Here is a 71678-nt window from a genome sequence, read left to right as displayed (position 1 = left end):
GTGTGTGTGAATGCAGAGACCGGACGCCCTTCATCTTCACGCCGGAGATGCAGCGCTTCATCACAGGCGGCGGCGAGAACCCTCAGCGCTTCCATCGCTTCGTGGAGCTGTGCTGTAACGCTTACAACAGCCTGCGCACACACACACCGCTGCTGCTCAGCCTCCTGCAGTCGGTGAGACACACACACACACACACACACACACACACACACACACACACACACACACCGCTGCTGCTCAGCCTCCTGCAGTCGGTGAGACACACACACACACACACACACACACACACACCACTGCTGCTCAGCCTCCTGCAGTCGGTGAGACACACACACACACACACACACACCAGTTCACTTCACTGACTCTTTCTGTTATCCGATGGTGTCTCTGTGTGTGTGTGTGTGTGTGTGTGTGTGTGTGTGTGTGTGTGTGTGTGTGTGTGTGTAGATGCTGGCGGCCGGAATGCCTGATGTGAAGGATGTCCGGGATCTTCAGTATGTTCACAATAACCTGCGGCCACACGACTCTGAGCTCGAGGCCACTTCATATTTCACCAGGTCAGCAGAGATCAGAACACGGGAACTAATGTAGTCAAATATGTGCGAGATAATCTACATCCAGACACACACACACACACACACACCTGAAGGGGGTTTATTCTGAGATAACACACACACACACACACACACACACCTGAAGGAGGTTTATTCTGAAATAACACACACACACACACCTGAAGGGGTTTATTCTGAGATAACACACACACACACACACACACACCTAAAGGGGTTTATTCTGAGATAACACACACACACACACACACACACACCTGAAGGCGGTTTATTCTGAGATAACACACACACACACACACACACACACCTGAAGGAGGTTTATTCTGAGATAACACACACACACACACCTGAAGGGGTTTATTCTGAGATAAGTAAATAATTAGACACAAAATATTGATCTGAGTTAAATATTTTATTAGGTGTTTAAACGCAAAGCTTACGCGGAGAGAGCCGTTTCAGCGGCGAGATCAAATTAGACGGACATTTAAGAGATCCGGTATACAGTCATAACCCATATTACACAGCATTCACCACATTAATAATTACAGAGATTAGAGATATTGATTTTAGATTAAACGGTTTTACAATCGTACTTGTTTTTATCTTGTAATCCAACAGTGAACAAAACAATAGTTACAAAATGGCCGCCGCTGCGTTTGTATGAAACGAGAGAGCGAGTCCACGATACTGGACGGCACAATTAAATATCTGTACACAACATATTGATTCTACTATAGTATTAATCGCGTATTAATATTTAATCAGCTTACCAAAACTTCCATATAGGGTATAGCGCTGCTGACTCAACTGAACTGAAACACCTGGGCCACCTGTCTGTGCAAAAAAGGCCGGTCGAATCGGGGGCCTTCAACACAATTACCCCGCTGTCCTTCGAGTGTTTGTGGAGGTTCTGCTTCTTTAGGACTAGATTTTATTTTCTGTTTCAGAAAAATTAAAGAGAGCATGGAGAGTTTCCCTGTGAAGTTAAACTTCCTGATCCACAATATGGTGCAGTTTTCCTCCGGCAGACGTCCGGAGCCGCTGACTGACAGCCGGATCTCCAACAGAGCCAACATCCAGCAGGCCGTGATCCAGAAATACAGCGGCAGCGGCAGAGATGTGGTGAGATTCCTTCAGGAAGACCTTCGAGAAGAGGATTGAATGAAGAGTGGGAATGAAAGAAGTTCAGTGAAGACTATTCAACTGTGTTAATCTTTTGAACTAAAAATAAGATTATCTCAGATAAGGCAATCATACTTCAGGCTAATCTTGCTTAATCTTGGCTTATAATGACTAATAAACAGAAAAGTCAAAGTATATTTGGACAGTAAATACTTCTTTTCACACACATTGTCTTCTTTCAGGTCCTCCAGCATCTCAATAACGTACATGTTCAAATATAGAGTAATATTGTTAGTTTAACTAATGTAGATAATGTTAACAAATGAAACGGTAACACTTTACAACAAAGCATGATGATAAACTGCATGTTTACTGCATTTATTAATCTTTGTTAATGTTAATGTCAACATTTACTAATACTTTATTACAATCTTGGAAACATTATTTAATGCACTGTGAACTAACATGAACAAACAACGAACAGCTTTATTTTTATTAAGTAACATTAACAAAGATGAATAAATACTGTAACAAATGTATTGTTCATTAGTTAATATTAGTTAATACATTAACTAATGAATCCTTACTGTAAAGTGTTGCCAATAAACAATTGGTAAACCAATAAACAGTTAGCCATGTAGAGTGTTTGAGTTTGAAGCTTCACAGACAGATGAACTCATCTAATGACGCCTAAAGACAGCAATGCTTCTCCTCTGTCAGACGTACGAGCTGAAGCTGACCATCGAGGACGGTTTCGTCATCAGTCACAAGAGCTTTGCTCAGTTAGAGACGCTCCACAAGCTGCTTCAGAAGCACTTCATCGAGTCCACACTGCCCAAGTAAGAGCCGGCCCGAGGAGGTGTGTGTGTGTGTGTGTGTGTGTGTGTGTGGGGTGACTGAGTCAGTGAGTGACAAGGTTGCATGGGTGCCTGCTGTTCTTCCACAGCCGGCCTGATGAGGAAAGTGTATGTGTATGTATGTGTGTGTGTGTGTGTGTGTGAGTGAGAGCCGCACTGATCCTGATACGCTGTTCTCCTGCTTCCAGGTTCCCTCACTGGTTCCACATGTCCTTCACGGCGAGCAGGAGGATGGTCCTGCTGAACCGGTACCTGAAGGAGCTGTTCTCCGGGCCCTGCAGAGGAGTAAGCATGACTGAGCCGCTTCCCAGAGTTCACTGCACCATCACTGATGTTTCCAGGGGGTCACTGCACCATCACTGATGTTTCCCATAGTTCACTGCACCATCACTGATGTTTCCAGGGGGTCACTGCACAATCACTGATGTTTCCAGGGGGTCACTGCACCATCACAGATTTATCCCATAGTTCACTGCACCATCACTGATGTTTCCCATAGTTCACTGCACCATCACTGATGTTTCCCATAGTTCACTGCACCATCACTGATGTTTCCCATAGTTCACTGCACCATCACTGATGTTTCCCATAGTTCACTGCACCATCACTGATGTTTCCCATAGTTCACTGCACCATCACTGATGTTTTCCATAGTTCACTGCACCATCACTGATGTTTCCCATAGTTCACTGCACCATCACTGATGTTTCCCATAGTTCACTGCACCATCACTGATGTTTCCCGGAGTTCACTGCACCATGACTGATGTTTCCCGGAGTTCACTGCACCATCACTGATGTTTCACTGTGTTTATGACAGAACGAGTATGTGTGCAGCCTGTTCCTGGACGGACCGAACACCACTGGCAAATCAGGTGACTTTCAAATAATTACAATAAGATGAACTAACTTGACTTGACTTAAATGAAAAATAAATACATTTGATTAAAATAAATAAACCTTGATTTAAATAATAATTTTCATGAATTTAAATGAAGAAAATATTAAAATAAGTAAGCTTTTTTTAAATAAATAATACATTTATATATTAGATTAAAATATATAAAAATGATTTAAATGAATGAACCTTGATTTGAATAAATAATGAAGACATCTGATTAAGATAAAATGATTAAAATTAAGTAAATAAAAAATATATTTGATTTAAATAATTCATTAAAATAAATAATTGAATAATCATAAAATCATAAATGCATTTGATTCAAATAAATAAATAATACATCTTACAGTGAAGTACTATAGTGTGTAAAAAGTAATAATGTAACAAAAATAGATTTATAATCATGTTTCACACACATCTGCTGTCGTCTGGCTTTGACTTGTTTAAGGATTCATTCACATATTTTGTTCTCAAACCAGTGATATTTTGAAGATTAAATGGACTGGAATTTCTAAGCGCTTTACACTTTGACGAGAGTTATTTCTTCTGTTTAAACACTGCAATATTCCGGCAGTTCTGCATCAGTTAGCGGCTCCTCGTTTCTGTTTCAGAAGCAGACGCTCATCTCCGGCCACAGATCCAGCTCTACCTGTCATATAAAGACTTCAAACTATCTGTCATGATCAAGCACTTGAAAAATATTGTGAGTCATTTTTCAACCCTTCAACATTGCTGTTTTTATTGTATTTTTAATTTACATTATACACTGAACGATGTATAAACAATGTTTTTGTGCTAATGTTCTGAGAACATTATTAAAGACCAGATCATATTACCGCTACTGGAAGAGCGTCTTTTCATAACTTTGAAGCAGGTGTGTGTGTCTCTCTCTCAGAGGTTGTCCAACGGCTCGTGTCCGGATGCGTATGTGGTCACGCGACTGCGACCCGATCCACACGACCAGAGCAAGAGGAAGACTAAAGCGGTTCGCAGCAACGACAATCCCACATTCAATGAACTGGTGAGAGAACATCTTCATCTGTACGTGTGTGTCCGGCCGTGTGGGTCTGAGCGTGAGATCTGCTGTTTCCTCTCAGATCGAGTACCGGAATGTGCTGAAGCTCCACGGCCGTGTGCTGGAGGTCACGGTGAAGAGCAGGAAGGCTTTCGTTGCGGCCACAAACGTGGTTCTGGGGGAGAGGGTTCTGGACCAGGAGAAGTGGTTTCCTCTGGGCTTCTCTGCGGTTTAGAGACCAGCTTTACTCAGCGCTCACTGAACAGAGCCATCGGCTGTTTACATGAACTCCACGTTTCTGATGGAGATCATATCATATGAAGGAAAGATAGCGATCAGTATTAATAAAGCTCATGGGATGGAGTTTGCCGCGGTCTCCTTGGTGTCGCTGCTCATAGAGACACGTTAAAGCTTTTTAAACTATTGTGGATCCAATTCTCTGTATTCTAGACCTGCTTTGTTGTCCTTGTATTATACGTTGTGTTAGAAACCACCGATTCTTCACAGAGTTTTTACGGAGCCCCTAAAGGGACGTGGTGGTGGAAAAAAAATTTAGGATGGGAGATTTTTTTTTTCAAAACTTTTGCGTTTCCCCGAGAATTTTGCGTTCACCCGAGAAACTTTTGCATTCCCTCACAAAGATATTTGCGTTCCCACGCAAAAGTTTTGCGTCCAAAGTTTTGGTGAGAGAACATCACCAAACAGGTTTTGCGTGGGAACGCAAATAACTTTGTGAGGGAACGCAAAACTTTTGCGTGGGAACGCAAAGTTTCTCGGGGTAACGCAAAAGTTTTGAAAAAAAATTCTCTAATCTTACAAATTTTTTCCACCACCATGTCTAGGGGCTTCGTAGATTAAGTACTTTGTAATGTAAAAGTATTTTCACTGTTATTTAAGAGAGGCGAAAGAAGTTAAAATAAAGGATAAACTGAAATTCCCAGCATTTAAACAACTTCTGCTCACGTATTTCAAGCATGCTATTGGGTCATCGATGCTAAACGTCATATGCGACTACGCATTACTTTACGGAGAGCTTATGACCTACTAGCTGCGTTCTCCTTACGAACAAGTGCTGCAACGGAATAAAGTACAGTTACAAACATACTATAGTAGTTTCTAAGCCTCTAGTGTGGACTATATGATCCAATTTAAGAAAGAAGTTACGAACGGCTGGTGCAACCTGACCCCAAAACCCAACAGTGTGCTAATACTCTGAGTTAGCGGACATGCAGAGTTATTTATAGTTAGGAGAATGTCTGAAGTTGACAATCAAAATAAAGTTTGATAAAAAAATAACATTTTAAAGTTAACAATAAAGGTGTAAAATTGGATACAATTTAAAGGTCACTGTAACCCAGATTCAGAAAATCTGCCGATCCGGTGTTCCCTGATGGTGAGGAGCGCGAGGAAGACTCGTGTGCGGGAACCCTCATCATTTTCCTCCTCACCCTCATCGTTTTCCTCCTCATCCTTTTCCTCCTTCCATTCTCCTCTTATTCCTCCTTATGCTCCTCTTCCTCCTTCCCTTCTCCTTTTCCTTATCCTCCTCTTCTTCTTCCTCCTCCTCGTTCTCCTCGCCCTCCTCCTCCTACTCCTTCTTCTTCTCCCCCCTCCTCCTCCTTCTCCACCCCCTCCTCCTCCTTCTCCACCTCCTCCTCCTCCTTCTCCTCCACCTCCTCCTCTTTTTAGATCAGGGCAAACTATAGTAACTGTATATGGTGTATGTATAGACGAATCCGACGAGCGTTCTGTGTATGCTGCCATCTTGTGGCGACGCCATTACTGAGCTGTTACACCGGCATAGACATGTGCACCGGTATGTAAACAAACCTCGGTGATAACGCGAACGCACCCTCGATGACAGCTACAGCCAGGCAGAATGACTTGTTGGGTTGATGATGTTAGACAGTGGCCTCCAGTCACAGGTACAAACGATTACAGATTATTTATGAAAATAGCTTGGCAATGGCAAGCTAGCTAGGCTAACGTTTGCTAACGAGGAAACTATAAAAAGATCTGTCCATTTGGCAACAATAAATAAATAAATGAAATCAAATAAAAAAAATCATGTTTTTCATTTGTGTCCATAATTTATCTCATTTTCACATTGCAACGGGCAAGGGTAAGGTAACGTTACAGCTAGAAAGTATACATAATATTGACCAATTAGTGTTTTTAAACCATGGAAAGAGGTCAATATAACAGCGGGAGAACAATTATGTCACATAACGTTATATTTAGCTCAGGAAAGCCATTTAATGACCATAGCATGTTAATTGAATAGAAAAAATAGCAAGAGAGGAGATTTTGCTGATCACTATATCACATATTTATTATATTTTTTACTTATGTCATTAAATTATACGCGAATGTCCGCGTCTTGTACTCGCCCAGGAAATCTGTGTAAACCGTACGGCACCAGACAGGGGCAGTCGACCCGGGGTATTCACAGTGTTTTCTCTTCAAAATTGAAATTTTACTGCCACCATAGAAACAATTTATAACAGAAACTGTTTACCCACTCGACATTATACAAGGGCTAACGTTGTAGCGTTATTGACAGTCGTAAATCGCGGGCTGTTTATTCCAGTGGACGCAAGTTGCAACTAAAACAATAGGAGGCAATGGCGCAACGCTACCCAGCAACAGCTCAGTAATGGCGCCCGCTTACTTCCGGTAGTTTCGCCGGATTCGTCTATATTATATGGTTGTAACTGTTCTCCAACCTTTGAGTAGTGCTGAGACCTTGTCTATGTTGTCATCTGTGCTTGCTATACGGCTAAGGATTGGTGGATAGCCGAGAAAGCACATATTAAGACCTGGATACAATTTAAGACATCTTTTCTTAAGTCATTTTTACCTGACAATCGACGTGGAGGCAGAGAGAAGGATCAGAGAAAGAAAACAGGTAGTGGGTGAGGAGGACATTCGATCTTTTGTCTATCAGTATAGAGCTTTGTGCTTGAGGTTAAAGCCAACCATGACAGAATGGGCGATCAGACTGCAGAGCTTTGAGTTTATTGTAAAGTATCGGAAAGGCCAGTGTAACCTGGTTCCAGATACATTGTCAAGGGGAGTGGAAGAAGAAAGTCACGGCACTATAGCTCTATCCCATGCAAACAGTGCCGGTGAGCTGGGAAAATATTGGCCATGAACAAAAGGAGGATGCTACTCTCCAGCCACTGTGGGGTGAGGTAAATGAGAGTGAGGTGAAGTCTTCTAACCGAGTACATTATGTTAGCCTAAATGCTTACCTTTTCAGAAGTACTATGGACAAGAACGGGTGCCAGAATTTACAGGTTGTCATGCCCACCAACTTTCGTGAACAGTGTTTGCAATATGCACACGCCAACCCATTAAGTGGTCACCTGGGACGGATGAAGACATTGAGGAGGCTATTGGAAGTGACTTACTGGACTGAGATTCGTAAAGATGTCTGGAGGATATGTAAGGAATGTCGTCAAGTATGCCAACAGTATAAACCGTGTATTACCAAGTTTGCAGGTCGACTGCAGTCTACACCAGTGGTTGAACCAGGATACATGCTGGGGATCGACTTGATGGGACCATTGCCCAAAAGCACTCGATTGAATAAGTACGTATTGGTGGTAGTTGACTACTGCAGCAAGTGGGTAGAAATGTTCCTGATGAGATCAGCAAAGACCCCTTTTATAGCCAACATCTTAATTAAAGACATCTTCACAAGGTGGGGGACACCTGTGTATCTGGTGTCAGATAGGGGACCTCAGTTCACTTCCCAGCTGTTAAATGAGACATGAGACAATTTGCTAGAGCGGCAAAAAGTGATGCTAGAAAGGGTAAAGGAGAATGTGAGTAAAGCACAAGAACGACAAGCCTGCTATTATGATCTACGTAGGACATCAGTACAGTATCAAGCAGGAGACTTAGTTTGGATACTCACCCACCCATTGTCTTGTGCAGCAAATGCTTACATGGCAAAGTTAGCGGCCAAATGGCAAGGCCCTGCTGAAATAGTGGCACAAGTTAACAGGGTAAACTATACGGTAAAAATGCTTGAGAATCCTGGTAGTATTGACACATATCATCATGTTGAAACCATTTTACAGGACTGTCCAGCCTTCTCCTAAAGGGGCGGGAGTGTAACAGTTCTAGGGTGAGTGCAATGGTGCTTTGCCGCTTCACTAGGGGGCGATGTCCTCAGTTCTGAAGGTGAGGATGCGGATATAAGCAGAGAAGAAGTGAAGTTAGGAGGAGGTGATGAAAACATGGATGTGAGCAGTAGCTCAAGGTATTCATCTGTGGTTTAGGTTTTTGAGGACAACTTGTTATTTTCTCTGCTACTCATTTAAGCCTAATGTTCTAATTAAGCACATGCTAAATACGGCTTGAGACAAGTTTCTCTGTTGGACTGTTTTACTCTAAGTTCGACCGCTTAGTGCGCGTGGGAATTATCAATGGATTATTGACTGAGTCTGTCATCTTTGAATTGATTGAACCTGTGGAACTTCCTGTGGATATTGATTGACTGAAATCATCGTGCCATCATTGACTTTGAGAACGCTGGACTTGTGACAAACTGCGTTGGAAGCTCAGGTTTTTCTATCATACAAATGGTTGAACTGATATGTAAATATGGCATGTGTTTGTGTGGAGGTTGAACACGTTTGATGTTACTTGTCTGGAACTTAAATATAATCACTGCAAAACTCAACGGACGGTACCCTACCTCTTTACAATGATTTCATTCTGTCTTTTGTAATTCAAGATGGTGTGTTACATGCTGTCTCGTACAGCAGTGTTTTATATAATAGAGACCTGCCAAATGTGAACTCATCGAAACACTGATCTACTACAGTATACAGTTTTATGTTTCTCTAGTCAAAACTCCAACTGTCCTCATTCTGTTGAAACATGATGATGTTCTCCTCCTTCTCCTCTTCTTCTTCCTTCTCCTCTTCCTCCTCCTAATTCTCATCTTCTTCTTCTTCCTCCTCCTTCTACTCTTCTTTCTCCTCTTCTTCCTCCTCCTTCTCTTCCTCCTCCTCTTCTTCCTCCTCCTTCTCTTCCTCCTCCTCTTCTTCCTCCTCCTCCTCTTCTTCCTCCTCCTTCTACTCTTCTTCCTCCTCGTCCTCCTCCTCCTTTTCCTGATTTTCCTCCTCTTCCTCCTCATTCTCCTCCTCCTACTCCTCCTTTTCCTCCTCCTCCTTCTACTCTTCTTCCTCCTCGTCCTCCTCCTCCTTTTCCTGATTTTCCTCCTCTTCCTCCTCATTCTCCTCCTCCTACTCCTCCTTTTCCTCCTCCTCCTTCTACTCTTCTTCCTCCTCCTCCTACTCGTCCTCCTCCTCTTCCTGATTCTCCTCCTTCTCCTCCTTCTTAGGGTTAGGGCTTACACGTTCGCCAGTAGGTGGCGAGAACACGTCCATCTGTTCGTGATTATATATGATGTCAGACGATGAATACATGGAGAATGAATGACACGTTTCTGTTGTACTTTGTCTATTACTTACAGTTAATTTGCATGCATACTATTGTACACTTATTACTATACTACTTTACAGCCTAACAGATTGCTAACAGGATTATACGCATGCTAATCTTTTTTTATATCTCTCTATATATATATTAAATTCATACAAACATGACGATCTCAGAGAGTCTTTCAATATTGCAATAAAAAAGGGAAGTTTCATTTTCAGGTGTTTCATAATGCAGATAATAATACATAATGCACTTTATCACTTTTCCCCGTGAGATTGTGGCCACTTGTTCATTTTTACAGCCATAAATTTGAAACATTGTAATTAAAAGTTTCATAATCATATTCTGGAAGACAGAGACCGAGGTGTTTTATTGCAGATGAAGAGAAATCAGGATGAATTATTGATCAGTTGAATGAAGCTGTAATGGAAGAAAGAGATATTTGATGTATATTGTATGAAATCATCATGAAAGCGCCTGTGGAGACACACTTACCGTACTCTCTCTCTCTATGTGTGTCTATGTGTGTGTGTGTGTGTGTGTGTGTGTGTGTGTACGCTGCCATTCAAAAGTTTGAGATCGTTAAGATTTTTAATGGTTTTAAAATAAGTATTTTCTGCTCAGCCAAGGTTGCATTTATTCAATTAAAAAAAACCCGTAATGTTGTGAAATATCATAATTTAAATCAGCTGTTTTCTAAGTGAATATTCAGTAAAGTGTAATTTATTCCTGTGATCAAAGCTGAATGCTTAGCATCGTTACTCCAGTCTTCAGTGTCACATGATCCTACAGAAATCACTATAATATGAGGATCAAGAAAAATTTATGATTATTATCAGTTGTGCTTCACACCAGCAGGAGGCGGCACTCACACACCCACACACACACACAGACACACTCACACATGCACACACTGTATTTCTACACCAGCAGGAGGCGCCAGTCTCTGCAGGACTGCTGATGTTCATCACACTATAGAAAACAGAAACCGTAATAACCTAAAAACCACGCACACACAAACATGCATGCACACACACATTCTCTCACATACACACGCACACACACACACTCTCCCTCATCACACACAAAAACGCACGCACACACACACACACACTCTCACACGCACACATTAGCAGACAAGCATTTGATTTACTGACAGGGATTACAAAATCAGTTGTTAATTTTTTAATAAATGCAACAACAGCAGAAATGATTGATAACATTAACAGTGATGGCCGGACTTAAAATGAACTAGTGTTACAATGTAATGTTACTAACATGAGTTACATGTTCAAATGAAGTATTGACAAAACGCTAGATAAAATGATAACCCTCATATTTCAGCCTTGAAACCATTCTTAAGGAAAGGGATGAGTAAACATGAATGCTTATAGGTGTTTCATCAGCTCCGTGAATAATTCTATTGCGTTAATATCAGACATGTTTAATAGAGTTTGAGGACTCTAGAGCTGCACGCAGGACACACTTCAGCTTCTGTTTGACAGGATAAGAGCTCCTGCTTTCTACACAAGAACTGAATAAACAACGTGATCTTAATGTCTTGCTTTTTAAATTTATTGAGGACCCACTCTGACTAAATGAAAATTGCTGTTGTTCATTTCATTCATATTAATATGAAATTATAGAAATATAAAATGATGACATTAGTTACTAGTTTCTGTTTAACATTGCTATTTTTTCTTCACAGACGGAAAATTGTCCAGTAATTTTTTTTTATTTTTTGCCATTTGTATTTTTTTCCCCCTTTTTTTTTAGTTGAATTGAATTATAAAATCATGTTACAAATATCAGTGTGTGTTAGCAAAATGTTAGGCTTGATTGCTACAGCGATAGAGAGTGACGTGTGTGAAGACGAAGCAGAACGGCTGGAACGGTTCTCTATGCGTAGAACGTGTCCGCTTTCACCGCATGGCAGAACATGGTCATGGAGAACACGAGGCCCAGGATCTGGAAACACAAACGCATGTCAATGACAATCTCTCGCATATCCGGATTATTGTGTGTGTGTGTGTGTGTGTGTGTGTGTTCAGTACCTGTGTCAGAGCTGTGCAGAGCGCAAAGATCCACAGCGCCACCAGATTATCCTGCAGCCATCCCTTCACACGCTCGTAACACGGCTGTCAACACACACACACACACACACACACACCGTCTGTTACTCACACCATCCGTTACTCACACACACATCCGTTGCTCAAACTCACAGACACATCCGTTACTCCGCTATTGTACAATTCCTGCTCACACACAGTCATGTTGAGGATGGGCAGTGTGTGGTGTGTCTTACAGCCGTCCACCAGGTGCCGGGATTCTCCAGGCCGCAGTTATCGCTGTACTCCAGACAGCAGGAGTCTGGCACACGCGTGGCGTTGTACACGTGAAACCAGTCCGTGTGATTGGTCACTCCACAGCAGCGAAACTACAACACAGAGCACTATCGTCACACCAAAACCGTTACCACATCTCGCCATGCTCTGGGAAAGAGTAATAAGTGAACGCACGTCGGTTTGGACGATGCTCCAGGCGTTGGTCAGGCCGATGTTGCCCTCCGTCCCGAACAGCTGGAGCCCCTTCTTCAGGTCACTCTGCGCATACAGATCAATCTACAACACAGCGCCAACAATTGCTGATTTATGGCACAATACATCATCATAAGAATGACCTTGTCTCCCACAATAATAAACTTCATGATCTGCTATGTCAAGTCAAATCACCTTTATTTCTATAACGCTTTACACCGTAGCGATTGTTTCAAAGCAGCTTTACAGGGATAAACAGGAAAATAATGATTTCAATGATGCTTAAAAACACAAAAGTAAACAGTCATTATCCAGCACAGTTCTCAGCAGCGTCATGACAGTCAGATCAATAATATTGTTGAATATTAAGTGTCCCTAATGAAGTAGAAGTGAAGCCAGCGGCGACAGTGGCAGGAACACAAACTCCACCAGAGACAGAATGAGGAACCCTCGGGATGAACCAGGTTCAGTCGCTCGGTTCTCCTCTGGCCAACGAGTGAACATGCTGGTCATTATGATTCAGGCAGCGTTATAAGTCAGAATGTTGATTGACATCATTGAGAATTTAAATGGTCATGAGCTGGTCATAGGGGTCTGTGCAGAGGACTTACTGTTACTGGATCTTAGTGCTGCATTTGATACCATCCACCACAACAATGTTTTGGATAGATGCGGAAATTGTGTTGCATTAGTGGAATTGCATTAGCATGGATTAAATCACACTTATCTGACCGTTATCATTTTCTAGTAGTAAATGTCTTCATCAATCACATGTTCAAAGTTCAGTATGGTGTTCCACAAGGCTCAGTCCTAGGACCGCTGCTGTTCACTTTGTACATGCTACTATTAGGAGAAATCATTAGGAAGCATAGCATTAGCTTTCTCTGTTGTGCTGATGATACTCGGCTCATTTTCTTCACGCCATGACCAAACTTACCAATTTACATAATTAACGGAATGCATAGCTGATATAAAAGATTGGATGACTAGTATTTTCCTACTTAATTCTGAAACAACAGAGATTCTAATTATTGGACCAATAACTTCCTCACGTAATCACCTAGACTGCTGTCTAAGACTCGATGGCTGCTCTGACGAAGTCCTCGTCGTCGGGTAGAAACCTGTGTGTGCTCTTTTGATACTAATCTTTCATTTGACTTGAATAAGTCTAAATTATGACAAATGTGGAACAGTTAGTTTAAGAATTCATGACCTCATAAGATTTTTTTGGTCAGATTATTCTGTTTTTCTAAACGCACTAAATATAATGACAATAATAAAAAAAAAAACATTAAATGCAAATGATAAAAAAAAAATTCATAAATGTGTATGAGCCTCATTTATTAAATGCAAGCAAATTTAATTTTTGTATAAAAACTATTATTGAAACAATTTGAATGGATTTGAACAGAAACTCATTCTGCCGGTGTTAATGTCTGAGGCCCACAGAGCTGAACATGAGCTGGGAAAGAGACAGTTGGATGAATGAACAAAGCTGTGCTTGTCTGAAGTCACTCCTGCTGGCCCAGAGCAAAGGTCCTCGGCATTACTTCTGAAAACTCAAACTACTGTCCCATCTCTGCTGCATGTTCTTTATGATCTCGGTCCTTGTTCAACTTACCTCATCAAACTTGAATATATTGTAAGAAAGGTGCAAATCCCTACTTTAATCTTGATTATAAATGCTACAAAATCTCATCTCGACACATTTCATCAATGTGTACTTATACATATACCAATATACCTGTCTCGGGTCTCATTGACACGGTTACTGTAGAGTAAACCCTATAACCCGAACCCCAGCCCCGTCGCTGGTCGTCGGGGGCCTTTAAGAGTTACATCCGTTCAAATCACTTCCATACCCAAAAAGCTCAACGAACCCTCCTCAGCTAACTTCCTCCCAACCCACCATAGGATCCCAGGAAAGCGAGTCAAACGCAGGTTTGTCTACTGTCACAGCAGCTCTGTTACTCCAGGTTAACTTGCTCCACTGCCGCAGCAATGTCTTCTCCTCCTTTTTCTCTATCCACCTCGCTTCCACTGCAACAGCTATACCTCTCTCCTCCACTCCTGCAGTAGACCATTCACATCCTTCCCCCCCGAGAGGCACACCCATCCGACCTCAAGACAACCAACTCCCGGCCAACGTTAAAAACAACCTGATACCTTAAGCTTTGCATTCCGCAATTTTTTTTCCGTCAGCATCATTCTGGCGGCTGTCCTGCATTTTATTTGCAGCTTTTGGGGGGAGTACTCTGGGTTCGAGCCATGTACCGAGCCCGGAGCCCTCTCCTCGGACAGCACGCCAAACATGCATTATTCTATCGGACTTATAGTGTGAAATTGTGAATCAACACTCATTATTTTACTTCCTCCAGCGTGCGTGCAGTTGAGTTCTGTTGACTCATGCTATGCAACTATGTAGCTGACTTGCTGCATTGCTCTGATTGGTTGTAGGTCTATCCAATTGAGTGCAGAGGTTTTTTTTCCTGGTTCGTTTAGGACACGCCTCATAATCAAAGCCCTATGAAGCAATATCAGACTCACATTCTGAATATAATATGAGTATGACGGAGTCAGGCTAGCAAAAACCTTTTACAGCACTTAGAATGCAGTAGTGTCGGCACATATGCATATTAAATATACTTCCTCGACAGAAGCAGTAAACATAAAGACATGAAACGCATTTGAAATCTAATTGATTGCATATAAACATCTTAACTATTCTTTGCTGAATACATGAAGTTAGGTGAAGTTTTTAAGGAATATTAGTTTTCTGACATAAGTAGCATGAGTTATAAATGAAGGTTTTTTGCAGCTTTTACTTCAGAGGATTTGCACTTCCGTCATCAATGAATTATTCAACACCACAAACAGCGATGAAACGAGCAAACAGGAGCAAGACAGCGATCTATACTGTTACACCCTGCCAATGAAAGCGGTCCTCAAAGGACTGGGTTTCCCTACAGTCCTCCAGACAGGATTTGTGTGCAAGCATGAGGAGCTGTCGTGTGAAACGTAAATGTGCATGAAATAAGCATTACTTTGGAACGAGCGCGAGCGTCCTCTCTTCTATAGTCCCTGTGATCCGACATCGGCTGCTGGCTCGATGCCCTTCACAGCCTTCCTGATAGATGTAATACAGTAATAAATCATAAATAATAAATAGCGGTAGAGTGGAAGAAGCAGAAAGAGGTCAAGGAGGTCATTTCTAATCATCTGTGTGGACCGGAAGAAAGAGTATGTACAGAATAACACAATTTCAGCCTCATATTGCCAGTTTATCAATGTAATCGCTCCCTTTCTGCTGATGTGTGTATCAATCCACACTTACTGTACACACTCCCCTTTATTATCCAATAAAGATAATTTATAATCACTAAACCCAACAATGACTCTAAACCTAAACAACAAACCTTTGCCTTCTTAGAATAAAAACAATAACATTATTGGTGAATTATGAATCATATTTGTTTTTTTCACTGAGGCCAACACCATCACCTGCTGTTTTCTGTGCTAATAGTGATATTCACAAACACGACGAACACACCGCATGAAGTGAAGGATAAACCCACATCTCCAAAAGTGTCTGTCAAGTTTACCTTTTAATAACTCTATCAAATCAGTAAAGTCTCATTACAGAGATATCATAATTTATGTTCAAATCATTAGGCTGGTATAGATAGATATAGGCTGGTATATATACACACACACACACAAACATGATTTAATATAATTTACATATTATTTCTGATTGTTGTTGGTGATGAAGACTCGTGTTATCACTAAATCTGATTTCTTCTAAATATGTCTCTTGTGTTTCACAGCCCAAGCTGTTCAATAGCACCTGTGCGCCATTTGATCAATTCCTTATGCTGCGATTATTCATTGTCCGTGTTTTAGTTATGGAAACATCTCACAAACGTCACGCCTACATATTCACTGCACATAACTTAGTGCATTTGTGTAATTTTGTGCGGATTCAAGTTATATTTTAAAACACTGATGAAAAGTGCATTGTTTATCTCTTTCTTTGCATCGTATTTTTGTCATCTCTATGTTGTAATAATTTAATTAGCTTCACGATGCAAATTTTCACCGAAATAAAAAAACGAAGATTATCACGATGAATTGTGAATTAATCGTGTGTTTTGTCTCTCTGTGTTGGAGGAAGAGAAGAAGAGATTTGACACACAGCCAGTGAAAATATGCTTGGACGAGTCTTTGGAAAATGCCCATCATCACACTACGCTGCCATATGTGCTGTGAAGAGAATGGCCAAGAAAACCAATGGAAAACATTCTCTCACAGACAAAGAAGGAGAAGACTGTCTGATTACATCACATTGAGAAAGAAGTCATCATGTGTCCTTGGATCTAATTCTCGGCAACTGTTCCTCAGTGATCTCAGCGCATGAGCTTTGTGTTGAGCTCAGCCTTGTGGTCCTGCAGTGCTGCAATATTCATCAAACTGTATATATCATTCATATCCATGGCTGTAGATGATACTAACACAATGAAGAATATCAGGCTTACTTGCACCGCTCTCAGTGCTGATCCTGAGGGAACTTACCAAGAAAGGTAAAGACTCTTTTTCAAATGTTTCAAATCTGAAAATCAAATGTTAAGATAAAGGTTCCCACAGACTTTTAACCCTCAATTATAACATATGTTTATTTAAGACAAATACTGACGTTATAAATCATAAATATGATAAAGACATGATAAAGACATTATGGCACTTACTGCATGGCTACATAAATAAATGCATGGTCATTAAATGTTGATTTCTGTGTAAATAATGTTATGATTTGAGAGGAGTGTGAAATGAAACGAGACTCATGAAACTGGAAATCACTGATTATACAGTTTAGTGTCATTACAATTAAATATGTGAGAGCTGAATGCCGCTATTGACCAACCACAGTCAGTGAAATAACATGAAATAATAAATAGGGTAAAAAGACAGATCCATTTGGCACGTACCTGATCTTGATATGCGAAGAACAGAATCATGAACAGAATCTCCAACAACAATATCAGGAGCAACAGAATGAAGAACTGTAGAAACACAATCAGAAGAGAGAGTATGTTTATATGGGAGAGAAGAGAAGGTAACACTTTATTTGAAGGGGTGTGCATAAGACTGACATGACACTGTCATGAACATGATATAACCCCTGTCATGAACATGAAGGAGTCTTTGTGAATGTTCATGACTGTTGTCATTAAGTGTCATTCGGTAAATTAGGACACTTTTAATGCAAAGTTGACATTGTTTAAAATGTCTTGATTATGAAAACTTGACATTAACCAATCATATTTGTTTGCGGCTTTGGAGGAGGTGTGGCTTTGGAGGCGGTGTGGCTTTGGAGGAGGTGTGGCTTTGGAGGAGGTGTGGCTTTGGAGGCGGTGTGGCTTTGGAGGAGGTGTGGCTTTGGAGGCGGTGTGGCTTTGGAGGAGGTGTGGCTTTGGAGGCGGTGTGGCTTCGGAGGAGGTGTGGCTTTGGAGGAGGTGTGGCTTTGGAGGAGGTGTGGTTTGGCTGACGATTTGGATGGCAATTTACAGGGAGGGTGGAATCGTATGCTTTCAATGCTAGCAAGCTAAAGTTATTATTTCCCAGATCACCTATTGCAACTTTAACATTAATTAATTAATTTATCTGTTATTGTTATATTGAAGAGAGGTTTTTGAAGGATATTGGTTTACTTGTGCCTTTTTGAGCTCTTGAGTTTAACTGAGACTCGAGTGTTTGCTAAGAGACTGACGTCAACCTTGATTTATTGCAATTTCAGAAAATAAACGTGATTGCTCTCCTCACAAATCAACTCTTAGGTGTCGTGCACTAGTGCATCTTTGAGTCTATCTTCAGTTAGTACTGTTAGAATCATTCATTTTCATCGTAAGGCGTCTGTGTGGTTTTCTCTTTACAATATTGTGTTCAGCTGAAATCCCCTGAGGATGTTATATAGGCCGTTATAGAGAGGATCGAGATTCATTTACAGATCCTTTAATCTTGCAGTCTTTATTTCATGCTGGATCAACTCTTTGCATTTCTTTGAAAAGTTGAAAAAACTGCATTGAAATATAACAAGCCCAAATTATACTGATAATGGTGTTTTACTGGTAACTTTCTTGACCAACTATTAATAACGTAATTACTCAGAATAATGTATTCAGTGGCTGACATTTGGTGAAATTATCATACACAAAAGCATCCTTTACATATGAATGGGTTTATCTTAATAAAACATCTCTAAAATGTCCACAAAATACACTGAGTTTGTTAGAATGCTCAAGCAAAATTCATACTCTTTCTTTTAGATCAAGAGTATTCATAATATACACTGCTGGGCAAAAAAGTGTGCAGTACATCGAAGAGACTTTTGTCTTGTAAAGATATTTTCTGTTTTATTGAATGGAAACAAAGAAAGAAAGAAAACATTATTCACTGGAGAAGTCCAAAATGTATTTTCTGGTCCAATCTCTTTAACTCTTCCTCATTCTGTGTGAGGGAAATAAAGAAAGCCAATTCACTGTAGCTGAATTCAGAACAGCATTTCTTGCTATTTCTACCATATCTTTCTAAGGCAGGAATGATAAGAGCAGTAAAGTAGTGTGTGCGGTTCTGAACGCGGCTGTAATCACAGGAGTTAAAGACACACAGGAGAGTCAAGGCCGTCATTGAAATGAGCCCATGACATAAATAGCAGCTTAAGCTGTAAACATCATCATCCCCATGTGGACATATTTTATCATAAATCATCTTCAGGCTGTGAATGCGATAGTCTCTGCAGTGATTGCAGCAACATATATTCACAGACGACGCTCACATCGGCACTGAAGCGGAAACAGCGGGAGCAAATCAACACCAGCTAAACATTATAATTCAGTGATTCATTTATCTTTCTATACATTTACACTCAAACATTACCAGCAAGATAGGGTCTGCGTGTTTGGATGAGTGATTTTGCTTGTATTCATGGCAGTTTTCCTTTAGCTTCTTTTCTTCAATTGGCTGGTGGAAAAAATTCTGTTTGGGATTTATGTATATATACTGTATATATTACTCTCACGATAGGAATTAATGGATAACTGTGTAAACCCCAGGATAAGGTGATCCTCAGATATGAATCATTTGCTGATGGCTCCAAATAATACTAATAGGGACAGTGGTGTTTAACCATCATTTTGAAGAAGATTATGAGATATCAAGCGTAGCGTCAGTTCTGGCAGGTCACGTTAGTCAGGCTCGCATCAGCTAATACTATAGACCATTTCACAAGATGTAAACAACACTGGTCCAGAAGCACTTCCTGTTTCAGTTTTTTAACACTACATAAAAGCTGGGATAAAATACAACTAACAGAACATTTAAAACTGAATCAAAAAGTTAAACAAACATCTTTAAGATGTTTTCTTCACATGTGAAATAAAGAAAACAGTTACAAACTTAAACAGGAAGTGCTTCTGGACCAGTGTTGTTTACATCTTGTGAAATGGTCTATACAGTGTTTCTCAACCCCGCTCCTGATGGACACACTGCACTGCACCCTAATCAAACACACCTGATTCAACTCATCAGCTCATTATCACATATATCCCCATGTGTGTTTGATTAGAGAGACAAAGAAAACGTGCCGTGTTGGGGCTCCTTCAGGAGCAGAGTCGAGAAACACTAGCTACGTTTACACGGACACAATCGGAATGAAATCAATACGATTGATGAATCCAATCAAGGTGTTCACATGGATGATAAATAAAGTGATCGGGTTGATGTGCGCGTTTATATGTCACAAGATTCAAATCAGAATTGATTTTTTGACATGCGCACACTGTTCGTGCTTTCTCCTCTATTGGTTCTTTATTTGTTTTAAACAACAGACTTAATATTTATCTGTATCTGGTCATGATTTGGAGACGATGAGCATGAACCGGTTTGCCGTGCTGATTGTATTTATCACGCAGTAAAACCCCGTGCCCGAAAGTCGTGTGTGGATGAGAATCTGGTGGGACGTTGTCCTGCTTCGCTTCACATACACTGAGTGAAATGAGAATTTTTTAATAACGGAATAAGATCATAAGCCGCCTGGTTTGCAGTGACCTCAGTCTGCTTTGCTGCTCACGTCTGCATCTCTGAAAGTCTTCACAAAGCTAAGCTAAGTTCCTGTTTGCAAAAAGCTATCAGGGTATTGGCAACATGCTTGTTGCTAATGCTATCCATGTGCTTGGGCTTATCTAGTTGTTTTTATGAAAACACAGCGTTGTGAAAGCTATAGTGTGTTGTATGTGATTGTTTCGAAGACTATAACCTACTGTATATTGAAACACTGTTTGATCTAAAGGCTATCTAGTGGCTAATGAAAACTACTTGCTCTGAAAGCTGTTAGTTGCAACTGGAAACGGTTGTTTACTTGTAAGGTTATTTAGCCCAGTTATTTTTCCGAACATGGCTGTGTTTTAGGCATATATTTGGTGTCATTATGAAATGCTGTGCTAAGCTTATTATCAGGTATCAGCAATATGCTGCTGTTTCAGCTAAATTACACTGTTTTGAATTGGATGTGCTATCAGCTGTGATAGGACTGGCACAAACACAGATATTTTTACTGGACTAAAAAATATATCTTTTGCGAAGAGAACTGGCCGCCAATCACTGGATTAAACAAACAGCGTGAAATTAATGCAGAAAAATGAGTGGAAGATCTGCTGCTGACAGAGAATGAGAAAGCTGTTGAGATCGTTCATGACTTTGGGTTTCCTCTTTGATTTCTCATCACTGTTGGATCACCAGTTTTACGCCAGTTGTGCTGATCTGATGAAGGAAAGAGGTTTGAACACCACTCCACCATTCTGCTTTGCCCTTCAGGATTTTTAGCATGCATTCAACTGAAATACAACGATCCAGCTCAGGCCCTGTGAGGTTCTGACAGACCGATATCTGCATCTGTCTCGGGACGCTCTGACAGAACGCCTCACTGGCCCCTTGAAACATGTCCTCTAAAACTATCTGCGGGTCTCTGACTGCCTTTATGTCAAGATACAGAGAGTAAAAAAATATATTTTTTTAATTTCACCAATCTCAAAACCATTTTAAATGACCTCTCCCTATTGGAAAAATGGTGTAAACCAGGGCTTTTAAAAGCATTCCTGGAGCCCCTGTTGATGTCTTTCTTATCGGACGCATCCAGCTTCAGTGTCACTGATGTACTCATCATAAGAGGAATGGCATCTATGCTAATAATAGTTTCTCTGTTTGTAAAAAGGTTTACTGTCGTCAGCCGGATCTGGGCCGTATGCAGATCAAATACAGGACCTGCGCTTAGACATGTGAGTCAAACTCATGTCACTTCAAGAATAAATGCTATTGTTAAACATATTTTATTCTAAAACTTGCTAAATAACTATATGATTATTTCATAATCGAGCCCTCATACATGTCCTGTTGGATGTCTTGTTCGGCATGCTAGTGTATTGGTTCACTCACGCTCAGGAGTAACGGACGGTTCTCTTTGACCGCTCCCACACACCCCAGACAGCCAATCACCATGATGATGCTTCCTGCAGCGATGAGCAGATTAGCGGCCGAGAGCGACGGAAGGGAGGATGAGAGGGTGGCGAAGTTTCCCTGGGTGATGGAAAGCCAAACTCCTACTCCGAGAATCCCACAGCCACCCAGCTGAGAGAGAGAGAGAGAGAGAGAGAGAGAGAGCATGTAAAATATCACTGAGCTGACGGAAAAGTCCACAGACAAAACTACATTTGATATAAAACTGGCATAGATTTGTTTTAGTACCACTAATTAGGGCCCAAGCACCGATGGTGTGAGGACCCTCTTGGAATAGCTCTGTTTTTTAGGGCCCAAGCCCTGAAAGGGTGAACTTTGACTTTGCACATGACTGCTTGTAAATACGCACAGGCGAGTGGTTAGTGATAAACTTGAGTATACTTTCTGCGAGTACACGGGAATCCTGGACCCAGAGACGCATGAGGAACCGGGTGAGTCAAACGCATCGATAGACGAGAGCGGACCGAGAACAATGGAGAGACTGAAGCTTAAATCCTGTGTGCAGGTGGAGAGTAATCAGTATACGGGGATGATGAGCGTGACCAGGTGTGCTGAGGCTGGGGGTGTGTCGCTCGGTGTATCCGTGACAACAGCAAGGCTAGTTTCTGGACTTTGACCATTTTCTTCATGTCATTTTATATCATGAGGAATAACAATGAAATGTGCTTGATCGCATTTGACAATTTCAATTTATTTGGACTTTTATGACTAGAAAGCAAAAGATCAGATCAGAATGATCCAACATAAGCAGCTTCCCGATCTGAAACCCTGAAACACTTGAACATCTGAACTACAGTCTGATTGGATGAGCCACAACTGAAGTCTTTTGTTTTGCTCTCACATGTAAATAATGTCAAGCTGTATGTAATATATCTCCAGTATCGCAGCAAAGCGGCACCTCCACCGACCGACTCCAGTCTACTGTCGGCCCTGATGATGGACAAGCCGAGAGCTCCTGCTTCTTCCTCTCTCTCTTCTTACTCATGCAGCTCACACACACACACACTCTCATGCCTGTTCGCACACAGTGCAGCTCATTGTGTCATGATTAGCGGCCGCTAACTCGTTTATGCAGGTGTGAAGCGTGTTTGTGTTGCTGATGTGGGTCACTGGTCCCCTTGGGTAAGATGCGCCGCACAATCCTGCCAGCTGCAGTATTTATAGGGGTACAGCGAACGGGTCTGATGTGCTGGAGGACACACACGCCTGGCTCTCGTCAACAGTGTCCAGAACGAGGCTTTGTTCAGGAATATCTGTCCTAATCTGCACTATAGTGAGCTTTGAAAAAGGCACTATTGCAGCAGTGACATCACTTTCAGCACACATTTATTTTTGATACGACATAAACATGAAACGTTTAGTTATATACACACACACACACGGTGTACAACAAGCATTTCTAGTGAACTCTTCGCCGTTGACTGAACTATATTTATATTCAACATTGCTCTCGACTCTCCTCCATCCTGGAAGGGTTTTCACTGAGTTCGTGGCGATGCAGTGTGGGATGGCATGCTGGCTTGGAGTTTGGCCAGAAAAAGGCATCTTTTAATTCTTACAGTTTGAATGCCTGAAACACTGCCTACACTGGAGCTCGGCAACACTGAAACACACCAAACCTGCGCTAGTCTTGAGTTCTCCGCATCTCTCCTCAGCCGAGACGAAGCCTGTGTTCTTATGACACTTAAACTGCACTCAGATTCATCAGGAGTATGGCAGGTTTCTGTCATCTTTGGTGGTCATTGACTGTTTATTCTGGAGCATTCACTGAAGATGTTTCTCGAATGGCTTCATCAGAGCTCACTGTTCTCCGGACGCGTTCGCTCTCCGGTTCTCGGCTGATGGTGCGGTCGGACTGAAGCTCGGATCAGGCGACGCATTGAGGCCAGCGATTCTTCCATTTGAAATCTTTGAAAAGAAGGGTTGTAATTCAGGGTTTAAAGTCTTTGCTAGGATTTGAGTCTATTTTTTAGCCATGTATCCAGGGATTTCTGCTCAGTGGAGGACCATTTATGTAAATGGATTTCCCAAAGCGGAGGAAATCACAGAGCATCCCAAATCCTGTTGGTTCCTCGGGCAGCTTCATGTGTGTATATATATATATATATATATATATATATATATATATACAGTATATACCTACACACACACACACACACACACACACACACACACACACACACACACACACACACACACACACACACACACACACACACACACACACACACAGGCAAAGATCCCTTGGTTAACATACCAGTAATTTGTTGAGATGCTAACATAATAAATCCATTAAAATAATAATTATTTGTGCATATGTGCATAAGTACATGAACTGCTCCAGGTTAGGGTTAGACTCTATTCGCTGAATGGTCTTTTGATTTTAGCTGCAAAACAAAAATAAATGTGTGTTTGATTCATCAGTCATAAGATGTCAATGGACCCGAGGGCACACAAGTAGAGATCGGTGTTCATGTTTAAGATGCCATGATATTTAATGTTTGTTGATGAATATTTATATGTAGATTAAATCTGCTCATCAATATAAAGCAATGTCTTTTCAGAAGACTTGGATTAAATCACTCGATTCTGGATTACAAGTGTGAAAGTTATGAGTTTCGAAGATGAGCAAAAGTCTGCTGGTTTGGAACGACATAAAGGCGAGTAAATGACGACAGAATTTTAGTAGATTTCGATTCGTTTTCATTAGAAGCAGAAAAAAAAACATTTGACAAAATGGTTGAATGGATTTATCTTTTTGACTTTCTTAATTGTTTAGGATTTAGAGAGGATTATTGTGAATGTGTAAGAATCCCATATCTGAAGTGCTGAATAATAACACATTTGTCAAAATCATGTATTACTTCTAGAGGGTGAAGGCTGGCATCTTCTGCGGTCGGAAGGCCTCACAGCGGCTGGTGTGCGCATGTTCAGCACTCGTGTTCACAGGCGATGCTCAGATGATCCTGCAGTCGAGCTGCTGGGAAACACTGCAAACCAGTTGCCATGGCGATAACACGGCGCAGCCTTATTAAAGACTACGACAAGTGTAAGATTCTGTGTTTTTTAGGCCATACACCAGCATTATCACTATATTTAGATTGAGCCTCCACTGCATTGTGGTTTTGTTCTTCTTTTGTGTTTTTCCCTTTTAGTCAGGGAGCCAAAGTCTCAAAAGCTCTATAAAATGGGTTGAACCTGACATGGTCTGCCATACTTTTTATTTGTGTTTTTTCTGTTAACTTTGACCCTAAGAACAAATAATTGGAGGGTCTGCTCTGCCGGAAATATCGCGAAAAAAAATTGTGGCCATTTTAGTGTACGCACCCTTTATTTTTTATCAGAAAAATGTGAAAAATTATTTTTTTCATCAAATCCTTAGTGGGTTGGGTAGGTTCTCAATAAATGCATTCCAGATACACATAACACATGTGCGGACAACATACACTGAAAAAATAATTCTTAAAACACATATCTACATGATTTTGCATCAATTTAATGCAAAAAAACAGGCGTTTTTTCACTTTTTTTCCACTATTTTCATCTTTACTTCATTGGCAATCAACTATTCCATTAAGTTATGACATCAGGCAATATGCCATTCTTTTCACCAAACACTATACTCATTCCACAGAAAAAATGATAAAAATCCAAACAAAATCAATGGATCTGTGATGATTTCACTACTAGTTGGCGATCAACAGGCTCAGAATTTCAATAGAATTTTAGACTACTCTCAAAATTCTTAAAAACATGCTGGATATTTAGCATCATGGCTCACTTACAAACACACAAACACACACACACGCGTGATCTTAGTAATTTTTATGAGTTTGGAACAACCAACCAACGGTTACCAACGGTTACCAACAGACTTAGACCGGTAGGTCTGCCCAAGTTTTGGGAAAAGAATGGTAATATGGATATTGTAATGGTAATTAACTGAAATGACACACCAGTCTTCAAACAATAATATTTCTGATGATTCCTCATCCCAAATGTATCCCTGCAGCAGCAGCATTCATTCTCTACTAGTTTACTTAGCTAGCTTTAGCCGTTTTAGCTAATTTCGGTGGTTTCTTTAAACGGCATTACTCCTCACAGGTATGGGGTAGAGAGTAGAGACTTACTTTTTTTAAATGATCAGAATATTATGCTCTAAGAGAGGTATGTGTCCTATATGTTCAATAAGCTTCGACCGTAATTTGAGAAATTGCCAAAATTTCAACTGGACTTGTTAGGTAAAGAAATAGATATGAGAATAAATGCTGCTACAGGGATACGTTTGGAGCGAGGAATCATTGGAAATAAACTTCTATGAAGCCTGGTGTGGTCCTTGAAGTGTTTTTCATGTCAGACAGATAGTAGGCTAGTAAGGATAGCTAAAGGCTACACCAAACCTTAACTGCCATTAGCAATTAGCTACATGGCTAGTTGTTACATTCAGGTTTAGAAAGTTTAGCTAGTTAGCTTGTGACATGAATGGCCACACAGACAAAAAAAAATAAAAAATATATATAGCTATATTGGATATCAGACTGTACACAATACTGAGCAATTCAAATGTTCTGTAAAATGTAAACATACTATATATTATGCATAGTTTGTTTTTGTATATAGTACTGTACAGTATATGGAGTGAGTGATTTGTCAAAAGCTGGTTACCTAGTAGTGTCAAACATCTACATTTCTTTCACCTGAATGCACAATATTTTCCATTGGCAGATTTGGTTCTGATCTTATTGGGTTTGCTGTGGAGGAAAAGGTAATGAGAAGAGAAGGCATCAGACGATTGGAAAGGACTGTAAAGAGGAGTGGAGGATTGAACAGAAGGGAAGAGTAGAATGAGGAGAGTAGAGTGAAGAGGACAGGGGTGGACTGAACAAGAGAGAAGAATAGTAGATGAAAAAAGAGGATATGTAGTTATTAAGGTGTGGTGTTCTGGGTGGTTTCTAGGGTGTTTCTATGTAGTTGTTAATGTGTTCTGGGTGGTTTCTAGGCTGTTTCTATGTAGTTGTTAAGGTGTTCTGGGTGGTTCTTAGGCTGTTTCTATGTAGTTGTTAAGGTGTTCTGGGTGGTTTCTAGGCTGTTTCTATGTAGTTGTTAATGTGTTCTGGGTGGTTTCTAGAGTGTGTTCTGGGTGGTTTCTAGGCTGTTTCTATGTAGTTTTTAAGGTGCTCTGGGTGGTTTCTAGGCTGTTTCTATGTAGTTGTTAATGTGTTCTGGGTGGTTTCTAGGCTGTTTCTATGTAGTTGTTAAGGTGTTCTATGTGGTTTCTAGGGTGATTCTTTGTTGTTGTTAAGGTGTTCTGGGTGGTTTTCTATCTGGGATGGTAAATGCTTGGAATGAACTGCCATTCAGTGTTCGTCCATCCTTTGTGTACTCTGGGAAGTCAAGGTTATCAAACTGTGTGAATCGCCCAACCTTCAGGTTCGTTGGTATGAAGGCACCATCCCTAGTTGTCTGCTCTTCAACTGCCATTGCCATTGTTTTAAAATATATATATACGTATGTACATCTGTGTAGCTGATGCTGTTCCTAAATCTATTTAGGAGTGACACAGTTGACTTGCTTCTGGTTTCTTTAACGGCTGTCCCAACGTGTTTCAGGGATCTTGGCAACTGCCTGGCAGACATCCTGGGCAAGGTTGAGAACTTGTTCTTGCTGCTTAGGACTAACTTTCACCCGGCCGTCTTCACCTAACTCTGGAGATCCATCTGTTATCATCCATTCCAGGTGGTTATACAGGTTAGAGCTCAATTTTTGGGATGCCCGCAGGTATGATATCTTGCTGCAGTGTCGGGTCTTCAGTCATACTACCAGCGATCTGGTGACTCCCTCTGGCTTGAGCTGTTCTGGCTTGTCTTGCTTCCTTCAGGGCCTGCTTATGTTGGTCCTGGAGTTCCTAACGTATTCTAGTTGCTGTGTTGTAGGAAGAGACTATGGTGTCAACTCACTTTCTTCTTCATATTCTGCAATACGTATGCAGAGTATTAGGGTGGTGATGGCGCAGTGGATAAGACACATGCCTTTGGTGTGAGAGACCCGGGTTTGAATCCACTGCGAGATACCAATGTGTACCTGAGCAAGACACTTAACCCCTCGTTGCTCCAGAGGCGTGAGACTTCTGACATATATAGCAATTGTAAGTCGCTTTTGAAAGCGTCAGATAACTGTAAATGAATACTCTGCCTCTTCCGTTTTCTCCTCAAGTTCCTTCAACTTTGAGAGCATGCAGCCAACATTCATTTATGCTGAGCAAATAGAACATACTTTCTGTGGCACAACCATTATTTTAAAAATACCACCTACTTCATAGTGCCTTCTAAGGTGGGCAATCAAGGACTGATATCTGTATGAGGTAACATTGTGAACTCCATGGCTTTCCAAGTATTTATGGAATTCACAGGAGCGGAGGATGCCCCAGGAGGTCGACCTCAGTGATGAGCGGATGGAGGGTCTGCGACCAGTGAACGGGTGGGGCAAAGCTCTCAACCGCGTCGCCGAATAACCCAACCTGGGACCGAGGGGGATCCAGGAACCGATTCTTAATGGTGTCTCTCATATCGGCCAGGTTGAACCAAAGGTGGTGCTCATGGACCACCAAGGTGGACATCGCCTGACCAATGGAACGTGCGGTTTCCTTCGAAGGGGGCAACACACCCGAATCCTCATCTCCAGAGGACTGAAGCTCCCCCTACGATGCTGTGATCGACATCTGATCATCAAGCGGAGCCCCAAAGGACATGGCTGGTAGTTGCAGCACTTGTAAGGTGTGAGGGACCCAAGGAGATTGCCTCAGTGGGGAAGTCCTCACATCAATCCTCAGATCACCCTCAGATCACCCTGCTCATGCACAGAAGTAGGTTTATTTTGAGGTCCAAAATAAAAGCTAGATCGGGCATAGGCGAGGGGACTGCACCTCCCTTGAGGTAAGCAAGTCTCAATCTCAGCACAGTCATAGTCATATTCCCGCAATGAAAACATGAACTATTCACAAAAGTTGCCTCAGCGTTGGGCAGCCCAACACGAAAAAGAAACTATTGTGACCATCTGCTGGCGCCAGGGAATGACCGCATCCATAAACGCACGAGCGGAAAGACATCCTGAAAAGAAACGCAGGGTCACGCTTGTGTTGCTCTTTTAGTGAAAACAAAAAAATAGAAATTCTTTCAGTGCCAAAGTACCCAAGGATAGCCGCGGTATAATCGGGGTACACTCTCAAAGAGGAACGCCCACCAAGACCGACACACACACACACAAGCAATGCTGTGAAAACAGCAGTTGTGAGCTGTAAAATCCTTGAGGCCACCACTGATCGCACAGTCACACCAGCACTGGATACAGAGTCTTGCTTTTCTTGAATCTTAAACATTGCAGCAGTCAGCAGAACTCAGTCAGATGAAAGCTTGGCTCCTAAGTGAAAGACAATGTGTGCGTGCGCCCGCTTCCTGTTTATACCCACGCTGCGGAGCGGGGCACGTAATGCGATCCCTGAAGTGGTCCCGATTACGTTGTCACGTCGATGTTACGCCGCATGTGATCGACTGAAAGGGAACTAAAATTTTACTAGTAGGTACTAAATCAAAACTGCGGAATTGTGGAAGTTTTAAACTTACTATCGCCGACTCTGTTATCTTTCTTTCTTCTCAGGTTAAGAGTCTGAGTGTCATCCTGTATTCATAAACTTCAGATGGTTCAGAATTCAGCAGCTCGGATCATTACACAAACACTGTTGAATGAGCATATTACTCCAGTTTTAGGGAACCTTAATTGGTTTACTTATTGCTTATTGTAAGGTGTTCTTGAGTGTCTTGAAAGACGCCCACAAATAAAATGAATTATTTACTACTAGCTTTTGACAAATCACTCACTCTATATACTGTACAAACAAAACAAATGATGCATAATTTATAGTATGTTTACATTTTACAGAACATTTGTATTGTTCAGTATTGTGTACAGTCTGATATCCAATATAGCTATATAGTTGTTTTTTTTGTCTGTGTGGCCATTCATGTCACAAGCTAACTAGCTAAACTTTCTAAACCTGAATGTAACAACTAGCCATGTAGCTAATTGCTAATGGCAGTTAACGTTTGGTGTAGCCTTTAGCTATCCTTACTAGCCTACTATCTGTCTGACATGAAAAACACTTCAAGGACCACACAAGGCTTCATACAAGTTTATTTCCAATGATTCCTCGCTCCAAACGTATCCCTGTAGCAGCATTTATTCTCATATCTATTTCTTTACCTAACAAGTCCAGTTGAAATTTTGGCAATTTTTCAACTTCTGGTCGAAGCTTATTGAACATATAGGACACATACCTCTCTTAGAGCATAATATTCTGATCATTTAAAAAAAGTAAGTCTCTACTCTCTACCCCATACCTGTGAGGAGTAATGCCGTTTAAAGAAACCACAGAAATTAGCTAAAACGGCTAAAGCTAGCTAAGTAAACTAGTAGAGAATGAATGCTGCTGCTGCAGGGATACATTTGGGATGAGGAATCATCAGAAATATTATTGTTTGAAGACTGGTGTGGTCATTTCAGTTAATTACCATTACAATATCCATATTACCATTCTTTTCCCAAAACTTGGGCAGACCTACCGGTCTAAGTCTGTTGGTAACCGTTGGTAACCGTTGGTTGGTTGTTCCAAACTCATAAAAATTACTAAGATCACGCGTGTGTGTGTGTTTGTGTGTTTGTAAGTGAGCCATGATGCTAAATATCCAGCATGTTTTTAAGAATTTTGAGAGTAGTCTAAAATTCTATTGAAATTCTGAGCCTGTTGATCGCCAACTAGTAGTGAAATCATCACAGATCCATTGATTTTGTTTGGATTTTTATCATTTTTTCTGTGGAATGAGTATAGTGTTTGGTGAAAAGAATGGCATATTGCCTGATGTCATAACTTAATGGAATAGTTGATTGCCAATGAAGTAAAGATTAAAATAGTGGAAAAAAAGTGAAAAAACGCCTGTTTTTTTGCATTAAATTGATGCAAAATCATGTAGAAATGTGTTTTAAGAATTATTTTTTCAGTGTATGTTGTCCGCACATGTGTTCTGTGTATCTGGAATGCATTTATTGAGAACCTACCCAACCCACTAAGGATTTGATGAAAAAAATAATTTTTCACATTTTTCTGATAAAAAATAAAGGGTGCGTACACTAAAATGGCCACAATTTTTTTTCGCGATATTTCCGGCAGAGCAGACCCTCCAATTATTTGTTCTTAGGGTCAAAGTTAACAGAAAAAACACAAATAAAAAGTATGGCAGACCATGTCAGGTTCAACCCATTTTTGAGACTTTGGCTCCCTGACTATTTCCTTTGCTTTTCATTTTCTCGGACGCCTTAAAAACACGTATAATGGCTCATAGTATGATTTCCATATCCTCTCAGATCTATGATTCAGCCTTCAATCGCTCAGCTTGTGAAATAATCTCTTCAAGCAGTTAAACATTTTTCTCAGTATTTAGACTTTCATTATTTAAGATTTTGAATATTTTAATTCTAATAAAGGTTGCCAAAGTGATTAGTTGCTGTTGGAAACCTGTATTCCAGCCCGACACACGGCTCCACATCGGCGCGTCTCTGCTGACGGTAGTTGAACAGAAGCAAGAAGCTGCGCTTGAAGGACTAAAGGCAGCTGTCGACTACACGTGCTCTCTGCGTCTGCGTGTGAAATAAATAACTAAATATCTATCAGCTGGTATCAATAGTCTATTTTCGTCATTCAAAAAGGAAACTGAAACTAGGACTGCATATATTCTACTGTAAACAAAGCAGCGCTTACTTAGCATTGTGAATATCAATCACACAGCACGCTTATCACTTTATACACTCCGGTCGGGTGATGTGATTATGAAAATATTCGTGCATTTGAATGCTCAGGTAAGATGATACCAAATTATAACAGCCTTATGTCTGTACCGTCTTCACTTCTTAACTCGTTTTAAGCACTTTCACTTTTATTCTCTTGCTATGAATTCCCTAAGCTGAACCGCCAATCCCAGTTCTCTCTGACGGCCCGAAGCCGATCCTCGTTCTGGATCTGCCCCGAAACTGAGCCGGCGAAGCAGAAAACTGTATGACACTGGCTGGCCTTTGGCTTTGTGTGTGCCGGCCTTATAGCCCTTATGCAGCAGAGAAACGTGGGCGCCGTCATCTTTAGAATACTGTCTTTGAACTTCCGGTTCTGTATATTTCTATGGCATCGCTGTCGAGGAGTAATTAGCTGGTGAAGTGGATTTACTTATTGTAGAGTTAACAAAAGTTATCATGAGCATTGTAATGTTTATCATAAGCATTGGAAAGCAGATGTGCAAGATCGCAGTGGAGTGGAAATACAGACCGGAAGTCGAAAGACAACGAGCGTAGAGCTGAAAAGGGGCGGGGCTACATAAGGTCTATAACCAACAGAATGATATTGTGCGTGGTGTGAACGCGGATCATTGCTATCGTTACTGTATCTTTATAGTTACCATTCTTGGTGTGAACGGCCTGAACTCTCAGCAACAATACATGAAATCAAGTTTTTTCCCCCTTATGCTTCAGGCCTCAGTGTAGTGACAGCATCTGTGCCTTTATACACTAACCGGTGGGCTAGTTGGGGAAATTCCCTCACTATCTGGGAGGAGATCCACTGTGAATCCACAGCTTGTCCCTGTCTACACTCGTGTGTTGGGACGCAGTCAACGATTGCATTATTCAGGCACAGAACATGCTCCAGATTCAGGATGAAATATTTGAAAAGAAATATTAAAGCCGTTGTGAAAAAGAAGTACAATTTAGCACACTTTTGAAAGAAAAGAAAAAATATGAATGAAGTAATATACTTTAACAGAATATACTTGTTCAAACTGGATGTAATGTTGAATTTATCAAAGACGAAAAAGAGGAAAGAACATGAACTAAAAAAGGCAACCTGACGAAAGACTATAAAACAAAACCTTAGTGTACTTTATGGTGTTGAAACATTTTCATGAAAGTGTGTTCTCTTTAAGTGTATTTATTTAATTAATATTATATGATATGCAGTTTCAAATTATACTTTTAAAGATGTAAAGGACTCTACAAGGGAGCATTTTATTTAATTAAGCACACTTCTTTTTCACAAGGGAATGCAGGGTGAAGTCATCGCTGGGCTTTGAGTCTATTTTCTAGCCATGTTTGCGGGGATTTCTGCTCCGTTGATGTCCAGTGGAGGACCATTTATGTAAACGGCTTTCCCAAAGCGGAGGAAATCGCAGAACATCCCAAATCCTGTTGGTTTCCCAGACAGTTGCAGCAGAGCTTATATATATTCACATTACATTCACATGCACATATTTGCACACATATATTCACAGGCTTAGCATGCATCCCATGTCATGATGTAAATACACCATTTGAAATATGTTTATTGTATAGTTTTTCCTCCTTTTTATGATTTAATGTTAATGTTTTGAAAATCAATAAAGAAAAAAGAAGCATTTTGGCTCCACCGATCACAACTGGTCTGGTGATTTGGACTGTATTATGTGTGTTTTGGAAGTTTGAATGGCGTCTTTTGGTGCTTTTCCTCAACACTGTCCATCCAAGCGGGAACACTCTGATCTGAAAGATGAAGCCTACCCGGAAGTGCGATAAACTGCAATACATCTCAAATCCGCTAGAGGCCGGTCCCAAAAGGGAGCAAATATCCATAGACGTCATGTTATAATGTCCGTTTTCACAGCATAAATTCATATGTTTACAGTTTGGTCCCATGGACTTTTATTGTAATCTTCAATATGTTCCAAGTGCCTGACAACTGTGAGGGGGGTGAATTTTTTTCTAACTCGTTAGTTTAGATCATATTAAGATATAAAACGTATGACAAATAAGGGCGGTTCACTTTGATTGACAGCTGATAACAGGCTGCGCCGAGTGAATTTGACGTCTCGGCCATGATCTGACACAACACATCAGACCACCTCTGTATCCTTTCTGAAACTTTTGTATTTTGTATTTCCCAAGATTTTCCAGTATGGCGCCGTCCATACCCCCAATAAACAGCCTCAAACCGGTTCTTCAGAGAGCCTATGGGTGACGTCACAGACACTTTGTCCATATTTTTTACAGTCTATGTGTCCATCATGTCAGGGCAGTGGGTCAATCAGTCAATCAGAGTGAAGCTCCGCCCACTGCCCTCACATGATGGACAGTGTTGAGGAAGAGCACCAAAACACGCCATTCAAACTTCCAAAACTACAATCGCAGTGAGTGAACGGAGGCGCACGTTGGCTGTCGCTGCTCCAGATAGGCTACTGATATTGCTGTTTTATGCTTTTACTCAGCTGTAGTGGCTGTTTTATGGTTTTATTGTCAAAGTTGCAATAATAACCAGAGTTTGTCTACATCGGTAACTTTGTTTCTCGAGTGGTCTAACTGTCGGCTCGGTTTGTCGCACAGACAGAGCTGTGTCGCAGAGTGGGAATACTGTGTGGGAATAGGGATGGACTCGATCTCTCTAATTGTTCTTGCAGTGTGTGACCTCATGCGCTAGCAACGTGCTCGACTGTTTTCAAACAAGCTGACGCGCATCTAACAGCACCACTACACTAGGAGAGCACATCTTCTTCAGCGTTGTTACAACTTCCATTAATGTAGAAGCACAATCCACCATCTCTTGTTTTCCCTGTTACCTCCGCCATTATAAAGAACGGACTTAATCATTATAAAGACTTTTTTTTTTGTTTCTGTTTAATTTTACATGTTGTTTTACCAGGCTGGTGAAGCTACTGGTTTATTAAGCTGCTTTTGGATTGGATGCTAAATTCCTATTTGCACTAAACCGTTACAGAGTCTTCATCACTGGAGTCTGAGTCGAGTCTGGAGTCTTCATCACTGGAGTCTGAGTCGAGTCTGGAGTCTTCATCACTGGAGTCTTCATCACTGGAGTCTGAGTCGAGTCTGGAGTCTTCATCACTGGAGTCTGAGTCGAGTCTGGAGTCTTCATCACTGGAGTCTGAGTCGAGTCTGGAGTCTTCATCGCTGGAGTCTGAGTCGAGTCTGGAGTCTTCATCACTGGAGTCTGAGTCGAGTCTGGAGTCTTCATCACTGGAGTCTGAGTCGAGTCTGGAGTCTTCATCACTGGAGTCTGAGTCGAGTCTGGACTCTTCATCACTGGAGTCTGAGTCGAGTCTGGAGTCTTCATCGCTGGAGTCTGAGTCGAGTCTGGAGTCTTCATCACTGGAGTCTGAATCGAGTCTGGAGTCTTCATCACTGGAGTCTGAGTCGAGTCTGGACTCTTCATCACTGGAGTCTGAGTCGAGTCTGGAGTCTTGATCACTGGAGTCTGAGTCGAGTCTGGAGTCTTCATCACTGGAGTCTGAGTCGAGTCTGGAGTCTTCATCACTGGAGTCTGAGCCGAGTCTGGAGTCTTCATCGCTGGAGTCTGAGTTGAGTCTGGAGTCTTTATCGCTGGAGTCTGAGTCGAGTCTGGAGTCTTCATCGCTGGAGTCTGAGTCGAGTCTGGAGTCTTCATCACTGGAGTCTGAGTCGAGTCTGGAGTCTTCATCACTGGAGTCTGAGCCGAGTCTGGAGTCTTCATCACTGGAGTCTGAGTCGAGTCTGGAGTCTTCATCACTGGAGTCTGAGCCGAGTCTGGAGTCTTCATCGCTGGAGTCTGAGTTGAGTCTGGAGTCTTGATCACTGGAGTCTGAGTCGAGTCTGGAGTCTTGATCACTGGAGTCTGAGTCGAGTCTGGAGTCTTCATCACTGGAGTCTGAGTCGAGTCTGGAGTCTTCATCACTGGAGTCTGAGTCGAGTCTGGAGTCTTGATCACTTGAGTCTGAGTCAAGTCTGGAGTCTTGATCACTGGAGTCTGAGTCGAGTCTGGAGTCTTCATCACTGGAGTCTGAGTCGAGTCTGGAGTCTTCATCACTGGAGTCTGAGTCGAGTCTGGAGTCTTCATCACTGGAGTCTGAGTCGAGTCTGGAGTCTTCATCACTTGAGTCTGAGTCAAGTCTGGAGTCTTCATCACTGGAGTCTGAGTCGAGTCTGGAGTCTTCATCACTGGAGTCTGAGTCGAGTCTGGAGTCTTCATCACTTGAGTCTGAGTCAAGTCTGGAGTCTTCATCACTGGAGTCTGAGTCGAGTCTGGAGTCTTCATCACTGGAGTCTGAGTCGAGTCTGGAGTCTTCATCACTGGAGTCTGAGTCGAGTCTGGAGTCTTCATCACTGGAGTCTGAGTCGAGTCTGGAGTCTTCATCACTGGAGTCTGAGTCGAGTCTGGAGTCTTGATCACTTGAGTCTGAGTCGAGTCTGGAGTCTTCATCACTGGAGTCTGAGTCGAGTCTGGAGTCTTCATCACTGGAGTCTGAGTCGAGTCTGGAGTCTTCATCACTGGAGTCTTCATCACTGGAGTCTGAGTCGAGTCTGGAGTCTTCATCACTGGAGTCTGAGTCGAGTCTGGAGTCTTCATCACTGGAGTCTGAGTCGAGTCTGGAGTCTTCATCGCTGGAGTCTGAGTCGAGTCTGGAGTCTTCATCACTGGAGTCTGAGTCGAGTCTGGAGTCTTCATCACTGGAGTCTGAGTCGAGTCTGGAGTCTTCATCACTGGAGTCTGAGTCGAGTCTGGACTCTTCATCACTGGAGTCTGAGTCGAGTCTGGAGTCTTCATCGCTGGAGTCTGAGTCGAGTCTGGAGTCTTCATCACTGGAGTCTGAGTCGAGTCTGGAGTCTTCATCACTTGAGTCTGAGTCAAGTCTGGAGTCTTCATCACTGGAGTCTGAGTCGAGTCTGGAGTCTTCATCACTGGAGTCTGAGTCGAGTCTGGAGTCTTCATCACTTGAGTCTGAGTCAAGTCTGGAGTCTTCATCACTGGAGTCTGAGTCGAGTCTGGAGTCTTCATCACTGGAGTCTGAGTCGAGTCTGGAGTCTTCATCACTGGAGTCTGAGTCGAGTCTGGAGTCTTCATCACTGGAGTCTGAGTCGAGTCTGGAGTCTTCATCACTGGAGTCTGAGTCGAGTCTGGAGTCTTGATCACTTGAGTCTGAGTCGAGTCTGGAGTCTTCATCACTGGAGTCTGAGTCGAGTCTGGAGTCTTCATCACTGGAGTCTGAGTCGAGTCTGGAGTCTTCATCACTGGAGTCTGAGTCGAGTCTGGAGTCTTCATCACTGGAGTCTGAGTCGAGTCTGAAGTCTTCACTTCATAATGACTTTAGAATGTAGAGTACAAGTTGCATAGACTATGTTTATGATCATGTTATGGTGTTTTGGGAAAGAGTAGCTCACACATTCAGCTAAACATCTGCCGTGTTTCATTGAAGAAAGGAAACCATGCAGGTTTGGAACAACACAAGTAAATACAGAGCATTTTCTTTTTATGTTTCAGTGAACTATTCTCTCTCATTTGAACAGAATAACAGAAGAGATGATCTGCATAGGATTCAGACTCACCCAGAAGAGCAGATTGAAGAACACCATGCCATATCTCAGGGCCCTCAGGCATCCCTCGGCCATCCTGCAGCGCCGCAGCTCTAGGAGGAAGATGAAGGACAGGTCCAGGTAAAACACCACATACTTTCTGCCCTGTGCTGTGGCGTAGCTGGCTTTCGCTTTCTGCGACCCTGGGGTGGTGCGAATGCCAAAGATGAAGGGTGAGCTGTGGTACTCGTACTCCCCGCTGTAGCGCAGAGGAGGAGAGCCCGGTTTGCTGTCCAGAGAGGGACTGCGGCGGTACGGGGTCTCGTCTGTACTCGAGCGCCGCATCTTTGGGTTGGGGGCCGGAGCCGGAGCCGGAGCCCGGACCCCCACGGGCCAGATGATCCCCACTTTTACAAGACAAGTCACAAAGTAGTAAACGTGATAAACTAGCAAGTGGGAAAGCACAAGTCCGCTGTCCTTAAATAATGGACATTATTTGTTTGTTTTTATCAAAAGGAGTTCGCATTTTTTAAAACAGGAACTTGACAAGAAGCAACAGTCCACAAGCCAAATGTTACAAGGTGAGGACATTCGAGGCTCAAAGTCCAACAAAAGGTCCACCCACGGTCCTCAGTGTTTAATCACTGATTCAATATCTTCCAGACACACTTCATTCATTTCCTGCAATGTGATTAATACTCACTGGACCTTGCTGGATCAATGACACCGGTGCTGTAACGCCGCTTGATTGGCAAAGATGCCTTACCACAAACATACATCGGACCAGACTCGTTTCAACATGTCCAATCGAGCCTTGGCACAGCTGGAAGCTTCAGACTGGTCTGATGGAGAAACCAGGAGGCGTCCCACTCACGCCAAATATCCAGTATTTCCTTGACCTCCAAACCAGCTGAAGGTTTCCCAGACAGGACGAATGGACAGATGAATACAGAACTGACACGCTTTTTAATACACAGATGATTGCATTGCTTTGCTAATCAAGGTTTCGATCTTCTGTTCTGAACCAACGCATCATCTCTTCAACCTGTCCCTCATGCTGCTTCTCATTTTCTGGAAAACCTTTTGTACGTTTCTTTTCTTAAAATCGAGTTCCCTTTCTCCACGATGCTTCTTTCTCCTTCTACCGCAGCCTCTGTGTCCGATAGCCTCTCTATCTATCTCACTTTATCCGTCTGTATTTGCTTCAGGGTTCAGAGGTCTGAGCATCAGCCGGTCCAGTCCATCGAGCCCCTTCTGTGCTCTTCAGTCAGCAGAAGCCCATCAGTCCCGCAGAACAGGATCTCTGCGATTATTCCTATGCCGTACACTCCCTCACACACACACACACACACGAGTGCTGAACGCAGTCTCTCGCCTCCTCTTTCTCTGGCAAATGTCGCACAAATCATTCAGATTCTGGCCACGCCTCCTCACAGCTCAGCCAATCATCTTGCACTGCTCGCCATCTTCCTCCAATACGCAGCTTCTCTCCTCTTCTCATTCCTCACACCAACCCAAGCTGGCTCTTACAGCAGCGGGACGCAGGATCCTCATCTCTCCTCCTCTCTCCTCTGCCTCTCTTCTGCTCGTATTCATGAGCCGCTGGTGTGTGTCAGCATGATACAGGCTCACACACATTCATCACCATTAGAGGAAATGTCAAAGATTGCCTTTGTTTTGACACTGATGCACAAATAACATTCTAGAATTGAGATCCTTTTGCATGTAGGGTCTGAGTGAGGTTATTAACCCGCTAACAAAACATTGTAATTTGAATCAATTCCTTCAACAGATTTCTATAACACATAGTTATATCTTTTTCACGTTATTTTTTTCTTGTCATGTTTCACCTGTCTAACACTGTTGGGTTATACAACTATTCATGCAAGTGTTAATTAAGTCTACTACAAAACGAAAACACACTTACAGTAGTACCATAGTGTGGCATTCATTTCAACATTGTCTGTGAAAATAATGGCATCTGTGTATAAGATCTAAGCCTGTTCTTGCCTGACGCTTTATTCCCAACTAACATGACTGTGGCCAACCTCATTACTGTCTCTCTAAAGCCTCATTACTGTCTCTCTGCTCAGATCGTTAGATCCACACCTCTGCAGTTTCACTATAATCCTGTCTAATCTATTCAATTGTGTGTTTGTTTTAGAGGACTGTACATTTATCTGATTTGAAGTCAAAACACTTATGCATCTATCTATCTATCTATCTATCTATCTATCTATCTATCTATCTATCTATCTATCTATCTATCTATCTATCTATCTATCTATCTATCTATCTATCTATCTATCTATCTATCTATCTATCTATCTATCTGTATGCCTATCTCTCATTTTTATATATACAGTATATATGGTTACACTTTATTTCGATAGTCACTTTAGACGTTCTACTAATTATAAGTAACTTTTCAACTACATGCCAACTAACTGTCATTAGAGTATTTACGTAAAACCAGAGTTTATAAACCTGGCCTGTCTCTTGATGTGATACGAGACGCTCTCGGGAATCAACTAATAATAATCTTCTGCCAGATATCACTGATCCAATTACTGTATTATATTGCATATTCTAATAACAGTGCGGTCCTACATCAATGCTTATGATCAAACGAGACCAGTTTATTGAGGTTTATAATGTAATGTAATGTTATTCCTCAGTAATGATGTTGTATTCTGTGATTTCTTTAGGGGTTCAGGGGTAACCCTGGGAAGAGGCATGCGAAATATCAGCTTTATCTGGAGGGATAAATAACCTTTTCTTCTTCCAATGCAAAAAAGTCAGATCTTGGTGACGCTACCTGAAAATGCTCAAGACAGCACTATATACTATTTGCACAGCCATCTGAAAACTACAGTAAAGTTACACATTACTGTAATTAGTGAGGTAACTGAGTACAAGACAGTGAATACGTATGTTTCACATTTTTACTGCATATGCTCTTTGCAATTATAATTTGTTGACAGCATTGTGCAAAAGAAAAAAATACACCCTTATTTACAACAAACAATAATTAACAATACACTCACCTAAAGGATTATTAGGAACACCAGACTAATACTGTGTTTGACCCCCTTTCACCTCCAGAACTGCTTTAATTCTCCGTGGCATTGATTCAACAAGGTGCTGAAAGCTTTCTTTAGAAATGTTGGCCATATTGATAGGATCGCATCTCGCAGTTGATGGAGATTTGTGGGATGAAGCTCCCGTTCCACCACATCCCAAAGATGCTCTATTGGGTTGAGATCTGGTGACTGTGGCGGCCATATTAGTACAGTCAACTCATTGTCATGTTCAAGAAACCAGTTTGAAATGATTCCAGCTTTGTGACATGGTGCATTATCCTGCTGGAAGTAGCCATCAGAGGATGGGGATATGGTGGCCATAAAGGAGTGGACATGGTCAGAAACAATGCTCAGGTAGGCCGTGGCATTTAAATCATGCCCGATTGGCACTAAGGGGCCTAAAGTGTGCCAAGAAAACATCCATTACACCAACCATTGCAAATGTTTTATTTAAAGTAAAATCTATCAAATGCTACTACTTATCTAATATGATTAAATATCAAGTGTCTGTATTTGTTCTTTAATCAATTGTCAGGGCTTGTTCTGTTTGTTTGTTGGAATACTAGATTTCCCTGTTTTGCCGTATCTGGACTACAGTTGTGGATTACGGCTAATAAACCTATCCGCAGTTCGAAACAGAATGCTAATTAAAATGCAAAAGCTTGCATGAAAATATAAAACCTGCAGACATATAGAAAACTATTAACTAAAATTATTTGAAACTTGCCATAGTTTTAGATCATTTATGCAAACCCTAACTGCACTAATGACTGTAAAAGCACTATAAAACCACTGAGATTTTAAACACAGCGGATTGAAACGAGTTCAGTGGAACTGAAGCGGCACACAACAACAGAACAACTGTTTAATTAAAGTTTATAGCCGAATTACTTTAGACACAATTTCTGCTATCATCTACTTTTATACACAATGGCCTTAAAATGAACTATTTAAGGTGTAACAACCCAAACTCCATTTAGTGAGATTACAGTACATCCTGACTTTCTTTAAAGCCTTTCCCCACGTCCATCCGTAAATGAAAACTGTTCCTTAGAGAAGCATTTCTACTGCACATTATCGTTATATTCATAATGAAAGACTATGATGTGATGAAAGAATGTAACAAGATCATCAGAAGAAATGCATCTTTAATGACTCTCTGAGTGGCTATTTCAGTGCAATGCACTCTTTAAGTTTTAATAAGTTCATATTTCAGTGAAGTCCTGGCGTAAGGAATACTGTTTCCGGCTCCAACCCTCGACTTCATTAGAGAACGAACATAACCCATAATCTCACCAGCCGTGATCAGCAATATTCATTCATATCACATCAAGCTTTGGTGCGCTTCCCGGACACCTTTAACGATTTATAAAAGATGAATCACTGCCTGGCCAACTGAGACCCTGGAGCAGAGAGATCTATCTATCTATCTATCTATCTATCTATCTATCTATCTATCTATCTATCTATCTGTCTGTCTGTCTATCTATCTATCTGTCTGTCTGTCTGTCTGTCCGTCCGTCCGTCCGTCCATCCATCCATCCATCCATCCATCCATCTATCCATCCATCCATCCATCCATCCATCCATCTATCTATCTATCTATCTATCTGTCTATCTGTCTATCTATCTATCTATCTATCTATCTGTCTATCTATCTATCTGTCTGTCTGTCTGTCCGTCCGTCCGTCCGTCCATCCATCCATCCATCCATCCATCCATCCATCCATCTATCTATCTATCTATCTATCTATCTATCTATCTATCTATCTATCTATCTATCTATCTATCTATCTATCTATCTATCTATCTGTCTATCTGTCTCCGTCTATCCGTCCGTCCGTCGCCTGTGTTGTTGTGAAATGAGTCCACATTACAGTATAGTGTCCACAGCAACATTTGTATTTTTAAACAACCAAATTTACAAACCGCTTGTTTGTCCTAATTCTGCGCTGTGTCTTTATATTAGTTGCTCTTGAAATTCATGTTGATATTTTTATAAATGTCACATATCGAACTGGGCATGAAGTTTCCATCACTCACCTCAGTAGTTGCTTCAGAAGGGCTTGCTCTTCCTCATGGTGTGTTTTCTCTCGAGTCTGAAGAGTGTGTGGAGTTTGTCTTCTGGTCAGGGTTAGGGAGGGACACCCAACGGCATCCCAGGAATGCTGTAATGTTATTCCTAACTCAGACTCTATGTTTATGTTCTGTGTGGACTTCAGTATGGGGTTTTCTCTCAGTTTTATAACCCTTACTGCAATAATAATAACAACTTACTGCAGATATCAATGCCATTTTAAAGTGATTTGAAAAGGTTGTGGTGAGTGTTGAAGCGTGGTGTTCATAAAGAGCAAAGGACTCAGTTTAGTGTGTGCAACACAGACACAGAACATCTACTGTGTCCCTAATGAGATGATCGATCTAATTTTGCATCAGTGACCCTTACGAAAAAGAAGTATATTTCAAGTTCATTTTATGTAGTATACTTAAGTAATGTTCCAGTATATTTTGAGTATACATTATGTAGTAAGTATACTAATGTCACTATGTACTAGTAGTAAACTTGTAAGTGTACTATTTTAATACCGCTTGGGACTAAATTGGCCCACTTTTAATACATAAAAGTATATGTTTAAGTGTACTATAAGTGTAACAGTAAGTGCACAACTAGTTCATAATTTTGTATCTCATGTGTACTGCAAGTGAATTTTTGGGTATACTAGTAGTTTACTTTTTTACTTTTTTTTAGTATTACTACTTATACTAATATACTTTGAATGCTTAATTATACTTTTAAGTATTTCTGGATCAAAAGATTGAGTACATGAACAGGACAAATATACTTGCTTTTCTCTCAGTATAAGTCAAGTACACTTAAGTGTAATTTGGAGTATATTTCTGAGAAGTACAGGAAAAATAAACTGAAAGTATACTTTCTTATTTTTAGTTTAAAAGAAGTATACTAATGGCACACTTGAATAAACTTCTTTTTCGTAAGGGGAGGCTTTGTCAATCTTTCAAACTATTGAAATAATGGCTTTGAAATATGATTCACTGAAACACTAGCGCCACCTGCTGGTCAAAGGCAAGAATGGCTGGGATTTCACACTACGAAATGTAGATACTTCAAATGCAGACTTTCATGAAAAAAGTATATTTCTGCTTCTGTATGATAATATTATTTCTCTGAAATAGACAAATAAATGGACGATGATGAAAGCCAAGGGCATAACTGGGGAGAAGAAACACCAACATTTCGTTAAAAATACAGTTTTTTATATCCCATATCAAATATCAAACAGGCCACAGACACATCGGGATCCATTCACTCATCAGATTAATGTAAAATCTCCAATAACAGCTCTGTCTATTCTAACTGACACGATGAACTGTGAGACGAGCTGATATAATATCATCACATCAGTTACACACACATACTAATACTGTTCACTAGAAGGACTGAGTGAAAACGAGTGAGTGAATTCGTAAAGCCGCTGAGCTTCGCCTGGACACTCGTTATTGCAGTGCACTACCGCAGGGAACAGTAGGGGGCGATTTCAGACTCGAGTGTTTATGGTGGTTGACACACAACGGCTGGTGCATTACCGCCACCTGCTGTTAGGAGTGTGTGTCAAGAACAGCTAGGACACATTTATTTAGACAGCGCTTTTAACAACAGCTTTACAGAGATAACAGGAAAATAATGTAAAAAAGTTTGTTTCCCGAAGAAAATAGCACCCCAGTCCAGCTGTAAGTAAGTTCAGTGATGGTTCATTTTTGTTTTTTAAAAAAGTTATTAATTTAGTTATATACACTCACCTAAAGGATTATTAGGAAGGGTTAGGGTTAGGGTTAGGGTTAGGGTTATTTGATGGCGTTCACAGACACGCGGAATCACTCGGACGTTAATGGCGTAGACAAACACGCATACACGCGTATACCTCAAAATGCATAGAGATAACACGCCACTTGACTCGAAAGTGGCGTGTATGTTTACGCAAAAGTCATGATGTCATGTTGTGGGTTGAGATCTGGTGACTGTGGCGGCCATTTTAGTACAGTCAACTCATTGTCATGTTCAATAAACCAATTTGGTGGCCATAAAGGGATGGACATGGTCAGAAACAATGCTCAGGTAGGCCGTGGCGTTTAAACGATGCCCAATTGGCACTAAGCGGCCTAAAGTGTGCCAAGAAAACATCCCCACACCATTACACCACCACCACCACCAGCCCAACAGTGGGAACAAGGCATGATGGATCCATGTTCTCATTCTGTTTACGGCAAATTCTGACTCAACCATCTGAAAGTTCAACAGAAATCCAGACTCATCAGACCAGGCAACATTTCTCCAGTCTTCAACTGTCCAGTTTTGGTGAGCTCTTGCAGATTGTCGCCTCTTTGTCCTATTTGTAGTGGAGATGAGTGGTACCCGGTGGGGTCTTCTGCTGTTCAAAGTTGTGTGTGTTGTGTCTTCTTCACAAATGCTTTGCTGCATATACCTCGATTGTAACGAGTGGTTAGGAATATCGTCATCTCTCAGTCCACATCTGCTCTGCCAGAACCGGTCTCTACTGTTGGTGCTGGAGAACGTGAACATAAGAGTCCTCTTGCTCTTTGTGAAAGATCGGGTTCATTGTTGTCAAGTCATGTGACTAATCAAATCCCTCAAAAAAACAGAAATGAATGCTGGTTATGAAATGAAAGACAGAGATAGAATCACACAATTAAAAAACAAACAAAAATAAAATTAATGTATAATTATAAATTATAGTACATAGCACAAATGTAGAGACAGTGTTGATAATTTGATGCGTATTATATGTATCTATTTGAAGGGAATTTATTTGAGAGTATTTCTGAGAGGATTTGAACTATAAAAAAACATCTATATCCATTTAGGGCTTAACATATCCTGATGTGTGTCACTGTGATCTTGCAAAAATACGTTTGAAATGAGGAGTGTGACTCAATCCATCTATCGCTGGTTCTTACGCAATGGCGTCATGTGCCGTGGCCCCGCCCCCTCGCAGGCACGTTTCCCTGCTCTCCTGCGCATGCGCTGTCACCAGCAGCTGCGTCTCGGTCTGTGTGTGTGTGAGTGTGTGTGTTCGGCGCCGGTATAAAAGCTTTCGGTGGAGTTTCTCGATCATCATGTCTGTGTCACCGGATAAACGGAGAAAGATGGAGTCTGCGCTCGAGCAGATCAAGAAATACACGGTGGTCGTCGCAGACACCGGAGACTTCAACGGTAAATGCCTCCGTTAGTTAATCTGGCGTGAGTTTACTTCGGCTCGTGCGTTAACGTTACTTCATTAATCCCCGAACCTGTTGACAGAGTTTATTAACGCTCTAATCCACGATCATGCTGTCTGTTCACAGAAAACTACAAATGTCTTTCTCTTCATTTTTCTCCAAAGAAACAAGTTTAGTCATTATTAACTTATTTGGTTAATGATTGCTAGGTCAAGTTAATCTGCATTGAGGAACTGGCGCTTTCGCAATTTTGCTAGTTTTATTCCAGACTATTGTCTTCAGTTAGCGGTGCTGATTGATAATAATATATGCATCAGTTATTAGTAACCAGTTTAATTAGTCTGATCTGTGAAAAACATGTGATTCCTCCCGGTAATTGGTTTAATGTTAACCAAATCGACTGGGTCGGAAAAGTACTGGTGTGATGTCAGAGACCCGGAAGTGCTGGCGGACACGCCTCGTCTTATGAATATTAAGCTGTCGGAGACTGCCAATCTGATTGGCCGAGAGGCAGAGCTTAGTAATGAGCGCTAGTCACCCGACAAATTACTCAAGTTTGAATAATGTCATTGTACGTGTAAGCGTGAGCGGCTTAAGTCATGTTTATGGGGTTGGCTGTCTTTATTTTTTTTGTTAGAAGGAAGTAAAGGATTTATGCAAAACAAAAAACAACATGAAAACAGAAATGATCAGTTAAAATGAAAATATTAACGTTTTAATGACACAAAACCCCACGAATACTGATGTAAGCCTTATTTTCACTCACACATACTGTTGTACAGCCGTTTTATTTGGATATGTTTATGTTTTTTCACATATTTAAACACTGTTACAGGCAGACTGCACATTAGCGAAGAGTAAGACTGATTAACTATTTGTTAGTTGCTCATACTAGTTCTTAGACACAGAAGGGGTGGTTGATTGTGATTTCACTTTTTTCATTTTAAATAGTGTGTAATGTTGCTGTTGCTGCATGGACAGTATCTGCAAAAATTAAAATCGTAATTTAGCTCTGTGCTGCGCAAGACTGCTTCCAGAATCTCCACGAATCCAATGCCGGATTCAACAAGAAACTGTTACTAAAACATGAAGCAGTTCCAACTTTTAAACCAGAGGCAGCAGTTGTTACACAACCTGTAACTAAAACTTAATAATCTTAAATGTATTTACATGTATAATTTCAGACGTAATATTTTAGTTTTGTCAAGGATGTCAACAAATGCAAGCGCTGGCTTTAGGAGCCACTTAGTTTTGCTATGTCGTGTGTCTACGACAAACGCGTACAAACATTTTGGACCTGAATTTGTAATTAAGCACTAATTTTTTAAATGCATTTTCTATGAATACTTTATGATGCAATTTTTAAATTTGATCAAGAACGTGAACCAATGCCAATGCTGTTTGTTTAAAGTAGTTGTATCAGTGTACAGGATGGGTTTAACACAGATGCCACATGTACACCTAAAGAAAACGATACACTGAGTAAACCAAGTTTTGTGAATAGATAATTTTTCATTTGTTGTTCATTACATCCATAAAACAGTTGTTCATTACATCCATAAAACAATAACTTTAAAAAAAAAAACGGTATTACTTATTCACTATTCATTTATTTAGTTATATTAAATCAATGTTTAATCTGGAGAAAACCGTATCTCAAAAGCTAACAAGCAGCAGTAGCATTTTCAAGTAATAACGTATCGAAATTCTTATATAATAATAGTAGAATTTAATAATAATAATAATAATAATAAAATGTACCGTTTAGTAAGAGCCGTGTGTGGGGAGGTTCTGCTTGACTCTTCATCGTCGCTTTCTGGGTCTGATTCTGACTCAAACTGATACGGCAGTATCGACATTATTTGCATTGACCGGAGCACATGAAACTTTCGCATGTAATTGCCGTGAAGTTTCCGGACAACAGTTTAGCCAATCACAACACACCGGCCCATTTAACCAATCTGAGCCCACTGCCTGTTTCAGGGGGAGTGGTTTCATAGACGCAGGATTTAAACCGGTCGTTCAAATGACAGAGGAGAACGCGGCTTACTATAAAGGTGAAATTTATGAAAAATAAGGCTTAAAAAACAAAACAAAAAAAACACGAAGATATGTTATATTGCACCCCTTGAACACAATTATGCAAAGAAAAAAAGCAGTGAACCACCCCTTTAACACAATGGCTATGTTTATGGCCCCAGTCCAGTCCAGTCTAGTGTTGGCCAAAGTTCAGACTTCGGTACCAGAATGTAACTAATACCAGCATTTCCCTCTAGAATTTGAGCGCTGTTGAACTGACTCTTAAACACCTGTGGTTGGCCATTGAGTCCAGTACATTCATACAGAGCGTGTCCAGGACACAGAATGAGGGATGAAGTCCACAGTATTCAGTGTTGGACGAGTCAGGTGGCTGTAACTTGCATCAGATTCTGTTGCCTAAGACTGTCTTGTGAAACTCATCACTGCCGATCAGTGATTTCAATGTTTGTTTTTACACAAGGACAAGCATTGCATTAAACTCCTCTTTGTCTTTCTGCATTGTCATGATGATCAGTGAGTGAGTGAGTGAGATGATCAGATTCTGGCCGACGGCTGGCTGTGTCTCGGCTAGCGCAGGGTAAATCTTGCACAGTAAAACTCACGAAGTGATTATGTGCTAAAGGCTTACGGTGTGAATTCGCCTATTGTCTGTTTGTGTGTTTCATCATTACTCGTCTCCTATTCACCGGCTCAGAAGCCTCAAACCTGAACAACTAGATTTTAGTTGACAGTTCTCCAAAATCATATTTGTTGCCAAAGATGCTGTACAATGAGTCCATATCAGTTACTAGTCTAAAGATGTCACACTGTATGTAACGTTAAATGTTTTGAACCAGAAATCCTTTGTTGCACCAGCCATGATCACACTCCTTTTAAATGACCTAACAGACACGGATATCAGCTTCTTTTAATGTCAATATATGGTCAATATATCATCATCTCCTGTTATCATTTGCTGCTGTTTGTGAGCACAGGAGATCAGGTCCACTGTTGCTTTAATCTGTCATGTTTCCCCTCAAAGCGATCGACGAGTACAAGCCTCAGGACGCCACGACTAACCCGTCGCTCATTCTGGCCGCCGCTAAGATGCCCAGCTACCAGCACCTGGTGGACCAGGCCATAAAACACGCCATGGCTAACGGCGGGTAAGAACATGCCTGTCCTGTCCTCTGACCGTGGGCAGGATTCACTGCGCTGGCTTTGAATGGGTGCTAGAAACGGGGACTGTTGTGGACCTGTTATATAGTTTCTTACAGATCTAATATACATTATACAATTCTAGGACTGAGGAAGAGCAGGTGACATGTGCCATGGACAAGCTGTTCGTAAGCTTTGGTCTGGAAATCCTGAAGAAGGTTCCAGGCCGGGTCTCCACTGAAGTCGATGCCAGGTAAGAATTGGGTGATGCCACATGATCTGCACACACTAGCGCCATCAAAGCTCATGGTTTCGGCCAATCGTGGAACTGCTATGTCATCATCAGGGCTGCGTTCAGCCCCGACAAACCGGTGCACAACGTTTTTTAAACTGAAACGGTGATGCGTTGAACACACTGTTCTGATGACGCAAGAGTTGCAACTAAACGTGGAACTGCTGTCTCATCATCAGAGCTCGTGGATTCGGCCAATCGTGGAACAGTTGTGTCGTCATCAGGGGCCTCATTTATAAAACTGCGTAGGGTTTGCGTCAGAAGTGGCGTACGGATGAAACATAGGACGTGCGTACGCACAGAAATATTTGAATTTATAAAACCGTGCGCACGCACATCCTACGCATTTTCCCCTTAATAAATCACGATCAATTCTAAATGTAGCGCAGCTTTTGCGGCTTCATGTCATGTCCATAAATAGTCTGTGAAACGCCCACAAGTTAATATTCATCGATTGCGAAATCATGTCAAACGCAGAGAGGTGATAAATAAAAATGTAACTTCACTCAATGTGAAGTAGAAGTTATTGTTGGCGAGGTGGAAAAGAGGAGAAAAATGTTGTTTGGAGGGCACAGTGGGCATTACTAATGCCAAAAAGGCACTTGAGTGGCAAAAGGTTGCAGACGCCGTAAATGCTGTAGCCTCGATCACAACCTCGGACTGTGGCCGAAATAAAAAAGAAAAGGTCGGACATCAAAGTCGAGGCTAAAAAGCGTCTAGTCATTAATTCAATCAGAGAGGTGGCCAAGGAGTTGGGCGAAATCAAGCCTGTCCTAACTGAAATAAACTGCACAATGAGGGAATTCTTCAATAAATAATATATTTTTCCACACCTTTTGTTGTGAAGATGATGCGTTCACTCCGAATCCTTCATTTAATCGCCACATCTTCTAAGAGCTCAAGATCAGCCACTGTGCGTCATTATACGCATTGTGATGGGGCATTTTATTTCCATCCATTTAATTGCATCTGACGAGCTACAGGTTATAATCTACTTGGAAATGGGAAATAGTTCAGCGCAAATGTAATTTCTTGCAGCTTTCTGAATGGTTGACGCATACGTCATACATTATTTTATCAAAAATAAAACAAACTAAAGGCATATTCATGAATACCATGATTCCGTAGCTGATGAAGACATTTTATTATGAAATCAACTTTCCCCAGTGGACAAATAATACATCTATTTATCGATCTGTCTATATATCTCCCTATTATCTCTTTATCTGACGATCTGATTGCTATATCTGCTCCGCCAGACAGACACATTGGCGAGAATATCAGTTTTGTACAGTATTTCGTTCTGTTTACCATCTTATTTATGAGGATGAATTGTATATGCCAATATTATTGCAGAACATATTTCACTTTTCTTTTTGGAAATATGTGTTAATTTGCATTTCTGTTGCAGATCGATCAAACGGGTGTTCGTGTAGGCTGTTAATTGTAAGACTTGCTTTGTGAAGTCATGTTATTTATGAGAGGCAGCCATTTATTTTACACAACGGTCTACAGTTTCACACACTTTCACGTGTTTTTCCATCCGCCGACGGTGTCGCCATTTCTCATTTCACCCGTTTTTGTGCGTACGCCTGGGTCAGAGCTTGCGTGAAGGCCCGCACATTTTACCGTCAAGTTTGCTTTTTATAAATACCAATTTTTGCGTAGAGGGCAGCGTACGCATTGTTTATAAATGAGGCCCTCAGAGCTCGTGGATTCGGCCAATCGTGGACCCGCTGTGTCGTCATTAGAGCTCGTGGATTCGGCCAATCGTGGACCCGCTGTGTCGTCATTAGAGCTCGTGGATTCGCTCTGGAGAAGCTGGGCTGGCTGAGTCCGATATGGTCTTATATTTGTTGTGGCTCTGGCCGAGTCCTCCGGCTGATCTCCAATCGCTTTCGTTGGACTCGGATGCATTCATCACGTGGCGTCGACACTTTCTCTTGTCAAGTCACCTTTGTTTATATAGTGCTTTGTTCAATACAGGTTGCATCAAAGCAGCTTCACAGTGATGACGAAAATAATTCAACAAAGTTTGATTCTAGAAGAAAATTGCGTCATCGTCCACCTTAAGTAAGACAGATCAATGATATAGTTGAATATTACATGTCCCAACTTCTCCCCGGCACGCGCCGCTTTAAGACTGACACCGAAACGCTGCTTCATGAAGCTTCAAACATCGACAAATCTTCTTTTCCGCAAACAGAAGCATTAAATTCTTCCTAAAAAAAATGCATTAGATATAATGAATGACACTTTTTAGCATTCAAATGTACATTAATAAATAAGCTTTTAATCGTTGTACTAGATTTGTTGCTAGATAGTGACATTTGTAAGCATGAAATAATGATCTGTTAATCATTGTAATGTGTTAAGTTTATTAGTAAACTTTAGGAAGCTCATTATTTTATTTATCTTATTTCTAGCTTTATGAATGTGTATGAAGTAATGATCTGTTGGGCATTACATAATGAAAGTCATTAAAGTGTTACTGCACAAACATCCATTTGATGATTTTTACGGTAGCATCTGGTACCCACTTGGAGGCATCAAATGAATAGTGTTTTTGTCACGAGATGCTGCTTGATGGCAGGTGATGTTTGATTCCAGGCTGTCGTTTGATAAAGAGGCGATGGTGTCTCGTGCCCGAAGGCTCATCTCTCTCTACGAGGAGGCAGGGGTCGCTAAAGAGCGCATTCTCATCAAACTCTCCTCCACGTGGGAGGGCATCCAGGCCGGACTGTGAGTGTGTTCACTACAGCTTATAAGATGATGGTGTTACACACTGTTGCTCCGTTGTGTTTGTCTTGATGTCCGCTCACATGGTGTGAAAGCTAATGCACTTGTATTAATAATAAACGGGTTGAGAGCAAGTCGGCTGATGTCTGTGTGTGTGTGTGTGTTTGACTGTTTGTCAGAGAGTTGGAGGAGAAACACGGGATCCATTGCAACATGACTCTGCTGTTTTCCTTCGCCCAGGCGGTGGCATGTGCCGAGGCCCGCGTCACACTCATCTCCCCGTTCGTGGGACGAATCCTGGACTGGTACAAGGAAAACACAGACCACAAAAACTACGAGCCCCATGAAGACCCAGGTATGTTTTCAGATCATAGTTCAGAGAGAAACATTCAACATCTTGTGATGTTGATGTCTAAATATCACAGCAAAAAGCACAAACTGGCACGATCGGATTACCGATCACTGGCACTAACCCTAACGTGCGTCTTCAGACCTCTCGCCGGCAGGCCAGGCCTCTCTCTGTGTTTGCCTGCTCGAGATCACCGCAACAGTCTGAAACGCTCCATCTAATCTCCACACAGACAGCGGGCAAAGTGACCGTAACGAGTTTGGCTTGAGAAAAAAATGAATGGTCCGACAGCACATAAATGGAAAGATTTGAGAAAGCGATGGATGCTGTGATATTTCCTCATATAAAGCGTGTGCTTTAGACCCGTCCGGCATGTGACCGCGTTTCTGCAGAGATTTCTGTCCTTTCATGTGCCGTTTTAAGGCTGTCCGTGCTAAACTCCTGCGTAGCGTCCTACATGTGTGTCTCTGGTCACTCCTCTGGCCACGCTTCTGTCTCTCTCTCAGGTGTGCAGAGTGTCACCAAGATCTACAACTACTACAAGAAGTTCAACTACAGGACGGTGGTGATGGGCGCCTCCTTCAGGAACACGGGGGAAGTGAAGGCGCTCGCCGGCTGTGATCTCCTCACCATCTCTCCTGGGCTTCTGGGTGAACTGAGTCAAGACCACAGCGCAGTCAAGTGTTCCCTCACGCCACAGGGAGGTGAGCACACACACACACACACACACACACACACCACAGTCAGGTGTTCCCTCACGTCAGTGTAGTACACACACACACACACACATTTACGAGCGTGATCTTGTTTCCAGCGAAGGACTGTGATCTGGAGAAGGTCCACCTGGATGAGAAGAGTTTCCGCTGGCTCCACAACGAGGACCGGATGGCCGTGGAGAAACTGTCTGACGGGATCCGCAAGTTTGCTGCCGACGCCGTGAAGCTGGAGGCCATGATCAAGGTGCAGATACACACTTTTATCCGCTCTTCCTACGGTTTTCCTTTATTTGAGTCTGGGGGTGTTTCTGTTTGTCATCGAATACAGAAACGATGCATGTTTGTTAAATGTGATGCTTTTATGACGGTTGGCCGTCTGTTATCTTGCTATTTTAGGAGGTTTTTTAACCCAATTATGAGGGACCATATTAAACATGAATGTTTACATGTACTTCAGGTGATGTTGGCCTCAGCATTAGCAGCATAATTTTCTTTCCTGTTTGTTTCAGGAGAGGATGTTTAATGTGAAGAATGGAAAGTAGTGAAGAGGGAGACGCTTCAGAGGACCAACCCCTTCACTCCCCATCTGACCTCCTGATTGGCCGGTTTCGCTGCACTCTTGGCTGTGACCAATCTTAAGAATAAAACAGCCTGCGGTTTATAAGTCATGCACATTTTAATAGAAAACTGATACTAATGGAGTGCTCAGATTAAACTAAACCCAGACTAACTCCCAGCAGATGTGGTGTTTGCTGTAGGACCAATGGCTTTGAAGTTGGATGTAGCTTCAGTAGTTTGTCAACCATTTCTATTTCTATAAATTTCACATGGGAATGTGCATCATTATTTTCTATCCAGCAACCCACACGTTCTGAGGATGAAAAATGTGGATCTCCTATCTGTCATTAAAACATCTTTCTTCATTGAAGTGCCTGATTCCAGTTTTCTGAAAGCTTATGCAAGGTTTCTCTCTCTCTCTCTTTAATTTGTTTGGTCAAATGGCCTCAATCAGATCATTAGCTCTGAAATCAAGACGTCTCTTTAACTTCAGCACAAGGTTTAGAGTGTAAATAGATTTGTAGACCACAAGGGCAGTTTACAAGCGTGTGTTTTCAGATATGGTCTTGTTCTACTCAGGTCTACCATTGATAAGTGTAATGGCTGACTTAGATCACATGTGCTTTCACAACCAATCACATTATAGCCTTGACATCATTGCATTTCTGTCAGAGTTATACAACACTCAATTACTTTTTGGTTGAAACCAGTCGTGTTACCCTTAGTTTATTCAATTAGCTTTTTGGTAAGAGTCCTCAGTATCATTTAGAAACATGAATAGCATAATTATTCTTATGGTGTAAATTAAATATCACTTTCTTTGTTGGAACTGCAGCATTAGACATAGTTTGGATTGTAATAAGTTATATAATCCAGTGTCTCAGGACAGATGAGGCGAAACACCTGCACGGATCACAGGACACGCGCGCACACACACACACACTCACACACTCACACACACACACACGCACACACACACACACACACACACACACACACACTCACACTCACAAGCATCAGCTGTATGTCTTTGGGTTGTGAGAGAAATCAACACAGTGGAAACTCCAGGCTTCAGTGGAGACGAACCAGAAGAATGACAATATGCTGATTTGATTCAAATTAAAAGCTTCATTCAGATGGTAATTATAATTTTACACGATGTTTATAATACATGTTAAAATATCAATTTATCTAAATAGTAGATTTAAATTTTCAAACTCCTGGTATTTAGTGAGAGCCATATAAACCTAAGAAAAACATTTGGTGACAGCCGTGTTCGGAACAGAGGAAATAATCTATTATTCTATTATTGCTCCTAATAGAGCTGTTGATTGTATGGAAAGTAAATGACCGACCAACAGTTTTTTGATCCAGAAGGCAATTAAATTTCTACCGCCCATAAATGCTAAAATCATGTCGCTAAAGACATATATACTCATAAAAATCTACTACAGAAAACACCTAACTTTAAACTCGGTGGGAAATTGATTAAGAAAGTAGTCTAAGACACTTAAGAGACATAGCACGGTGTGTGTGAGGCCGAAACCGGCTGATCTGAAACATGAGCTCGAGTGTTCAACAAGAACAAACGGCTTCCCGGCTGGTAGATGTGTTTTCCTCATACATGTTCTCGTTTTGCTGGCCATAAGCAGATGTGATTTCTGTGTCTCGAATGAATGAGGATATGTGATTGTTTTTTTCTTGTTCTGCTTTATTAAACTCAGTCTGTTCCTGGTATTCACACTCCTTGACATGTAATCTTTAAACAAAAGACCCAAATGCTTTAACAATTCTCACCAAGCCAGTTTGGCATCCTTTCTTACAACATTTTACTTTCACATTGATGCCAGGAAACGAGATGTTTCACTCTTGAGTTCTGAACGTTGTCTAATCTATGATTTTCCCAGTTCCTGATAAATCACGGAGGGAATCTTTCTGAAGACATCGGGACATCAGGAGGCTTTTGGTACGTCTGATTCTTTCACATGCCAGAGATTAGTTTTAGGAGTAAGTACGGCGAATCCAGAGACAGTTGAATCCTAACTTGACAATGACTCCTGAAAAATAATACCTTTAAACAAGCTGTTGTGAAATTTAAAGAAAACATTTAGGGTTTAGCATGTGCAAATGAGTTTATCATGATGATAAGACACAATTCCACAGAGTATGTTCATAGACTAATGAAAAAATGGACTGAGTTGTATCCTAAATTTACAAAGATTAATCTGAACGGTTGTCATCTTGCTTTCGGCGTGTGTAGCGATGGCTTGTGCCGGTGTGTGGACTCTGATGGTGTGTGTGCTTTCACTGCCTCACATCACTGCCGGATCCATCATCAGCGCCGCCGTCAGTGTTGAGGTGCTTGACCAGGACGGATCCGAACAGGTGAGATTCATTCATCATTACAGCAACAGTTTCAATCTTTAAGAGACATCTTGTCCTATGTGTCATGATTTAAAGCCTCTGATTCAGGACTCATTTATTTCCTCAGTTTATGGTTCACTCTGGAATGTGAGTGCAGTGATGATATGTAGCATCTGATAATATGAATTTGATGAATTTTAGTTTTTACGACATGCAAGATGAAGTTATGAATTATTACTCAATGTACAAAATGCAATGAAAAACACCTTGACACTGCATGCTTTTGATGGATCCTTTTGGAAAGCAGTTAGAATTCAATGTAAGAAATCCCCTGGATGATTTACCGTCTTATTTATATGATATAATAAGCAATATTAAACTAGCTTGATTTCCCCAGAATATCAGTTTTTATTGTGTTGCATGTCTCTGAGGCAAAACAGGTGTTTTTTCTAAATTGTTTGAACGCACTCCTCAAGACATTGACTAACAATTGACTAATAGCATTTTCAATTTTAGTTTCATATTAAAAGTATCAGTTAAAAAAAAAAAAACATTTCATATTTCATTATTCACATTTTTATTTTTGTTGTTGTTGTTGTATACTTTATTGTACCCTTAGGGAAATTTGTCTTGGGCACAGTGCATGCTTCATTTCCATAATAATAATAAGACATTAAAAAGTAAAAAATAATACAATTAAGGGTTAGGGTTAGGGTTAGGGTTAGGGTTAGAATCAAAATAGATCAATCTAAATAAAAATTATAGAGCAATGGATGATGTTAGGTAATCAGTCCAAACCATAGACAATTATAGGCTTTTGTCCTTGTCATTCAAAAGTCCAATAAATGGGAACAAATGAGTTTTTAAAGCGGTTCATTCGACATTTGGGCTGTCTGTACCTCCTGAAGGCAGAAGCACATATTCAGGATGAAGGATGTGAAAAGGGTCAGCTAGTATCCTCTGTACACACACTGCTCATATCATGTTTGGGGCGATGGATAGTCTTTCCATCCCACAATTTTCATTGCAGTCTTGATAATGTTGTAAAGTCTGTTTTTTTTTATTTTACAGAGAGATTACTGTACCATTCGTGGATCCCATAGCTCATTAGACTTTCCAGAACAGCCTGATTAAACAGTCATGATTTTTTTATGTTGAAACCATACAATCTTTGTTGGAGTTTAGAATATAATTTGTCAACATGAACCTGCCATGATGTGAGCATGTTATCAATGTAGATGCCAAGAGCACACCTGTTTGATTTGAGTATCGTGAATGACAACGGGACTGTGAGCACCGACTGCTCTGGGATCAAACACCATCTCTTTTTTTAGTTCATTAAAATTCAGAATTCACCATGAAAACCAAAATATCGTCGGCACACAGGGTAATCTTATGTTGGTTATTTGCTACATTAACCCACAAATATTAATATTTGTTCTTATAGCTTCTGCCAACGGTTCGGCCCCCAAGGCGAGTAAAAGACGTCTCCTAACCCTGAGTGTAGAGAGCGACAGCCGTCAGAAAGAGCTTCACCAAACTATAACTGGAAAAGGACTTTAAACTCGGACTCACCAAACTCGACCCATCTTAATAAGTTGTTCCCCAAGACCGACAGCGAGTTTTAAGCGGATTTGTGCCGGTATATAGGGTTAATGTGTGGTGTCTCTGTGTCCAGGTCCGGGCTCATTACAGTCTGGTGTCCACTTTGCCCTGTCCAGCGCTGGATGAAGTGTGTCCTGAAGTGCACTGCCGGGACCAGCTCAGCTCGTCTCCGCTGACCGGGCTTTTCCCGTCTCCCGGCTGGTGCCTCCGTCAGTGGCAGAACACCATCCCTCAAAACCACACCTCTACTCTTCAGATCGGGTTGGTGATCACAGACGGCCCAAGAAATGACCCGTGGAGTGAATAAATATATAACACACCAATATATTGTGTTCCCTCTTTAGATCCGATGGAGTCGTGTCTCTATATTCAAGAGCAGATCTGTCTGTCCGACCGGACACTAACGCTGTTAACCAGCCTCCATACGTGTCGCTGCCTCCTCCAGTCAGGTAAGGCCCTGCATGCCAACACACTTCGGAAATAGAAAACATACTGTGTGTTTGAAACTTGTATCTCTGTATACCAGGATAAGAGCTGGTTGTCCTCAGGAAATCCCGGTAAATGTGATGGATTTGGATGGAGATGAGATTCGCTGTCGTTATGAGAAGAATGGCCTTGGTGAATTTATGCGCCTTAATGAAGTCAGTCATCTTTACCTTTAAATATTCAGTTCAATTAAATAGTTACATGAGTTTTTATTTTATTTGCAAGTTCTTGTTTCTTCCAAACACCCATGTGTTTTAACCCTGAAAGGAGACGTGTACACTGTTGTATGAAGGCGGAGGGTCTCCGGGTCAGTATTCAGTGCAGATCAGGGTGGAGGATTTCCCTGCGTCTGTGAAGATTCTCAACGAGGCAAAGCCTTTCTCCACTGTATCGGTGCATCTCTTAATAACAGGTTAGCATTTCATCTCTTTCTTCACAATCAACTTTTACACTGAATTACAGTACTGTTTTTTGAAGCCTTCAAAATAAACACATTCAACAACATAACTACTGAAAAATCTCACTGCAATGGGTAAAACTACTGCATATTTACAGTATACCAATCAAGTATTGTATAATAATAGTACAAAATAATAGAAGGAATGAAATAATCCCTTGTCTTCCATAACACAAATTGAAGTATTGATATTGAAATGTAATAAATTCTAAATTATGTCAAATCAAATTTTTAGAGTATTTTCCTAGATTCCAGCTCTGAACACTGTACGTTCTCTCAGCCAACTTCATTACACAGCACTGAAGAAGTTCCTTCAAAAAGGATCAAAAGGTTTTCACATAAAATATATAGATACAACATTAGATAATATAGTTAGATTTGTGTTTGTACACAAGCAGGGCTTGACTTAACATACATTTTTTTTTGCTCACCGGCCACTTAGGCTAGTGGTTTTCCAAAGTTACAAAATCACTATCCACTATGTAAGTCACTATCCACTCAGCATTTTCACTGGCCTCAATTTAGACATCAATAACATAAGGAATAACGGCCATATAGATATTTTTAATATTATCTTTAATATAATATTAAGTTGGCATCTGGTACATAAGGCTCCTGCCCTTTTAAGGCCTGACGCACAGACCCATTATACTGTTATATATAGCCTTTGGGTGTGAGTCTGCGGGAATGAGTAAAATGATGCTCAATATGTGCAGTCCCACGCTGAAATTCAAGCCCTGCAATGCCAACAATATTCATCCGCCAGACCAAACGAAGCAAGTGAGTGAGGGAAGGCGGGTTCGTGTGTCACTTTCTGTCGGAGAGATTACACAGCTTGTTTTGTGTATCCTGCGGAAGAGTTTTAGACAACACTACACAGCACTTAGTTTTTATTATTTCAGGTGCCTTTTTAGAAGACTACTATTGGAAAATGTATATTATATAAAATGAAAAAATGCAAGAGGCTAGTAGCAGTGGCTGCGTTGCACACAACAGCTGAAGTTCGGGTTTGGTGGGTGTTGATGTCGAGCCCTGTACACAATGCACCATGTACCATGCACATTTGTAGGCAGTTTTACTGTGTGCTACTACAGATTTCTTGGTTGTGTGTTATTGCAGTTGAAAGCAGAGCCGACTGCTCCACTGTGCCGGAGTTCACGGGAGTGAGTCCAGCAGGGGGCGCTGTGATCCACGTCCTGCCCTTTGGAGAAGTCCAGCTCAGTATTACTGTGGACTCAAGGTACGCAGACAGGACAGTCATATTTGAGTCGTGTACCGTTTCATGCTCAAATAAATTTACCCCAAATAAAAATTTCATTAGAAAGGAATGTCATTCTTATTTCAAATATGCCTTATTGAGCATAAAAATGAAAATGCAGTCATATACTCGACCTCCTGCTGTCCAAACCGGTATGGATATCTTTCTTCTGCATGTTGAAGTCCAGTTGGAGTGCAAACTAGAGGCCATTTTTCAATGAATGTCTGGTGAATATCAAAAACAAAAATAACTTTGCCCCGCTTAGAAGCTGCGCGGACACAACGCACACAACACAAAATAACTACAGTGTGCATGCTACAGAAAACATAACAGCAAACATTATTAATAATACTTACAGATTGTGATTCGGAGGAGGACGAACCTGATCCATATACACTGGATACTGAGCCCTCCTTCGGGAACAACCGGCTTGCGAATCCATATTTGAATTCATTTAGGTTTTTGAATTTTGAATGATTCGTCATTAAAATGATGAGAACACAAGGTTCGGGCGATGCAAATATGAACTCTGACCACTGATTCTTCACATGCTCGTCCCTGGACAATGGAAACAAGTGGCTGAACTGTCTTTGCAATGTAGACCACAGCGTCTCCTCGACATGACGCGATTCAGCTGGAGTTTTTGAATGTGTTCTAGACGTCACTTCAAGTTTACACTTCCGTCTGCGTGCGCAGTTGTTGGGAGCGGCCAATGACCTCTCTACATCACGATGTAACAGCTAATGACTCGTTTCAAAAACAATTCATTTCATTGACTCAGAGTCGACTCTCACTTTTGAAAGACAATAACTTTATATACGGTGCACTTTCAGATATAAATCTTTGCAGGATGTTTTTCATTCCCTTAGAGCTATATTCCACACTACATGAACAGTCATTTTCAAAAATCCATGATAGGTGCTCTTTAACTTGAATAAGACTTAAGAGAGAGTGGTATCCTTTTCTAATAAGCAGACGCAGGTTATGGCGGTACCTACTGCTATTCACGGAAAACCTATAGAGATTGTCAAAGAGTACAATAAAACTGAATGGCTTTTATGGCCAGCAGCCAAATCACCCTGTACCCAAGACTGGTTGCCGACTGAAGCTAAGCAGGGCTGAGGCTGGTCAGTACCTGGATGGGAGACCTTCTGAGAAAGCCAGGTCGCTGCTGGAAGAGGTGTTCGTGAGGCCAGCAGGGGGCGCTCACCCTGTGGTCTGTGTGGGTCCTAATGCCCCAGTATAGTAATGGGGACACTATACTGTCAAAGAGCACCGTCCTTCGGATGAGACGTTAAACCAAGGTCCTGACTATCTGTGGTCATTAAAAATCCCAGGATGCCTTTCGAAAGAGTAGGGGTGTAACCCCGGCATCCTGGCCAAATTTGCCCAGTGGCCTCTGTCCATCATGGCCTCCTAATCATCCCCATATATACACCAATTGGCTTCATCACTGTCTCCTCTCCACCAGTAAGCTGGTGTGTGGTGAGCGTTCTGGCGCACTATGGCTGCCGTCGCATCATCCAGGTGGAGCTGCACACTGGTGGTGGTTGAGGAGATTCCCCTCTCTATGTATAGCGCTTTGAGTGTTGAGAAAAGCGAATTAGAATTATTATTTTGTGCTTAAAGGCCTTAAAGGTCTGAACTGATAAATGCTGCTTGCAGTTTTAATTTTGTTTGTCATTGCAGTGTGTCTGAAATCGCGGTGATTGGTCCTCCAGGCCTCTTCGTCTCCCCAATGGAAACAGGCAGGAATTCCCAGAGCTCCGTCGCCCTGTCCTGGGTCCGAGGACCTAACCAGTTTGCTCACCTGCTATCCATCTGTTTTGCTGCAAACACTCAGAGGTAGCAAGGAGCTCACTGAAGGAGTCAACCCCAATACTTCATAAAACCAATTCACTGCTGAAAACTCTCTTCTGTTTGTTTCACAGCCTGCAGTCTCGCATCAGGTGTATATGGCTGCAACAAAGTAAGACTGATGTAGTCCCTTTCCATGTTTTCCGGGTGGTCATATGCCTATAATCTTTATAATCTAATATCACTCTCTTTCAGCACGAACAGATCCTTTGCCACCAGGAACAGGTAATAATTCCTTTGTTTGAATGGCAGCACTACAATATTCCTCAATAGCTGGATTTGGTCATGTGATTATGATGATGTGCAAAATTCAGGGAGTGAAGAGTGCAGTTTTGCACGAGATGGAGGAAAGTCCGTACTGTATTACTTTACACACTATTACAAGAGAAAGATATAAACAAAGTCAAACATATGTTGGAGGTGATCCTTATTTTATGAAGAGGAGCGATTTTTCAACTCAATTGAGATTTTTCTTGCATTCTCCCCCCTTATGAGCAACAACTTTTGGTACACGATAAAAACTCCTCGTGGTTTGATCGATTTAAGTAACCTTCAACGACGCAAAACACAGGCATTTTGAGTTTGTTATAGTGCTTTCTAAATAGAGCAAATCACTTCCTGCCCTCCATTTGCATTTCGCGCCATGGCAACGCAGTGGCGTGACGTCATAGGAAACCCAGCTATTGTTTTCAGCCTGCACTCCTTAATGTGCAACTGAAGTCACCTTCATTTCTACAGCGCTTTATTCAATGCAGACTCCATTTGTTTTATAGATACTGTACACCTCAGATGTTGTAGTATTCCTTATCTAATACGTACAGTAACACTGACAGACATCCATAAGGAAACCAATTACACCTTCATTAAAGAGCACACAGACACTAAACTTTCACACAACAGCACAAGCAAAAAACACTGGAACCTAAACATAATGCTTTTATCAGTGTATACATCACAATACACTACAGATGTGCTCTCTATTTCTGATTTTTGACAGATAAAAAATATGACCTGCAGCAAATGATGTGCAATGTTTCCATGGTGGATTGATGATCTTTCTTAAATCTTTTCTTCATTGGTTTGTGCTCACGGCTTTCTTTCAGTCATAATTTGTTTTTTATTTGAACAGAACTGAAGACTAAAACCTGAACTCATCACAATCTATGACACAAAAAACTGAAAACTTATATGCACTAGCAAATCTACCTGTCTCATATGTATAAAACTGCATGAGCACAGGCCTGTCTTCGAAAGCGTCCACTAACTTGTCATAAGCCCGTCTCGTCCTCATTTTGTTTCAAATGTAAGAGCATTTCTTATGTCTATTTGGCTGTCAGAGTTGAAATGTAAGGAGCGGGAGCTTCAGATGACTCTAGTGCTGCCCATGTCCTTCCTGGAGAAGCTTCATGTCTCGGACCTCCAGCTGAATGATCCGGCATGCCCAGTGTTTTACAACACAACCCATGTGACCACCACCTTCTCTCTGACGGGCTGTGGAACCAAGAGAATGGTAGCAAAAGTTCTCACTTGGTAGATACTGTAGATGTAGTTATTAGTGTCTTTATAGATTTATAGCAATAACACCAGTTTATTCGGTACATTTGTTTTTTTGTACACTTGTGTTTCAACGACAGCCGGTAATGTCTCTTGGAAACATAAATGTTCTGTCGTGGGTTAATCCTGTTGTTGTGGCTTAAAAGTTAATCCTCAAGTGTGGATCGTCGTCTACTGTTTGCGATCCACCGTCACCTCCAGTAACAGCTCATTTGCATTATGAGCTGTTACTAATGCAGCTCATTTGCATTTAAGGTGGTATACACACGAAACAGCTCATTTTTAAACAGGGCCCAAAATGACATTTTCAAATGGTTATAATAAATTAACTGTGGGGTATTTTGAGCTGAAACTTCACAGATACATTCTGGGGACACCCGAGACCAATATTACATCTTGTAAAAAGGTGCATAATAGGTGCCCTTTAAAAGAAAAAATGACAGAAAAAACAAATTAACTAAAATATATGTTTATATATTTCTTGGAGTACAGCAGAGAAATTAAACTCTTAAAAAAATGGTGAGAGTTGAAGAAATTATAGGAACGACGTAAGGTGTGAGTGGTGGTGCTTTTAAATATTTCATTTTAATTTGATTTCATTGCTATTTCATCTTTGATATTTTTCAGCATTTAGGTTCAGAATTGCTGTACACCAACACTTTACGCAGCATCAATCCTAACTCCACTATAAGCCGTGCTGGCACTCTCATTCTCCCACTCGCCTGCCGGATTCCCGGCCAACAAGCCAAAGCTCCAGCTTTTAAAATCTCCACACCGTCCGAAGTGGAGACGTTTGGTGCAGTGTCCTTCTGGATTGAGTTCCACTTCCCCGGAGAGGGCCCTATGGCCGCTGAGACGCGTCTGCCGCGCATCCGCAGTTTGCCCCTGGTGCGTGCGGCTCGAGAGCTGCGGTCTGCAGGCAGGATGGATTCGCTGGACCTGCATGTGTTCTCCAACTGCTCACTGGCCCATGCGGAGCTCATGGTGGGCCGCTGTGTTGAGTCAGACACACAAGACTTTGCAAACTCACGGCCTCTGCTGAACCACGGGTTAGTATCAACATTGGCCCTGACAAAGACTGAGTTTGTTGCTCAAACTACTTCTACTGCTAATAGTTATTAGAGTTGTTTATTTTAACAAGTTCTCAGAACGACTGACCCAAAAATATCACAAAGACTTACTTTGGGCCTGTATGCAACCACACACAACACCCTTAAAGGTGCATAGCAGCACACTAAAAAACTCTTAGAAACCTTTTGCAACTGCATAGCAACACCCTGGCAACCACCCTGGCAATGTGGCAGCACCTGGACCAGCAGCATTCACTCCTTTTCTTCTTCCACCCAAAAGATTGAGAGGTAGATGTGCCGTTTAGATGATATGCCCCTGAATTTCATTTACGTTGACTTACACTGATGGCATTCGTCTGAGTCTCAATCTGTACCAAATTTTATAAACACATGATTGTAACAAAAGACTTTTGTTCTTTTAAAGTGTAATTGTAGAAAGCTAAATTATAGGTTATGTTATAAGATTCAGGGCACTTCTCATTCTTACTCAACTGTTTTTGTGATATAATTGGTGGAATCTCAAATGAAGATAATTCAGATTTAATAGCATCTCCCTTTAATACCTCTCATCTTGTTTCATGTTTTTTTGACTAGAAGACCCTTTCTCTTTCCATCCTAAATCTGTTCACCCGGCTCTCTCTTTCAGCTGCGCACCTGGAAATGGAACCTTTGAGATCTTGACGTCAATTTCCACTGTTCGGATTTACCGCTTATATCTTGGTTCTCTGGGTATAATGGGAGACACTGTATGTTTCATTATCTGTGTTCTCAATTTGCTTGATAACCTCTTTAAGTACATTCTATGTACAGGTGGATCCTTCTGACATGTCTGTTGTTAAACTCTGTTCATTTGTCTGTCTAGATGTATGTCGAGTGTCTGGTGCACCTTTGTGTTTCCACCAAACAAACCCAGAGATGTCCTGATCCATGTACGGAAACGACAGACAAGGCTCTAGTAAACAGCATTCAGACCCACAACTACACTATCCGTTCAGGGCCTGTTAGACTCATAAAAGCCACAGAAACCAGCTCTACGACTGCTATACCGAGCCTGACTGCTGTACCAGTCGCTAAGCCCTCCACTAGCCACACTTCTTCTCACAGTAAGGGTTTTACACGCATATATACGAATAGTGCACAGACCTGTGTGCAAAGCCTGACACAGCACATGTCAAAGTATGTTTGTTCTTCTCTGTTTCAGCTCTGGATAGAGGTGCATTCTGGGTAATTGCTGTGTCATTGGCTGTGCTGTTTCTTCAGTTCGTCACTGACTAATCAAAATCATCTTATTGGATCTTTGTGAACCACCACTACACTGTTTCTTTATATACCCTCTAGTCATGGAAAAAGCACACATTGTAGGACAACATACTTCATACTTTTACTGTCAATACAAATTTAGAGATTGCATCAAGAAACACATCAACACCTCTTCAAAACAATAACAAAGTACAATAACATTATGTAATTTCACTAAATTATACCTTTTATTAACAATAAAGAAACCAGTTGTTCAGTAAAGAATGACAATTCTGGCATTTATTCACCCTTGTTTTTCCAAACCCTTATGAAGGAATGAAAATTAAGGTTTATCAGAATGTTTATGCTGCTCTTTTTCATATGATATAATGAAAGCAGACAGTCACCAGGGTCTGTTGAGCTCCTAAATGGACCAAAACAAAAATTCACCATAAAAGTATCATAAATGTAGTCCATAAGACTACAATCCTACGATAAGATTTGTATGACGAACAGACCACATTTTTGGCCACTTCCATTAATTAGAATCAGTTTCAATATATTTTTAAAGCAGTGTAAATGTAAGAAATCAATATTTCTATTATTGATTTATTTGTTTCTTGACAAATACTGATGTGTGCAAATAATTCAGTTATTTGTCTGTCATGTTATTTTAGTTAAAAGTATTCTGTGTTCAGTGTAATCCAGTTGCTTTTGTCAGAGATCGTAGAGAGGACCCAAATGCAAGAAGTGTGGGATAACAGAATTTATTCAGTCACAAAAGAACTTATAGCCTGCCGTTCACAGGAGAAAATAAGGACTTGATTGTGGAACTGGAGGTGAAATCAGGAATAATGTTCTCAGGAATAGTTCTTAGTCCTGGAAAGAGGTCTCACACCAGAAGCAGAGAGGTAATGGCGATGGATGGAGGTAAACAGCCCCAGTCGATGGACGGATAGTGAGCAGAGGGACAGCAGGTACTGGACAGAAATCAGCTTATTCCAACACGAGACGACGAAATTAATGACCCGCTTACATGTAGGGTTAGAAGAGAAACACCTCCACAAGCCTGGAGCGGCTAGCAATAATCTGGCAAAGAAGCTCAAAATGGGTAGACACTAAGGCTATGTCCACAATAATCCAGATATATTTTAAAACTGCGTCCACACTAGCGTTTTCAGGCGTTTTCCAACGTTTCAGTGTGGATGAGAAACTCCTAAATTCACCTTACTGCACGTGTGTGAAACCTCACAGAAGCTCACCGAGATGATACAGGTGGGAAAATAAATAATAACGCTATCAAGCAATTCTTCAAACAGGATAATTTTATTTCCCCATCAGTGATGTTTCCAGGTCGCACTCAGTCGCCATGTTTGGTCTAAAATGCGACTGCTCTCCGCTGTTGCCGCGGGGCAGCAAATGTGAGTGGACATGTGAACATGTTCTGTCATCTGCGCAGGACTGTGATACGAAGAGTGTGTGAAGTAACATTTTAGCAGCAGTGTAAAAGTGATTAGCACATAGCAGGCACAAAACCAGTAAACATGAATATCTATTATTGGTACAACATAGATCACATGACTAAACTTATGTCATCGTTTGGCTTGTTTGAGATGAGAAAAATCTGCACAGAACCGATCACCGGTGATCGCGCGAGAAGCACGCCGGTTAGAAATGTGTCCGAGAACGGTCCGCCTGGCTCTGATGTCATGCCGACGTATGTCGAAAAACTCTTGCGAGCGCAAGGCGGAAGTGTCGGAGTCGCGCAAAGTTGCTCTCCACCGACCGCGCTGATCAAACGCACGATGGGAATCGACTTGCTGACGACACCGCTCAATGCTCATTGGTTTAAACAACTGTGATGTATTGTTCTCTTTTAAAATGTTTGATTTTAAAACTCTGATGTCATGTTTTTATGTGTAGCGTATGTTATGTGTCAATAAACTCTAGCACAGTGTGATATGGGTTATGTCATATAATTTGTATATATATATATATATATATATATATATATATATATGTACACGTTTGTAAAAAAAAGATTGATGTAATTAATAACAAGTACTTTGGGTGTCTTGTTAATTTATATTTATTTTCTTATAAAAGCAACAGAACTGAAATTACATCCAGTTTATTAGCAACACCGTTCACGGGTGTGAATCCCGCGATATCAGACTTTGATCTCACAGGTGTCTGATTCACTGCAAGAAGGAGATCTGTCCGCTTGCCTGCAGTTTTTTAACTCCTCCCCTCATTGCAGCCGCCTACTCTAGACTACATTTCAGGCGAGGCAAAGTGCATCTCAGGCACTGTTTACACGAGAACGCTCGCAGGTGAAAACGTAAAAATATTTTATTGGATGTGCCTTTCGTTTACATGGCGACAGCGTTTTTGGGGCTTAAAAACGCAAAAAATTGAAACCACCCTCCAGAGTGGAAATCATAAAAACGCTCCACTGCCGCGAGCACTCCTGGTTGCGTATGCGTATCCCTTGAAAAGGAGGGAACAGATGATGTAGTTGACGTCGACTGGAATGGGATCACGCTAGGCAGCCTTTTTTAAAACAAGCCAATGCACATTGGCGTTCGAGATATGCATCTCACACTCCACCCCGCGGCGCGGGTTTAAATACGGACGTAGATGCCACTAAAGCTGCCACCTTCCAGTGCCTAGACAAAAGCATCGTGATCCTCCTGACATTTTTAGCAGAAGAGGCTTAGGCCAAGAATTCACTGCTGTTCCACAAGACCCACTCAGTTAGACTTGAATAACACTGGGAACACCGAACAGTGATGGCAGAATGACAGCGAAAGACACAGACTCGCCATAGGGAGCTGTACCGTGGAAGAATACACATATCACCGTAGGCATCGCAACATATAGACCCAGCCTAACACAGGATCCACACTGCTGACGAGTGATAGGCCGAGCACCAGACGCTCCGCCATGTCCAACGCTGAGGGGGTGTGGAGGAACTCATCAGAGTCCGGACAAGGAGAACTCAAGGGGTTAATTAATAATAAACGTTCTATGGGAGGAAAATTATAGCCTACAGACAAGAGCTATTAAAGTTTTATATTAATGGTATTTCCTATATCTATATACTATATAATTATTTAAATTTATTTGAAAGGGTTTTGTCTCTAAATCTTTAAAGATAAAACTGTGGGTCACATTAGTAGGGTTAAAAATATAAGAACTTAAAATAACCATAAATGTATTGGTTATGGTACAATCACAAAATAAATGGACACTTGATTCTTCAACAAAACCACAAAGTTTCACAAGAGCAAGTTTCATCAATATCAAGATATTTACAAATACATGAATTAAACCTGTCGCTCATATCTTTTAAGTTGTTGCGCTTGGGATAACGTCAACATGGCAGATGTCCAGATATCATTTATACTTAATGTGATCAGGCTATAAAGTACCTACACTTTTAGCACTCATCAAGTTAATTGGAAATAAGTACCTACCCAATGAGTATGTGGTTTAGAACAAAGCCATGGTCCAGCCAAGGCTAGACAAGTTTACATATCACTCAAAACTGCAATTCCCAGAATTCCTCCTGCTCATCACCTGCACTTAATTACCCAGCCATCATCCTCACCTGCACCTGATCAGCACACTCATCACCACAGTATTTAAACACACCTCAGACACTTTGTCTGGTTTAATGTGGATTACTCACCGGTCTGCTTACCCGAGTTATTTATCCTCTGAGCTTTCACAAAGATGATGTCTCCTAGTTCCCTCGTCTGTTCTCTATCTCTGATGCTGTAGTTTCAGCCTGTCCTTTGAGTACTGTGTGAGTGTGTGGAGGCGGTCTGAGCAAGGATGCAGGTCAGGCACTTGAGATTTTTTTTTTGAGCACCCATTTATTTTTAATGTGTTGTTAATGCACTTTCTCACACCTCATTGTTTTACAGAAGTCCCAAACCTGACTTGGTCAATCCCAAAACGAGGCAAGTTTGACGATTGGATCAAATATAGACCTGGATTTGATCAAAGAACAAAGTGACATCAACTCCCTCCTACCAACTTCACTAAACCTTGGAGGGGTTTGGGAGAGCAGGTATACTTGCGTGCTATGGTCATTAAATGTCTTTCTTGAGGTAAATGTAAAGTTATGTGACTGTAGTTACTCCGGCTGTTATTGACCTTTTTCCGTGGTTGGAAAAACACTGATTGGTCGACATTACAGTGTGTATGAGGCATAGATTTTGGTAAGTTACTGTATCTTTCAACACGCACCTATTGATCATTTGTGTTTTACTATTAGCTAGGATTTTAAAGCTGCTTGAACTGCTACAGTGATCGAAACCATTTAAAAGCGTGATATTTCTTGTTCGAATTTCATAATAAAATTAACAGAATCCGAGAGCTGAGAATTTGTTCCATATCAAAAGTAATCTTCTCTGTCCAGTCTGTTTGGTGTCCTCTTTGCCTTTTTTTTTTTTTTTTTCATATTCTCTGTGTGAGAAAATGGGTGTGAGTGTGTGTGTGAAAAGTGTTAGTTGTGAGTCCATTGTCAATGTGAAATTTGGGAGCTCTGTGTTAAACTTTTATTTATTTTTTATTATTATAATTTTTTATCGGTCTTGAAGTTTGTTCTTGTTAATGTCCGTGTAGGCTACTATGTGTGAATGTGAATTGTAATCTGCAAGTTTGCCATTATTTGCCTTTTATTTAATCTAGTAGTACTTCCAAAACGCTTCTCTTTCACCTTTAAACTACTTGTATTTATGCATTTGTCCTATTTGTTTTAGTTACTACTCAGAATGGTTTCAGCGTGTCTTTATGCCACCTTATTTTAGCCTTTGCTCCTTTTCTTCATTTTATATTTATGTACTTGTGTCCTTTTCAATGTGCCATTTGTTTAAATTTGATTCTTTTTTATAGCACTTATGTTCTTTTGCATTTATATATATTAGTTCTTTAAGTTAGGTTTTTCATACTGTCTTTAAACTTATTATTTTTTATTTTTTTTTTGTGGCGTGAGTTCCAGGCTGGGGGTCTTCACTGCAAACCAGTCAGGTGAGTATACAATCACAGAGTCCTCTTCTCTCGACGGGCTAGCAGACACTGAGCTCACAGCAGGGGGTCTTCACTGCAAACCAGTCAGGTGAGTATACAATCACAGAGTCCTCTTCTCTTGACGGGCTAGCAGACACTGAGCTCACAGCAGGGGGTCTTCACTGCAAACCAGTCAGGTGAGTATACGATCACAGAGTCCTCTTCTCTCGACGGGCTAGCAGACACCGAGCTCACAGCAGGGGGTCTTCACTGCAAACCAGTCAGGTGAGTATACAATCACAGAGTCCTCTTCTCTTGACGGGCTAGCAGACACTGAGCTCACAGCAGGGGGTCTTCACTGCAAACCAGTCAGGTGAGTATACAATCACAGCGTCTTCTTCTCTCGAAGGGCTAGCAGACACCGAGCTCACAGCAGGGGGTCTTCACTGCAAACCAGTCAGGTGAGTATACAATCACAGAGTCCTCTTCTCTCGACGGGCTAGCAGACACTGAGCTCACAGCAGGGGAGCTTTAGACACGTAATCCTCTTCAAGTGACAGACAGAGAGCTTACAGCTGGAGGTTTCACTGCAAAGCAGTCGGTTAAGTGTTCTGCGTGTCTCTCTTCACAGTGGGCTGCCCGATAAATACACTCAATGGTCTGGAGTACAACAGTGTTAGCCTCTTCTTATGCAGTAAGAATGTGATGGGGAAACTCAGGTTAGAAATGGACATCCAGCGGGTTCAGGTTCAAACAGTGCATCACATCACTTCATCTCAACAATCCAGCACTCAGTGGGAAATACACATATATGGCCGTCACCCATCTTCTGAACTGGCATTCCCATCAAGAGGTCCCACAGACACAAGAGAGGAGGCTGGACTACTCACAATCTCTCACAAACGATCTTCTGTCCTGTGATTACCTTCTTCTCGGGTACGTGCTTTTTATTTTTTATATTTATCTTCGTGTTTGTTGCTCCATCAATCCTTGATTTTCTTCTTTACCTCACTGCTTTCCTGGTGCTCATGTTCTTGATGTTGCTGCACAGGTTCCCGAGATCCTGAACGGTGACGAGCACGTCAGAGCTGTTGTGCTGCACGCGGGAGCGAACGACATCAGGCTGCGGCAGACGGTGGTTCTGAAGGACTACAGGAGCCT

General features: G+C 41.3%; 4 protein-coding genes across 11 annotated transcripts in view; 3 read left to right on the top strand and 1 right to left on the bottom strand.

The window, feature by feature from the left end:
- Nucleotides 1-4998, top strand: part of pik3c2g (phosphatidylinositol-4-phosphate 3-kinase catalytic subunit type 2 gamma) — a 17081-nt gene extending 12083 nt beyond the window's left edge. For 2 of the 3 annotated variants that reach the window (XM_039647475.2, XM_089135233.1), the window contains exons 25-33: nt 17-173; nt 448-557; nt 1520-1694; nt 2415-2533; nt 2740-2836; nt 3371-3425; nt 4063-4154; nt 4347-4472; nt 4549-4998. In XM_039647475.2, the coding sequence (XP_039503409.2) occupies nt 17-173; nt 448-557; nt 1520-1694; nt 2415-2533; nt 2740-2836; nt 3371-3425; nt 4063-4154; nt 4347-4472; nt 4549-4701 (1084 nt within the window). In that variant the 3' untranslated portion in view covers nt 4702-4998. The remainder of the gene's footprint in view (nt 1-16; nt 174-447; nt 558-1519; nt 1695-2414; nt 2534-2739; nt 2837-3370; nt 3426-4062; nt 4155-4346; nt 4473-4548) is intronic. The other variant, XM_039647476.2, reaches the window with a different exon arrangement.
- Nucleotides 4999-11096: 6098 nt separating this feature from the next.
- On the bottom strand, nt 11097-42663 carry tspan4a (tetraspanin 4a). 3 transcript variants are annotated; one of them, XM_039647627.2, is made up of 8 exons: nt 42565-42663; nt 37472-37551; nt 21953-22144; nt 17452-17526; nt 12449-12550; nt 12235-12366; nt 11981-12064; nt 11097-11894 (listed from the first exon to the last, which is right to left on the bottom strand). In XM_039647627.2, exons 2-8 carry the CDS (start codon nt 37532-37534, stop codon nt 11826-11828), a joined length of 717 nt encoding a protein of 238 aa, XP_039503561.1. In that variant the 5' UTR covers nt 37535-37551; nt 42565-42663; the 3' UTR covers nt 11097-11825. The 3 variants fall into 3 exon arrangements, with proteins under 3 accessions (XP_039503561.1, XP_039503558.1, XP_039503559.1); XM_039647624.2 differs by lacking the exon at nt 42565-42663 and having other exon boundaries at nt 37472-38922; XM_039647625.2 differs by lacking the exons at nt 11981-12064; nt 42565-42663 and having other exon boundaries at nt 37472-38931.
- A 2924-nt stretch (nt 42664-45587) lies between these two features.
- On the top strand, nt 45588-53978 carry taldo1 (transaldolase 1). Its single transcript, XM_039647554.2, has 8 exons — nt 45588-45772; nt 48839-48962; nt 49100-49207; nt 51857-51988; nt 52165-52340; nt 52841-53038; nt 53149-53294; nt 53560-53978. Exons 1-8 carry the CDS (start codon nt 45676-45678, stop codon nt 53590-53592), a joined length of 1014 nt encoding a protein of 337 aa, XP_039503488.1. The 5' UTR covers nt 45588-45675; the 3' UTR covers nt 53593-53978.
- A 140-nt stretch (nt 53979-54118) lies between these two features.
- LOC120459975 (uncharacterized) lies at nt 54119-65928 on the top strand. 4 transcript variants are annotated; one of them, XM_089135232.1, is made up of 16 exons: nt 54119-54747; nt 55516-55574; nt 55869-55993; nt 57651-57838; nt 57922-58026; nt 58104-58218; nt 58331-58475; nt 59640-59760; nt 61468-61623; nt 61710-61747; nt 61831-61860; nt 62973-63145; nt 63817-64238; nt 64906-65005; nt 65122-65362; nt 65461-65904. In XM_089135232.1, exons 3-16 carry the CDS (start codon nt 55871-55873, stop codon nt 65532-65534), a joined length of 2031 nt encoding a protein of 676 aa, XP_088991358.1. In that variant the 5' UTR covers nt 54119-54747; nt 55516-55574; nt 55869-55870; the 3' UTR covers nt 65535-65904. The 4 variants fall into 4 exon arrangements, 3 of the variants coding, with proteins under 3 accessions (XP_088991358.1, XP_039503486.2, XP_039503485.2); XM_039647552.2 differs by having other exon boundaries at nt 55506-55574; nt 65461-65903; XM_039647551.2 differs by having other exon boundaries at nt 55459-55574; nt 65461-65903.
- Nucleotides 65929-71678: the final 5750 nt, after the last annotated feature.

The sequence above is a fragment of the Pimephales promelas genome, chromosome 10, assembly GCF_988280905.1.
Source record: "Pimephales promelas chromosome 10, fPimPro1.hap1.1, whole genome shotgun sequence".
Lineage (NCBI taxonomy): Eukaryota > Metazoa > Chordata > Actinopteri > Cypriniformes > Leuciscidae > Pimephales > Pimephales promelas.
This window is presented reverse-complemented; position numbering and strand designations above follow the sequence as displayed.

Coding starts and splice junctions, on each gene's coding strand:
- taldo1 (XM_039647554.2), top strand. CDS start 45,676: ATGTCTGTGTCACCGGATAAACGGAGAAAGATGGAGTCTGCGCTCGAG. Junction 48,963..49,099: donor CACGCCATGGCTAACGGCGG/GTAAGAACATGC, acceptor ATACAATTCTAG/GACTGAGGAAGAGCAGGTGA. Junction 51,989..52,164: donor GAGGGCATCCAGGCCGGACT/GTGAGTGTGTTC, acceptor ACTGTTTGTCAG/AGAGTTGGAGGAGAAACACG.
- LOC120459975 (XM_089135232.1), top strand. CDS start 55,871: ATGGCTTGTGCCGGTGTGTGGACTCTGATGGTGTGTGTGCTTTCACTG. Junction 57,839..57,921: donor ACCTCTACTCTTCAGATCGG/GTTGGTGATCAC, acceptor TTCCCTCTTTAG/ATCCGATGGAGTCGTGTCTC. Junction 58,027..58,103: donor TCGCTGCCTCCTCCAGTCAG/GTAAGGCCCTGC, acceptor TCTGTATACCAG/GATAAGAGCTGGTTGTCCTC.
- tspan4a (XM_039647624.2), bottom strand. CDS start 37,783: ATGCGGCGCTCGAGTACAGACGAGACCCCGTACCGCCGCAGTCCCTCT. Junction 22,145..37,471: donor TCTTCAATCTGCTCTTCTGG/GTGAGTCTGAAT, acceptor TCTCTCTCTCAG/CTGGGTGGCTGTGGGATTCT. Junction 12,551..17,451: donor TCTTCGCATATCAAGATCAG/GTACGTGCCAAA, acceptor GCTGTGTTGTAG/ATTGATCTGTATGCGCAGAG.